General features: G+C 37.6%; 1 protein-coding gene across 1 annotated transcript; it reads right to left on the bottom strand.

The window, feature by feature from the left end:
- Positions 1-9,760: 9,760 nt before the first annotated feature.
- LOC136833025 (forkhead box protein D1-like) lies at positions 9,761-61,681 on the bottom strand. Its single transcript, XM_067094673.1, has 2 exons — positions 61,485-61,681; positions 9,761-9,929 (listed from the first exon to the last, which is right to left on the bottom strand). Exons 1-2 carry the CDS (start codon positions 61,679-61,681, stop codon positions 9,761-9,763), a joined length of 366 nt encoding a protein of 121 aa, XP_066950774.1.
- Positions 61,682-70,447: the final 8,766 nt, after the last annotated feature.

Below are 70,447 nucleotides of genomic sequence, written 5' to 3'. Positions count from 1 at the left end.
CTGTCCACACTCCTACTGGCCACCCTCAGACCTTAAAAACTACTGAGGCTAGAGGGTTCCAATTAGTATGCTGATCATCCACCCTCCAATCATCAAACATACCAAATTGCAGCCTTCTGACCTCAGTATTTTTTATTTTGTTAAAGGTTAAGTTAGCCATAATCGTGCTTCTGGTAACAGTATAGGACAGGCCACCACCTGGCCGTCGTTAAAGCTTCATGGGCCGCGGCTCATACAGCATTATCCGACCACCGAAAGATAGATCTATTTTGGGTGGCCTTGATTATACGCTGTACAGAAAACTCGATCCTTCGGCGCATTTTTTATTTGTTTTATTTTCATCAAGTACAGATTTGGTGCTTCGTTTTCTTCATAGAAAATTAGTAGTTAATATCTCTTTCCGTCTCTCTTTGACATTCATCGCCTCCCACTCCCTGATTCTCTGCATTTATAATCTCGCTCTCAGTGTAACTCACACATTAATGAAGAGATTAAAGAACGTGTTGCAATATTTTCATTTACTGAGTGAGAGTAATTATTGCTTCATTCATAATTAAATGTTTTTTTTTTTCTTTTTTTCAGGTAAGTCGTCTAAAGGGCAGCGTACACCTACGTATTACTAAAAAGGACATTGTAAGTGACATTATTATGTAGTTTTGTAAACTCGCAACACAAATACGCCTTTTTGGTTTTCTGTAAAAGAAAACTGTTGTGCCGGTTTTGTCTGTCCGTCCGCACTTTTTTCCTGTCCGCCCTCAGATCTTAAAAACCACCGAGGCTAGAGGGCTGCAAATTGGTGTGTTGATCATCCACCCTCCAGTCATCAACATACCAAATTGTAGCCCACTGGCCTCAGTAGTTTTGATTTTATTTAAGGTTAAGTTGAGCCATGGTCGTGCTTCTGGCAACGATATAGGATAGGCCACCACCGGGCCGTTGTTAAAGTTTTATGGGCCGCGGCACATACAGCATCATACTGAGACCACCGAAAGATAGAGAAATTACATTTTGGCACTCTATGCGTCTGTGCCATATTAATAATAATAATAATAATAATAATAATAATAATAATAATAATAATAATAATAATAATAATAATAATAATAATATTATTGTATTGTGTGTATTATTAATATTATTATTATTATTATTATCATAACATTAAGAATAACATCAATAAAACTATATTCAAAAAAACAAGTATGTAGACATGAAAGATTTGATCGGTTGTTAGTTTCAAAGCAATATAATCGTAGAAAAAGTGTCGATAAGGAGTGAAGAACAGGATTAAATGCCTAGGAGAAAGTCGTTTTACCAACTAGGCAGCCTAATCTCCGTACAAAGCTGCGTCTTCTTCTTGCATGCTTGCCTTTGATTGGGACTGCGGGCAGGAATTCAGTCTCACAAACATAAAGCAAGACCGCTATCACAGCGAGGTAAGGGAATGACTAAATCCGTATATTATTTCTGGGAGGTCCTGATGAACAGGTGATTTGTTGTCAGACTGTTTCTTTTTGGATTTTCTGCCCAGGTGTGTTCGCTCAGCAGTGCTAGTGATCCCATCTACTTTAATTGCATGTTCATGTACTTTACCTTGAGTCTGTTTGTGTGATAAATTTCGCGATGGCTGGTATGTCACCCCAAGTGAATATATATATTATATATATATGTAAATATATATATATATATATATATATATATATATATATATATATATATATATATATATATATATATAATAGATTCACTATTTGCCTGAGGAGAGAGACAGTTTGGTCTCTGAAATATAGCCTTTATTTTCCACATTTTGGCGTTTTTATGGGCTCCTTATATTTGATGGAATTCTGTTTTTAGAAAATATTTCACAGATATATATATATATATATATATATATATATATATATATATATATATATATATATATATATATATATATATATTGATATTAATTAATAACGTAAATGTTAATATGGATAAGACACTGGAATTGGGTGAAGAATTTTTATTTTAATGTCTTCTTTTGGTATTCAGATCTAAAGGAATCACTTTCGTGTATTTTTGCCGAAGAAAATTATTTTCTTTTGTGCATGAGAAAGTCGTTTTAGACATAAAACGTTTTTTTTTCTTTTTATTTTGCTCTCAGAGTTCCTTGTCTGATGCTGTTTACCCTCGCATCCTGTGTACTGTTCACACTGCTGAATCCTCATACCCACTTTTACGCATGAGTGGTGTATATTTAGCTCGTGAGTGACTTGTGATTCGTGGGTCCTTGTCAAAACCGGCGATTATCCCTTTGGCGACGGTTCGTTTGCTTTTCTCGGGACGATCAAATCATTTTTTCAGGGGGTCCTGGACACGTGCTCAGGTGTGTGTGTGTGTGTGTTTGTGTGTCTGCAAGCAAGCAGTTACTGCATGACACCTACATACTTACCTTATCACACATTCACCAACAACACTATACAAACAACCAGCCGGATAGTCGTCCATTTCCTCACGTCCTCTCGAATGGGCCGCACGCCCCCCCCCCAAAAAAAAGAAAAAACGTTCACACGCACACACACACAAATAAATATACATAATTCGCCATCCACCTTGCTTGCAGTCGCTAGCCCCACAACGAAGTTCGAAGGGTTCTACCTAACCTGCGGACAAATTTCAAACCTAATCTTTGTTGGCTGCGAAGGAAAAGAACAGCAATGGAAGTTACTGCTTGATTTTTCATATTCTGATAAACTGTGATCACCATAAGACTCTCTCTCTCTCTCTCTCTCTCTCTCTCTCTCTCTCTCTCTCTCTCTCTCTCTCTCTCACTATTCCCTATAAAGCCTGGCCTCTCGTCTTTTGTTGTGGAGTATAAGCGTAGCCACGCAAGGCCCCATTACTGTGTCAATCTTGGTGAAATAAACGGAAAACCTGGACAAACAGAGTGCGTCTTCCTCAAGCAACTGCCCTTCCTGTGGAATGCGAAAAGTGCCTGCGTCTTCTCGTACTGCTTGCCTTCGTCGTTCGTGACCCCGGACATCTTCCTCTTCTGCAAATTAAATTTCTTAGAGTATTTTGTCACACAGACAAAGTAATTGGCTCATGTGCTCAACAAAGCGTTGCACTGCATTTCATTTCTCTGCGTTTAACTGTTAAGTTATAGGTTTTTCTGTTCGTCGTAAAAAACAATAGTTTTCGATAACAAAGTTACTTATATGTGTGTGTATATATATATATATATATATATATATATATATATATATATATATATATATATATATATATATATATAATATATATATATATATATATATATATATATATATTGGAGGGTAATATCGAATATTTTTTGTTACAAAATTACGTTTTTATTGATATTACAAATATTACCCCTCAAAATACATACATATATATATATATATATATATATGTATATATATATATATATATACATATATATATATATATATATATATATATATATATATATATATATATATATATATATATATACACATATATACGAGAGTATATTCGACCTCTCTGAATTCTCAGTGCCTCACTCATGCAGATGTTTTTCATAAACATTCGGAAAAAAAATACATTCTCTTTCCTCTCCTTTTCCTCACTTTTGCAAGTGACTGGTATTTTTGGGAGTCCTTCTTCTTCTTCTTCTTCTTCTTCTTCTTCTTCTTCTTCTTCTTCTTCTTCTATTCAGATCCTCGAAAGTGTAGGTCGTGACAAGATGTCTATGATTCTGGCGTCCTGGGTTTCGGACCTTTCTTTGTGCTTGTCATAGGCGGAGAGAAGGTCCTGGGTTTCTCTTCACGGCGCGTTGATGTCGAGTTCTCTTTTATGGGCAGAGAGAGAGAGAGAGAGAGAGAGAGAGAGAGAGAGAGAGAGAGAGAGAGAGCTTGAAAGCATTGTCACAGTTCAGCTGATTGCGTCTGACATTTTTGGATAGAGGTGAAAACCAGCAGTTGTTGAAGGCATGGAAAGGTGGTTGTTTTTGCATATTAATTCAAATTACATGATTTCCTTCTTTTTTCCTTTTTTTCATAATGCCGACTGTATGGGAAATATCAGCGCTTAGTCTTTTATTTTTATTTCCTTTTTTTTTTCATAATGCCGACTATGGGAAATAGGAGTGCTTAGTCTTTTATTTTTTTATTTTCTTTTTTTTCATAATGCCGACTATGGGAAATAGCAGCAATTAGTCTGTTATTTTTTTATTTCCTATTTTTTTCACAATGCCGACTGTGGGAAATAAGAGTGCTTAATCTTTTATTTTTTTTTATTTCCTTTTTTTTTATAATGCCGACTGCATGGGAAATATCAGCGCTTAGTCTTTTACTTTTATTTCCTTTTTTTTCATAATGCCGACTATGGGAAATAGCAGCGATTAGTCTTTTATTTTTTATTTCCTATTTTTTCATAATGCCGACTATGGGAAATAGCAGCGATTAGTCTTTTATTTTTTTATTTCCTTTTTTTCATAATGCCGACTATGGGAAATAGCAGCGATTAGTCTTTTATTTTTTTATTTCCTATTTTTTCATAATGCAGACTATGGGAAATAGCAGCGATTAGTCTTTTATTTTTTTATTTCCTATTTTTTCATAATGCCGACTATGGGAAATAGCAGCGATTAGTCTTTTATTTTTTTATTTCCTATTTTTTCATAATGCCGACTATGGGAAATAGCAGCGCTTAGTCTTTTATTTTTTTGTCTCTTTTTTTATAATGCCGATATGGGAAATAGCAGAGCTTAGTCTTTTATTTTTTTATTTCCTTTTTTTTTTCATAATGCCGACTATGGGAAATTGCAGCGCTTAGTCTTTTATTTCTATTATTGTTTTTGTTTTCATAATGCCGACTGTATGGGAAATAGCAGCGCTTAGTCTTTTATTTTTTTGTTTCCTTTTTTTTCATAATGCCGACTATAGGAAATTGCAGCGCTTTGTCTTTTATTTCTTTTATTGCTTTTCTTTTCATAATGCCGACTGTATGAGAAATAGCAGCGCTTTGTCTTTTATTTCTTTTATTGCTTTTCTTTTCATAATGCCGACTGTATGGGAAATAGCAGCGCTTAGTCTTTTCTTTTTTTTTATTTCCTTTTATTTTTTTCCTTTTTCATGCTTTGTCCTACTACTGGGAAATAGCAGCGCTTAGTCTTTTTTTTTTCCTTTTGTTTTCATACTGCTGACTTTGGAAATAGCAGCGCTTAGTCTTTTATTTTTTTATTTCCTTTTATTTTCATAATCCCGACTATGGGAAATAGCAGCGCTTAGTCTTTTATTTTTATTTTTTTTTCATAATCCCGACTATGGGAAATAGCAGCGCTTAGTCTTTTATTTTTTTTTATTTCCTTTTTTTTTCATAATCCCGACTATGGGGAATAGCAGCGCTTAGTCTTTTATTTCTTTTATTTCCTTTTATTTTCATAATCCCGACTATGGGAAATAGCAACGTTTAATCTTTTCTCTTTTTTTTATATTATTCTCGTCTAAAATTGGTGTGAGAGCATATAGACGAGGCGATAAAGTTAGGCGAAGCAGAAACGCTCGGAATGGAATGACCCACGATTCACATCAGTGTAAGGTTGGAAAGGTTACCCCACCCCCTTCGACCCCCAGCTGGACCAAAATGGCAGTTCACCCCTTCCTTCATCATGCATTGTGCAAAAGCACTGCCCCGAAAATAGCATGTGCTTTTTTTCAGGGTCCAACCCTTGACATGTCACATTTTTGTTTGTGTATGCATATACATTTGTATGTAGAGATATAAATTCATACATATATATATATATATATATATATATATATATACATATATATGTATACATATATATATACATATATATATATATATGTATTTCGGACTCACATCAGGATCGAACCAGGTCTTCCAGTTCAAGACCTGGTTCGATCACTGTGAGTCAGAAATTTATTTCTCTTCCACACGTGATTGCGTGTTGATATATATATATATATATATATATATATATATATATATATATATATATATATATATATATATATATATATATATATATAGAGAGAGAGAGAAGAGAGAGAGAGAGAGAGAGAGCTTTTTTTTTTCTTTGTTGTAACTTAAAAGTGTTCTTTGAATTTCTATGAAATTAAAAGATGCTGAAACAAAGTTTTTTGCAGGAGCCATTTAATACGGTTGTCACTACCTAAACCATGATTACCATTGATTAGGGTTTCAGTAATATCAACCAAAATATTGTGTTTTGTATTTTGATATTCATTCTGTATTGTGTTTATGCATTGCTCTAATTTCATATATATATTTAATATATATATATATATATATATATATATATATATATATATATATATATATATATATATATATATATATAATATGTATATAATATATATGTGTGTATATATCTATATGTTTACACACACACATATATATCTGTATATATATATAGATAGATAGATAGATAGATACCTTGTGTGTAATTGTAATAACTGCTAAACTATTTGTTCATAGTTTGGATACGCTTATTACTATGCAAACCCTAAGATCAATATGAACAACCAGATAAAGAAATTCTGACGCCAGAGATAGGCTCGAACCCGCATTCAGAATATCAGAACGGGGTAGCGTTATCCGCCTGGTCACCTCAGAATTTCCTCATTTGTTCTTCGATTGGATCTTAGGCTTTGTAGTGACAAGCGGAACAAAAGTTTCAAGAAAGCGAGAAGTGAAGAGGGTATGGTTGTCATTACAATTACATAAGTACTATCTGATAATATATATATATATATATATATATATATATATATATATATATATATATATATATATATATATATATATATATATATATAAAGTCTGCAGGGTAGGCAGTGATCAACAAGATATGTTTCATAAAATATTATAGGTAAATCCCCGATGGAGATTCCTGTGCATGAGACACATTCTAACCAATATGATTTTATCCTTGCGCAATATTAACAGGTTTCATCCCACCTTTTCTCCTTTCTGGCGTTTGTGCGAGAGAGAGAGAGAGAGAGAGCCTGATCACCAGGGTTTAAGGGCTTGAATCAGTTGAAAAGAAAGTTTTTTTCTTTATCACCCCCTTTTTTTATCATTTCCATTTCTGCTCTCCAGTATCTACCGAGATGAAACGAGCGATAGCTGATCTGTCCCCTGACGGTCATGGGGGGTGGGGGGTGGGGGCGGTGATGGAGGTGTGGGCGACCAGGCTCCTTTCGTGATTCCAAAAGCAATATTGGCATCAGACCCTCTCAGGCTTTTTTTTCTTTCCCCCCCATCTTTTTATCGCTCTCCATCGAAGTTGTAGCAGCGGCACACACATTGGCATTTGATTACGCCGACACTCCGAAGTGTTCCAATTTGAATCAAGCCGGAATGATTAATAAAAAATATCGAACGTAATTCAATTTGGCTGTGTGCTTTCCCGTTTGCCGTTTGGTCGCAGGCAGCAGGTGGTCGGTTATTTAAATCGACAACGTGGAACCTCCGTCTCCGGAATTAATGTCAGCCCGGTCGTAATGTTTTAAGCCAACATTCACATTCGCTAACGAGAATGTTGTCACTGCGAATTTTCGACATTTTTTTTTTTTTCGTTCTCTTGCTTTCCTCTTCTTTGGGAGGAAAGGAGAATGAGAAACTGCTGGGTTTAACTATTTTTTTTTTAATCATATCTTCTTGAAAGGAGTAGGAGCTTTCCATCGTAATCCCCAGGCAGTCAATTAAACATATTGACATTGCATAGGACACATTTGACTTTATCATTGTCGCGTCTGGACTTGGCGAGAGTATACTTCTTGCCATAATGTTTCTAGCCTTGTAAAGCTACGGCTTTATAATTTTTAGTTTCCTGTAAAAGAAAACTACCGAGATGGCTATTTGTCTGTTCGTACGTACTTTTTTCTGTCCGCACTTTTTTCTGTCTGCCCTGAGATCTTAAAAACTACTGAGGCTAGAGGGCTGCGAATTGGTATGTTGATCATCCACCCTCCAGTCATCAAACATAATAAATTGCAGCCCTCTAGCCTCAGTAGTTTTTATTTTATTTAAAGTTAAAGTTAGCCATGGTCGTGCGTCTGTCACCACTATAGGTGCCAACAACAGGCCACCGCCTATCCGTGACTGAAAGTTTCATGGGTCGCGCCTGAGAGTTTCATGGGCCGTGGCTGAAAGTTTATTGGGGCGCGCCTGAGAGTTTCATGAGCTCTGGCTGAGAGTTTCATACAGCATTATACGCCGTACAGAAAACTCGATTGCATTTTTTACTTGGTAAATTTCTGTATCACCAGGTTTGCAATAAGTGACGGTCAAAGGCTGCAGGCGGCTTCTCCCCTTTCACTCTCCCCCGTAGAAAAAAAGAACATGTAAAGAACAGGAAATCTTCTTGGTAAGTTTAAGCTGTATTCAAGTATGAAAATGGAAATACTGTTGCTTTTGTGGGGCCATCCTGACGCAAGATTTGAGCCTATCACGTATTTTCAACGTTTCTTTCAAAGATTTCATGCCCGAGGTACCCTGGCTTTCTCCCAACCCTCTCTCTCTCTCTCTCTCTCTCTCTCTCTCTCTCTCTCTCTCTCTCTCTCTCTCTCTCTCTCTCTTCGCTTTGGCCACTATTCACTAGGTTATTGAACTTTGGGTATTCCATCGGGTGGAAAAATTTCCCCTCCATCTCTTCCTCTCTCCTTCCCTCACTCGCCCTTGAACCTCTCCACTTCCTCCTCCTCCTCCTCCTCCTCCTCCTCCTCCCTCTTTATCTTCCCTCCTTCCCACCATCACACATCTCGTCCTCCTCTTCCTCCCCTTTATCTTCCTTCCTTCCCAACATCACACCTCTCCTCCTCCTCCTCCCTCCTCCTCCTCCTCCTCCTCCTCCTCCTCCTCCTCCTCCTCCTTCTCTCCCTCCTTCTTCTCCCCTCCTCCTTCTCCCCCTCCTCCTCCTCCCCCCTCCTCCTCCTCCTTCTCTCCCCTTCTTCTCTCCCCTCCTTCTCTCCTCCTCCTTCTCCCCCCCTCCTCCTCCTCCTTCTCTCCCTCCTTCTTCTCTCCCTCCTTCTCTCCCTCCTCCTTCTCCCCTCCTCCTTCTCCCCCCTCCTCTCCCTCTCCTCCCTCCTCTTCATCTTCCTTCCCTCACTCGCCCTTGAACCTCTCCACTTCCTTCTCATCCTCCTCCTCTTTATCTTCCTTCCTTCCCACCATCACACCTCTCCTCCTCCCCCTCCTCCTCCTCGTCCTCGTCCTCCTCCTCGTCCTCCTCCTCCTCCTCCTCCTCCTCCTCCTCCTCCTCCTCCTCCATCTCCTCCTCCTCTCCCTCCTTCTTCTCCCCTCCTCCTTCTCCCCCTCCTCCTCCTCCTTCTCTCCCTCCTTCTTCTCTCCTCTTCTTCTCTCCCTCCTCCTTCTCCCCTCCTCCTTCTCCCCCTCCTCTCCCTCTCCTCCTCCTCTTCATCTTCCTTCCCTCCTGCCCTTGAACCTCTCACTTCCCTCTTCTCTTCCTCCTCCTCTTTATCTTCCTTCCTTCCCACCATCACACCTCTCCTCCTCCCCTCCTCCTCCTCGTCCTCCTCCTCCTCCTCCTCCTCCTCCTCCTCCTCCTCCTCCTCCCTCCTCTCCTCTCTTCTTCTCCCTCCTCCTTCTCCCCTCCTCCTCCTCCTTCTTTCCCTCCTTCTTCTCTCCCTCCTTCTCTCCCTCCTCCTTCTCCCCTCCTCCTTCTCCCCCTCCTCTCCCTCTCCTCCTCCTCTTCATCTTCCTTCCCTCACTCGCCCTTGAACCTCTCCACTTCCTTCTCTTCCCCCTCCTCTTTATCTTCCTTCCTTCCCACCATCCTCTCTCCTCCTCCTCCTCCTCCTCCTCCTCCTCCTCCTCCTCCTCCTCCTCCTCCTCCTCCTCCTCTCCGTCTCAGCCTGAGCCTCCTTTCCCCTTTCCTATAAAATACCCAAAACTATTAGGAACGAGGGCTCCTTTTAACGTACGTTCAATTACTTTCCCGAAACTTTAAATTTGCTCTTCATTGCATCTCGCCACAAATTTCGTCTCGGTAAGTTGGCAGAAACATTCGTCTCTCTTACGAAGTTTCCTCATATCGGTACATTCTGCCAGGTAATATTCACCGCCATAGTTTCAGGCGGACTCCGAACCGCCGAGATCGCTGGCTTTTTGCCCCCGGCCAGGATTTTTTTTTTTTTTGTGGCGGGGGGGGGGAGAGAGAGAGAGAGAGAGAGAGAGAGAGAGAGAGATTGAGTGAGAGAAAGTGGGAGAGAGAGAAAGAGAGAGAGATTGAGGGAGATAAAGAGGGAGAAAGAGAGATAGAGATTGAGGGAGATAAAGAGGGAGAGAAAGGGGAAGAGAGAGAGGGAGATTGAGGGAGAGAAAGGGGAAGAGAGAGAGAGAGAGATTAAGGAGAGAAAGGGGAAGAGCGAGAGGGAGAGAGAGAGATTGGGGGAGAGAGAGAAAGAGATTGAGGGAGAAGAGAGAAATGAGAGAGAAAGAGGGAGAGAGAGAGATTGAGGGAGAGATAAAGAAAGAGAGAGAGAGAGAGACGTTTCCCTTCTGAAGATACCAATGTTCAAAATAAAATGCAGACGAGAAAAGAAAAAGGGAAATAAAATATGTTTCACTTTTCTGTCACAGTTATTTTCATTCCATTTTTCTGCAAGGATATTTCTTATCACCAGACCATTATTCATCTTAACGGAAATTGGTATTTTATGTTTTTATTATTTTCTTTTCTTTACAATTTGTATTTCTGAAGCCAGTAGCCGAGCAGCTGCATAAGGCTTCCTTTTTTGAACGTAAAAAATCAGCCTTTCGTGAGATGAAGTAAATTGTTCAGCAACCACTTAAATTCTCTCATGAAGATATGGACATGGAAGCTATGCTATGGTACCTTTGGGGAGTTCAAACTTACCTGTGAGGATCTGTAACACTATAAACAAGTGGTATTTTTCCAATAATTTACAATAGTAATGAGACAAAAATCTGAAAAACACGGTTTTCATGTGTTCTTTGGTGAAGGGTTCCAAGATGACCTTGAGCACCGTTCAATTTTAGTTCTTAGTTTTCTGTAAAAGCAAACTATTAAGATTGCTATTTGTCTGTCCGTCATCCCACAGATCTTAAAAACTACTAAGGCTAGAGGGCTGCAAATTGGTATGTTGATCACCCACCCTCCAGTCATCAAACATACCAAATTGCAGCCCTCTAGCCTCAGTAGTTTTTATTTTATTTAAGGTTAAAGTTAGCCAGGATTGTGCTTCTGGCACCGCTATAGGTGCCAGCCGCCGACGCATCTTCACTCGACCGTATCTGGGGAGCAACTGAGCGCTGGCCTGTTCTTGACTAAGATTTTCATACTGCATACATCAGAGTTTCCTACAGAATTATGTACTGTACAGAAAACTCGATTGCGCCGAAGAAACTTCGGCGCATTTTTCAGTTGTTTCAATGCAAGGCAATAAGCACATTGGTGCTTAAGCACTGATTATCACTAACACAATGCTCGGTCAACTTATTCACGGAGAACTTCTTAGATATTTACATTTGTCAGATGAACAGTGCCAAGTCTTCTATTTATTTTTTACGCAACGATGTACTTTCTCTTGTGTGTGTGTGTGTGTGTGTGTGTGTGTGTGTGTGTGTGTCGTAATGCCGCAGCAATGAAATGCAATAATGTCATAAAACATTAGGTTCAACACATCAATGCTATTCGTCATCGCCCCCTAAGACAGGGATGATTGTAAAGTAAGAACTTTTTGCTGAAGTTAAGGTCATCGATATTGCGCTTATGTACGAGTGGAGGTATTAAGCATTTGCCGTGCATTAGTTTAAGGAGAAAAATGAGGCGCTTAAAGTAGTTTTAAAGTTGAGTTATTGCGTTTAGCGGCTTCTTTAAATGAAAAAGTTTTTTTTTTTTTTTTTTGTTCCGCAGTGAAACTTTGATATGGTAATTTTGGAATTACACTCTTAGGGACTCATTATATATTATTCGAATATCATTGAATACTCTCTCTCTCTCTCTCTCTCTCTCTCTCTCTCTCTCTCTCTCTCTCTCTCTCTCTCTCTCTCTCTCTCTCTCTCAGTAGGGACTCATTATATATTATTCGAATATCATCGAATACTCTCTCTCTCTCTCTCTCTCTCTCTCTCTCTCTCTCTCTCTCTCTCTCTCTCTCTCTCTCTCTCTCTCCATACACCACAAAATAGTGCTTTATGAAATGCACTCTGTCCCTCATTTTTAGGAGTTGAGTTTGAAGAAGCCTTGCTCTCTCGCTCTCTCTCTCTCTCTCTCTCTCTCTCTCTCTCTCTCTCTCTCTCTCTCTCTCTCATACACCCACAAAGTGGTGTTTTATGAAATGCGCTCTGTCCCTCGTTTTTAGGGAGTTGAGTTTGAAGAATCTCTCTCTCTCTCTCTCTCTCTCTCTCTCTCTCTCTCTCTCTCTCTCTCTCTCTCTCTCTCTCTCTCTCTCTCATACACCCACAAAATAGTGCTTTATGAAATGCACTCTGTCCCTCATTTTTAGGGAGTTGAGTTTGAAGAAGCGCGCTCTCGCTCTCTCTCTCTCTCTCTCTCTCTCTCTCTCTCTCTCTCTCTCTCTCTCTCTCACACCCACAAAAGTGGTGTTTTATGAAATATTTCGGCTCTGTCCCTCGTTTTTAGGAGTTGAGTTTGAAGAATCTCTCTCTCTCTCTCTCTCTCTCTCTCTCTCTCTCTCTCTCTCTCTCTCTCTCTTCTTCTTGTTTTATGAAATGTTCTCTATCTGTCCCTCTCGTTCAGGGAGATGAATCTGAAGACGATCTCTCTCTCTCTCTCTCTCTCTCTCTCTCTCTCTCTCTCTCTCTCTCTCTCTCTCTCTCTGGGAGTCTTATTCAGAGAAGTCGTCCTATCAAGTCATTAAGAGACGATTGCAGTGCCAACACATTTACGATGGCTGTCACAAAAAGGACTCGCAGCCCGAGTTCCATAGATATAGCCCATTAAGTGGGACTTTCCCTCCGACTGTCGCCCTTTCTGTCACTTCTGACAAGACCTTTAAATTTTTTGCCCCCAAAATTATGTGGATGCACGTACGTGTGTGTTTATTTGTGTGTTTTTACGGTTATTTCTTCATACGCGTTGACGTATATTACGTGTAGATAAATGCAAGTACTTGTTTGTGTGTGTACGTATAAATTTTTCTTCTCTTTTGAATGTAAATCTAGTAATGTGTACTGATGCTATTAAATATCATTTTATTTGTGTCTGGACGTACGAATTCGTCTTCTCTTCTGAATATAAATCTAGTAATGTGCACTGATGCTATAAATTGCTATCAAATATTATTTTGTTTGTGTCTGTACTTACGAATTTGTCTTCTCCTTTGAATATAAATCTAGTAATGTGCACTGATGCTATAAATTGCTATTAAATATTATTTTGTTTGTGTCTGGACTTACGAATTTGTCTTCTCTTTTGAATATAAATCTAGTAATGTGCGCTGATGCTATAAATTGCAATTATATATTATTTTGTTTGTGTCTGTAAGTACGAATTTGTCTTCTCTTTTGAATATAAATCTAGTAATGTGCGCTGATGCTATAAATTGCAATTATATATTATTTTGTTTGTGTCTATAAGTACGAATTTGTCTTCTCTTTTGAATATAAATCTAGTAATGTGCGCTGATGCTATAAATTGCTATTAAATATTATTTTGTTTGCGTCTGTAAGTAAGAATTTGTCTTCTCTCTTGAATATAAATCTAGTAATGTGCACTGATGCTTTAAATTTCTGTTATTTCTTTAGTACTGCTTTTACACATTTAAGGGAAACTTTTGAATTCCCTGTCCATTGCTCTTTTACGCGTTTAGCATAATTTGCCGAGATCATTCATTACATTTTATTTACGCAGACAGGGAGACGTACCACCAATATCTTATATTTGAGATCCCAAACGAAGGCAAACGATTTATCTTTCGGTACGAACGGACCTAAACATTTTTGCCTTGAGTTCTACCAATATCATTAAATATTCATTTCGGTAGCGTTGCTTTTTTTTGCTCCTCGCGAAGCCTGTGTTTGTTCCTCATTAAGATTTCATCGTTATTAGTGGTTTGGTTTTGGTACACGTGTAATGTACACTTGGTGGACTCCGCTGTCGGTCTCTCGCGGGCTGTACAGTATAGAGATTTAAATGTATCCGCGGTCTTACGTCAAAAGGCGTCACGCGACAATTTCTTGTCCGGTGCAAAAAAAATATCTTTGGCTGCGAGTGCGAAGATGCACGTACCAGCGTTCTTGCTATCTAAAGGTTCCCTTTGATTTGGCAGAAACACAAAACGATGTTCGGGTATAAGTAAAAGCGAAACAAAACAAAAAATCGTGGAAAAAACTTCCTACGGCCCAAAAAGCTGAGTGAAATTGATACTGGGGAACAGATTGTATATATATGTATGTATAAATGTACATATGCATATACATATATAATAAATATAAATAAATAAATATATATATATATATATATATATATGTATATATATATATATATTTATATATATATATATATATATATATATATATATATATACAATATACAGATGATTGAGAGAGAGAATAAAGGATAATATATTAGAGCCTGGATTGATAGAAACGGCATGAAATATTAAGAGCTCAACTTTTTTCAGTGCCTCGTTGGATCATATAGGTATGTAGTGCTTGTCTCGTGCTAAATATGGGAACACATTGGTATATCTTTCTAATCATTAGATTTTCTATTTTTGTTTGTTTCTGGTCTCAGAAAATTATTTTCGGTAACAAAGAAGTAACCTACTTATTATTTTGAGTGGTACCTTCGTTGATCCTCTTCGACCATTGAAAATATTAAGATTATATTTGCAAATTGCAGAGGTGCTTTCAAAGTTGCCCACTTCGGTTATAACTCTTGTAGAAAAATATCTTACAGTCTTTTTTTATCAGCGTGATTCTATCTTATGTATCATGAGCGTCATGTTCAGAAACCACCGTATCGTAACTCGTAAATAATTATATGGGGAGGAAAAGTCGTTAGCGAGAAAGAGGGTCGTATAAAAGACACGGACATCGTTATTCTAGAAGCCAGGAGGCATATGTTGGCTGTCATTGCGAGGGGTGTCTCGCGCTAACTATACCATGTAAAACCTTGACAAAGAATAGTGAGACAGTCAATCCTTCCATTAGCCCGTGAGAAATATAGTGCACCGCCACTTATTGCCGGTGATGTATCTCCCGGCACCACAGAATACCATCCTTAATGGAGAGAGAGAGAGAGAGAGAGAGAGAGAGAGAGAGAGAGAGAGAGAAGAGATAAACGCCCCTTTTCCTTGGCATTGCTAAGTTAAATTCTGTCAACAAGTGATTTCTGTAATAAGGTATAGGGAAGCTATTGAGGGTCTGTCATTACCTTTTCACTCGCAGTACGTGATTGGTTCATTGGTTTGTGTGTTTGTGTGTTTTTGTGTTTGGTTTGCGTTTGTTTACTATCTTCAGCTTGCAGCTGCGTCTACGAGGGATCGTTCCTGAAATTATGAATAATGATGTTTGCCGACTGAATAGTTATAAGCGTTAAGAGAGTTTGCAGAGGCCTGGATTATAAATCAGCATTAGGTTTTGATATACAAGTGAATTTGATAGGTTAATATATCGACGGTCCAGTTATCATCAAGTCTTTAACTCAGTGAGAGTCTCGTCCATGCTCTGACAAACATCATAACGAGCAAATCTAGTAGTGGTTAGATACAGGGAAGACGTGTCTTGCCTGAAGCAAGCAAAATAAAGTATGTAAAAAGCAGAGTTTGTGCTTAAGTTACCATACATTTTATCTTCTCGTTTGCATCGCGTCGTTGTATTGGAAGTTTATATTTTGAAGTACCCTTTTAGTGTTCTGTAAAAGAAAACTATTGTGCCGGCTTTGTCTGTCCGTCCGCACGTCCGCCATCTGATCTTAAAAACTGCTGAGGCTAGAGGGCTGAAAATTGGTATGTTGATCATCCACCCTCCAATCATCAAACATACCAAATTGCAGCCCTCTAGCCTTAGTTTTTATTTTATTTAAGGTTAAAGTTAGTTATAATCATGCATCTGGCAACGATATAGGACAGGCCACCCTTGGTTAAAGTTTCCTGGGCCGCGGCTCATATAGCATTCTACCGAGACCACCGAAAGATAGATCTGTCTTCGGTGGCCTTAATTATACGCTTGCAGACAACTCAATTGCGCCGAAGAAACTTCGGCGCATTTTTTACTTGTTTAACTTTTTGAGGCTAAACGTTTTGCTTAGTAGCTTCACATGTATTTTATTTCTTGTCAACTTGATAAAATCAACATTTTTTTCTCATTCTTTTCGGTGATACCATGAAGGGATGCCAGGCGCCCGCTGTTCTTGCTGCCACTTTCAAAACTTTAGCAGAGTGCACTTGAACTTTCTTCCTCGTATTAGTCAATCACCAGTGGAGTGTTTTTATCGGAGTTAAATCAAGGCAACCTTCTGAAAATGTATAAAGAATTTGCATTATTTATTTTGCATCGTGCATGTATAAAGCATAAAGACATTAACTTGAATTCACGATCTTTATTGAAAGTTTTTAGAATTATTAGGTCAGGCCATGAGAGCATTAGTTGCAAACACTGCGCCGTAATCTTTATGAGAATAAACACACGTACGCAGAAACTGTTCATCTGTCATTCTGTCCATCTATGTAGGTTATCTCACCATATAACCCTAATAGGGAATGAATCTAGAGAAAAACGGCGATCAATGTCACGTTCAAACTTGACCTGCTAATTCCACAACATTACCCTCTTGATGCGCTTACACAGAGGGCTCATTAGTAGTACGGCCAACATCTCGCTATAACGAACTGGTCCATTCGCCTGTTTATTGCAAACACTCATGCTTCGAGGATATCAAGACTTGTAGTCAGATATCTCTTTCACGACATATAGCAGCACTTTCAAAGTCTCCTCGCCTTCTCCTGTCGTTGGTTTTTCCATTTGAACCCTGAAAGAATTGTCTAGGTTTTCTCTTATCGCCTCGTTCTTTTTCCATATATATATATACAACTAAACCACCTGAAATATACTGCGTGTTTCATCTAGGTTTATTTATATATTTATCAGCCCTTTCAGTTATTCTTACTAATAATATATACATATATGTATGTATATTATGTATATATATATATATATATATATGTATGTATATATATATATATATATACATATATATGTATATATTATATATATATATATATACGCACAACAAACACACACGCGCACACACACCCGTACATACACGAATTTCACTTCTACCCAATGCTTTATGTTCTTTCGCCAGAGAACTTTCTTAATTACATGAATAAAATACTTCAAAGTACATCTTTCCACGTGCCACTGCAAACACTTTGCACGTTTCTTTTTCAGAAGTTAATCGCCCGCATGACTTCGAGAAGAAACAGCCAGAACTCTCTGCAAAAGGCGTGTTGTCCTAGAGACAAGAGCTAACAAACGTCGTAAGGCCTTTAATTAAAAACCGGTACTTTTTTTATTATCACGTATAAAATCTTTAATTGACGTATCATAACATTAAACGAAATGTATTTTCTACACAAGCTTACCTGTGAAAATTCTACACTGAGGTCACGACGGAAGTCAATCATACGTGTAATAGTTACCAATTGAACGCTGAGGCAATTTGACAGGACGCACACGAGCTCACACGCACACACGCACGCACGCACACACACACACACACACACACACACACACACACACACACATATATATATATATATATATATATATATATATATATATATATATATATATATATTTACTAACAGGACCTCATTCAAACTGGATGGTATCTAGTGGAAATATTTATTCAAAAAGTTACAAGCTTTCTAGGACAAACAGTCCTCATTCTCAAGTATCCGTATATGTGTGTGTGTATATATATATATATATATATATATATATATATATATATATATATATATATATGCATGGGGGTTGTGTGAATGTGCCATATTATATTAACAATGCGTATTATCTCTTGCCTGTTTGACAAAAACGTAATTTGTAGTTTGAAGTATTTTATTCATGAAATTGACAGTTTTTTTTTTTTTAAAGAACATAAAGGATCGGGTGGAAATGAAATGCATATGAATATTTTTCTCCATTTGTTATTTAAACTCAAGAAACCCATTGCTGGCTGTCTGAATTTTACTTGCAGGCTGCAGTGAAAATCGACTTCATTTCTTGTACTCAGAAACTTATCTATGACCGACTGCTGGTAGTGGATTGATGGGTGTAACTTCGTAGAGTCAGATGTATTTGTGAGACGTTTGAACTTTTAAAGTGATCAGTGGGGAACAAAAATAGGAAGGACATTGATATTCCAAAGCGGAATTATTCACTACGTTGCTATTCTCTGGTTGATTGCTGTCTTTTACGCGTTGCTGAAGTGGTAGCAATGATTGACTGATATGTTTGAAAGTACAATACAGTATCGCAGGCGTGTGTACAGGTAAAACTAAAAAAATGAAACGAGAAAAGGTCGGAGAACGAATGGGGATGAGGAAAAACGTAAATAAAATAGAAAGCAATTGAAGGAATGTACTGTATATTTATTTTTAAATCGAGGAAGTTAGAATTACTTACATTTGATGGATGACTCTCCGCTTTTTATCACGCTTTCTTGTTTATATTTATTTGATCTACGTATGAATGTTTCGTATAAATTGCAGAAATATTGGATCCCCGAAGAATATGCGATTCATGTCGAGGAAAATTCCTGATAACCGTAAGACTAAGCTTAGGAAATATATGAAAACGAGAATAACAGTGGTTTGGAAAAATATTTAGAACATTGATATATTTCATAATGGTATAATCGACAATGAAGAACTATTAAAACATTGATATATTTCAATAACAGTACAGTCGAGAAATATTTCACAATGGTATAATGTAGAATGAAGAACGATTAGAACATGATATATTACACATTGGTATAATGTAGAATGAAGAACGATTAGAACATTGATATATTTCACAATGGCATAGTGGAGAATGAAGAACAATTAGAACATTGATATATTTCACAGTGGTACAATCGAGAATGAAGAACGATTAGAACATTGATATATTTCACAATGGCATCATCGAGAATGAAGAACGATTAGAACACTGATATATTCCACAATGGTACAATCGAGAATGAAGAACGGTTAGAACACTGATATATTTCACAATGGTATAATCGAGAATGAAGAACGATTAGAACACCGATATGTTTCACAATGGTATAATCGAGAATGAAGAAAGATAAGAACATTGACATATTTCACAGTGGTAGAATCGAGAATGAAGAAAGATAAGAACATTGACATATTTCACAGTGGTATAATCGAGAATGGAGAACGATTAGAACATTGACATATTTCATAATGATATAATGTAGAACGAAGAACTGAAGGATTCCGGGAAATTCTGCCAAGAAAGAATGTTAATGACGCTCTTATTAAAGAGTTAAAGATAAGGGCAATGAAGGGCATTAAAACTCCTCGCCGGCGATGTCAGATGCTTTGAGCATATTAGCGGGGCAATTTACACGTGGTATTTGTTTTGCGTCTGTGAGCTATTAAAGCGTTCCCCTTCCGCAGTCAGATAGGAGTCTCACGCTTCTTTGGTAATTATCCGCTTGGCTTTGAAGTGACAGATAAAGGGCGTCGAAATGACGTCAACTTCTGTTTATTTTATTTGCCATCACTGGGATGCTGCCACCGCTCGCTTCTTCGGCCGAACCCTTCACGAAGTTTTGTTGGCTGCCGATGACAAAATAAAAAAAAATAAAAAAAAAATCGAGTAAAAAATGCGCCGAAGTTTCTTCAGCGCGATCGAGTTCTCCGTACACCGTATAATCAAGGCCACCGAAAATAGATCTACCTTTCGGTGGTCTCGGTATAATGCTGTATGAGCCGCTGTCCATGAAACTTTTAACCACGGCCCGGTGGTGGTCTGGCCTATATCGTTGCCAAAAGCACGATCTTGGTTAATTTTAACCTTCAATAAGATAAAAAAAAAAAAAACTTCTGAGACCAGAGGGCTGCAATTTGGTATGTTTGATGATTGGAGGATCGATGATCAACATGCCAATTTGCAGCCCTTCAGCCTCAGTAGTTTTTAGGATCTGAGGGCGGACAGAAAAAAGTGCGGACGGACAGACAAAGCCGGTTCAATGGTTTTCTTTTCAGAAAACTAAAACTAGAAAGAAAAACTTTCCTGCATCCCCAGACCCTGTCATTATTACACGTTGGCGAAGTAAATATTATTTTGCGATTTTTTTTATTCTGTTTTCATTCGGTTATTTAACACGTGGACGTTCAGATGTTTGATACCTGTAATGTTTTGGTCTTAACCAAGTTCTGAATGCAGGGGCGTTGTTTCCTAACCTTTTTCCCGTCACGTCAAAAACTACAGCAAGTCGCTGAAGAGAAAAGTAACGAGCGGCATAGAATATTAAAATCCATTATCGCCATCATCATTTATGTCTGCACATTATCACAGAGAGTAAGAGAGAGAGTAAGAGAGAGAGAAAGGAAGAGAGACAGATATCGGCTGTGAGATTTGTATATGAGGAGGAGATCGACAAGAGCAGAATAATGGGTTGAGTGACATCGCAAGGGGGAGGGGAAGAAATGAGCACGCGCTCAGATTAATGACAGGAAAGGCTCCCTTCCATCTCGAACCTGGCCCCCTCCCCCTTCTCTCTCCCCCCCCTCTCCCGTACCCCTCCCCTCGCAGCTATTTCATCCCCCTTGTATTTTCAAGCGAATTTATGATGCTGAAAACACTCGTGACGCACACAGGAGCCGAAAGATGGCCACATTGTTTTTCTTCACCTGGGAGATACGTATTTTCTAGCTGCCATTCATGAATACGTTATCGGAGGCGTCGCCCCCTGAACAGGTTAAGCAGGGAACCTCAAAGGTCATCGGGGGATCTTTTCTTTCGCTGGAAGAACTTTTTCGTTAATTGGAAAAGTAATTGATTTTTTTTTTTTTTTTTTTAGAGCTCGGGATGAAGATAATGAAATTTCTCATCGCTTTCGTCATACTATTTTTTCTCTGTATTTTTGAGAACATAATTATGGAAGTAAAGATTTATAGATTTTGTAGAGGTCACATTATTGTTATTCTATTTTGTTTCGTGAGAGTACTTGTCATATTTTGATAGAAAACAAATCAAAAAAGCTTTGAGGCCAGACATTGCCTAATAATTCAATTTCCTTATGGAATTATGATAAAATGCTATACATAACACCATCAAGACGCTGACAGAGTCACGGGTTCCAAAGTCTGGGACAATCACCTACTCAGGCCCTAGTGGGTCCTGCACCTACTATAGCCCCTTCAAAAAGGCCCTTCGGTGACCGGGGTATTTGTTAGCTGTTTAGCGCAAAGTCATTCATCTTATGTCGCCATTTTTCATGCCAGTCCTGCTCTTCATATTAATCACCATCTTGCAGGCCTCCGTTGCCATAGCAACGCGTTCTGTAAAGCTCCCAAAATGCAATATGAAAGAGTCCTTTCCCCCTGTAGGGGGGTAGTGCCATCTGTTCACCTCATGCGGTACAATGTAGGCATTACTTGAGGTTCTTTGCAGCGTGCTTTCGGCTCCTAGCTGCAACCTCTTTCGTTCCTTTTACTGTACCTCCTTTCATATTCTCTCTTGCGTCTTAGTTTCCACCCTCTCATATCAATTGATTCATAGTGCAACTGCTTTGAGGTTTTCTTCCTGTTACACCTTTCAAACTTTTTACCGTCAATTTCTATTTTCACCGCTGAATAACCTCACAGGTCTCAGTGCTTGGCCTTTGGCCTAAATTCTATATTCAGTCAATTCGGTATGCTTCCTGAATCGGTTACGATTCTCTCTCTCTCTCTCTCTCTCTCTCTCTCTCTCTCTCTCTCTCTCTCTCTCTCTCTCTAAAGTTTGTTGGTCTTACGCATCAGCTTGATAGAATTAACTGTTTTCGCTCATAGTTGAGCTTTGGGCCACGTCGCAGTCTTTCTTTTCCTCTTTCTTTCTCATTGTTTCGTTCTCTCTCTCTCTCTCTCTCTCTCTCTCTCTCTCTCTCTCTCTCTCTCTCTCTCTCTCTCTCTCCTCTCCAGTAAGGAAGGCATTCTGATTCTATCAGAGTTTCACGATTGGCTTATAAATAACGCGAGTGGCCGCGGTTATAGATTTGTCATTAAGGCTCCGGGGTTTCTCCGGAGTGGAGGCCAGTGGCATATATGAATCTTGTATGAATTGGATATTTGGCTTCCAAATGAATATGAGCAGGAATTCCGGACGCTCCCTGCTGAACCGCTCAGAGAGAGCCCCATTTAAATGCTTGTTACTTTAAGTGCATGAATTTCCAGATTGTGGGTCGTTTTTTATGCTAATCAGTCTCATATTTTCACTGCTATGGCGGGGTGCTGCGCTCATGGTAGTCGTGAGATTTCGTATGCAGTGGTTGTTGCGAGGCATATTCCCTTGGGGATGTTTGAAGAAAATGAATGAGACTGGTCGAGGGCAGTTTTGTCATGATTTTTATGATTTTGATGGGTTATCGTGGTTTTATACGTGTATAATATTATATATAGATTGTACGCGTACATGTTTGTCCAAGAAAGGTTGTAACTTTTTCTTAATAAATACCTCCACTAGATACCATCCAGTTTGAATGAGATCCTGTTAGTAATTCTACTAATGCACAGAACAATTGTGTATGTGATAAAGTTTATATATATATATATATATATATATATATATATATATATATATATATATATATATATATGTATGTATGTGTATATATATATATATATATATATATATATATATATATATATATATATATATAGAGAGAGAGAGAGAGAGAGAGAGAGAGAGAGAGAGAGAAGAGGGAGAGTAATTTGCTTATTTTTACTTACCAGCAGCAATGAATGAGGCTCCTGCAGTAAACACAATATCAGGGAATATGTGGGCTAGCGTTTTTCTGAAAAATTGAAGGCAGTTCACGATTCTCTCTGGAATAATACTACTGTCACCGGGCTGTGGGGACATGCAGGTAGATTACAGAGATTCAGACGGAGATTACAATTATGTCATCGCTAATGTGTCTTTTCCATGATGGAGTGCGGGCGGTGGCCATGTGGAACCTTTCCCATAGTTTAGAGGAGATGGTCGGTCGGAGGAACCTCTTTTAGCGAGATCTCAGTTCTCACGATTCGTACGGGTTTGTTTGTTGACATGAGACCTTGCGTGAGGAAGTGAATTAGAGTCGTTGTAGTCGTTGCGCAGAGCATTGAGTCTCTCTCTCTCTCTCTCTCTCTCTCTCTCTCTCTCTCTCTCTCTCTCTCTCTCTCATTTCATTGCATTCGTCATTTAGATTAGTTTTAGTTTAGTTTAGCCTGTGTTGAATTCCTTTCTCAAATCGTAAGAAAAACATTTGTACTCTCTCTCTCTCTCTCTCTCTCTCTCTCTCTCTCTCTCTCTCTCTCTCTCTCTCTCATTTCATTGCGTTCGCCATAAGTTTAGTTTTGCATGTGCTGAATTCCATTCTCAAATCGTAAGAAAGATAGATGTACTCTCTCTCTCTCTCTCTCTCTCTCTCTCTCATTTCATTTCATTGCATTTGTCCTTTAGTTTAGTTTAGCCTGCGCTGAATTCCTTTCTTTAATAGTAAGAGAAACAGATTTACTCTCTCTCTCTCTCTCTCTCTCTCTCTCTCTCTCTCTCTCTCTCTCTCTCTCTCTCTCTTTTCATTGCATTCGCTCTAAGTTTAGTTTAGCCTGTGCTGAAATCTTTTCTCAGATCGTAAGAAAGGTAGATGTACTCTCTCTCTCTCTCTCTCTCTCTCTCTCTCTCTCTCTCTCTCTCTCTCTCTCTCTCTCTCTCTCTCTCTCATTTCATTGCATTTGTCCTAAGTTTAGTTTAGCCTGGGCTGAATTCCTTTCTCATATCGTAAGAGAAACAGATGTACTCTCTCTCTCTCTCTCTCTCTCTCTCTCTCTCTCTCGTGTTCTTACAAAGTAAAGATTGGGTTATTATTATTATATTACACCGTAAAAGAATAATGAGCACCTAACACGTAGGTATGACCAAGTTTATTTTAATCACTGGTGTCATCGCCGTGATGAATGGCGGAGCAGTAGGCTTTGTTTGTTGACTGTTTTCGTGGGAGATTAATAAGTTCTTGTCGTTGTTGGTTCAAGGATTCCCTTTGACTGCTGTCGTGGGCATCACACTCACTGTTTTATTTTAGTCAGAGAGAAGAGTTTGGCCCGATTTTTTGAGGCATTTTTTATTGTTTTTCGCTTTATTATTGAGTATTTGTTCTCTCCATGATTTTACTAACCCTGTCTTATTTCATTGTATCTTATTGTTTTCGTGTAATTTTTCGATATTTTATCAGTCAATTTCAATGATTTTCTCTATTTCCGTGTTTCATATTATACTCTGTCTCGTATTACTAACTTTTTTTTTTTAATCTTTGGCACTTTGCATGATTCGTTTAATATTTTCTCCGTCGTTATCGACCATTTTAGTTTTCTGTAAAAGAAAACTCATTGTGCCGGCTTTGTCTGTCCGTCGGCACATTTTTCTGTCCGCACTTTCGGTCCGAACTTTTTCTGTCGGCCCTCAGATCTTAAAAGCTACTGAGGTTAGAGGGCTGCAAATTAGTGTGTTTATCATCCACCCTCCAATCAGCAAACATGCCAAATTGCAGCCCTCTAGCCTCAGTAGTTTCTAATTTATTTAAGGTTAAAGCTAGGTATAATTGTGCTTCTGGCAACGCTACAGGATAGGCCACCACCGGCCGGTGGTTAAAGTTTCATGGGCCGCGGCTCATACATCATTATACCGAGACCACCGAAAGATAAATCTATTTTCGGTGGCCTTGATTACACGCTGTAGCGGCTGTACAGAAAACCCGATTGCGCCGAAGAATCTTCGGTTTTATTTTTATTTTCCCATGCATAGAAACAGAAAGCAATATTCGTGCCTCAAGTTCTTGCTGACTTTTGAGGCGATTCGGTGCTTTCTCGTCCTGAAGCGGTTAATCTTTGTCTTCCTCTCATCATCATTGAGGGCTTGACAAGCAAAATGACTCTGCGTTAGTGTAGTTGTTCTTCTTCTTCCTCTTGTTCTTCTTGTTGTTGAGCCAAGGATGCAGCAGGTCCTTGGGGAAACGCATACGAGGTTATAATCATGAGCTTTATGGCTTAATAAAGCGTCTTCTCCAGCAAGCCACTCGCCTGGTTTGTTTGTTTTGTGTTGCCCTATTAAGAAGGCGCTCGCGATTTTCTCCTTTGAGTTTTATTAGCGGGTTGTATGTTTAATCTCTCTTTTTATAGATTTCTGTAAAAGAAAACTGTTGTGCCGGCTTTGTCTGTCCGTCCGCACTTTTTCTGTCCGCGCTTTATTCTGTCCGCACTTTTTCTGTCCGCCCTCAGATCTTAAAAACTACTTAGGCTAGAAGGCTGCAAATTGGTATGTTTATCATCCACCCTCCAATCATCAAACATATCAAATTGCAGCCCTCTAACATAAATGGTTTTGATTTTATCTGCGGTTAAAGTTAGCCATGATCGTGCTACTGGAAACGATTTAGGATAAGCCACCACCGGGCCGTGCTTAAAGTTTCATGGGCCGCAGCTCGTACAGTATTATACGGAGACCACCAAAAGGTAGATCTATTTTCGGTGGCCTTAATTATACGCTGTACAGAAAACTCGATTGCGCCGAAGAAACTTCGGCGCATTTCTTACTTGTTTGTTTTAAATTTTTTTTTTTAGTATTGATGGCTTTTAGGTGGGTGAAAAATGGTTTACAGCGTTCAAGAGAATTATATTAATTTTTATGATAGATATTTTATGCAAAATATCGAGAAGAAAATTTCTCTCTCTCTCTCTCTCTCTCTCTCTCTCTCTCTCTCTCTCTCTCTCTCTCTCTCTCTCTCTCTCTCGTTCTCGTTGACTTATTATGAAACGTCTACACAGTGGACCACATTTTTCTGAGGCAGTATTTTTTAATAGTTCTGTAAATAAGTGGTTTGCATACAAAAACGCAGTAAAATGAGACATTACAAGTCATAATTTTATGGGAATTTCATGCGTACGAAGTATAAATATACCATGCCATTGCTTTGAAAGCCTTTGAAAGATAAGTGCAGAGTTATGAATTCTGTGTGAGGGGTTAATTGTATCTCAGCTTATAAAATCAACTAGCTGTTGCCTGTTATAATAAGTGATGAGCTAGTATCTTTATCAAAACAAGTAGAAGATGCGCCGAAGTTTCTTCGGCGCAATCGAGTTTTCTGTACAGCCGCTACAGCGTATAATCAAGGCGACCGAAAATATATCTATCTTTCGGTGGTCTCAGTTTAATGCTGTATGAGCCGGGACCCATGAAACTTCAACCACGGCCCGGTGGTGGCCTATCCTACATCGTTGCCAGACGCACGATTATGGCTAATTTTAACCTTAAATAAAATAAATATTACTGAGGCTAGAAGGCTGCAATTTCTCTGTCCGTCCGTACTTTATTCTGTCCACACTTTTTGCTGTCCGCACTTTTTGCTGTCCGCACTTTTTACTGTCCGCACTTTTTCTGTCCGCCCTCAGATCTTAAAAACTACTGAGGCTACAGGGCTGCAAATTGGTATGTTGATCATCCACCCTCCAGTCATCAAACATACCAAATGACAGCCCTCTAGCCTCAGTAGTTTTTATTTAATTTAAGGTTAAATTTAGTCATAATCGTGCTTCTGGCAATTATATTGGATAGGCCACCACCGGGCCGTGGTTAAAGTTTCATAGGCCGCGGCTCATACAGCCTTGATTATACGCTGTACAGAAAACTCGATTGCGCCGAAGAAACTTCAGCGCATTTTTTACATGTTTATTTTGGGTATACTTGAGACCTGTTTAGTGAGCGTCCATACAATCTCTAGTTAATTTTAAGAACTTTGATTATATTAAATTCCTGTCTGTAAATGTAATTTAGAATTGTGAATTACAACAGAGAGAGTGTTCATATGGAGATTTCGTTATGTAAGTTTTTAATGAAAAAAATAGAAATATGGTATCTCGGTAATTAGGTTTTTGTGCGTTTATGTATGCCATTCAAATTCGTTTTATTGGTAACTGTTCCTTCCCTTCTCTTACTCAGTAGGTCAGGTTAAACTGTAGCTTGAGCGGTGTAAATGAACTTAATTTGTTTTGAACACTCGTGAACGGGCTAATGACAGGATTTGTTTCGGCAACTTACAATTTGTTGTGCTTGGAATTTCACAATACCGAAGTGTCTTTGTCTGGTTTAGAGTTTATTGTGCTTGCTTTTTTTTTTAGTCAGTTATAATATCCTACCCATCTTGCCCGTAAAGAGTGGACAGATTGGTAGATGTTGAGTGGGGGTATTCCAGGGACTAAGTATATACTCATCAGAATCTTCAAGATGTTCGACCAGATTATGATAGATCTTGCTGTACTTACCGAACTGGAAGCCATTTTCCCTTTTTCTCAGATTTATAAGCTAATATTTGTACTGATGGTGTTTAACACGACACACTTAGAGCTTTCTCCCTCACGATCCATTTTGTGCTTGTCCATGCTTGTGTGTGTGTGTGTGTGTGTGTGTGTGCGTGCGCGCGCGGGCGCGCATTTGACTTTTAAGAAACAAGTAATCATTGTTAAAAGGCGTCAATTAGCATAGTTCCCGACCTAAGATAACTACAGTCGCAGCTGGTTGATGCGATTAAGCTCTCTCTCTCTCTCTCTCTCTCTCTCTCTCTCTCTCTCTCTCTGGAACTCTGGAACTCTACAAAGGAAAGGTTTATGGGCGAGACGTGTGTGCTCTCTTATCGACATTAACTGGGTTTTGGATATACTGCGTGTAGTTTTTTGCGATATGCCAAGTGATGTGTAGTCTTTGTTTGGTCAGAGATCTCGATAACTTGCAGATTTATTTTATAAGGTTGAGTACAGGATCCACATTTTCAGTATTTGTTTCATTCTTCTGTATTTATCAGTAATCATCAACGTGCTTCTTTATATTTTTCTGGCAGTGTCATATATATATATATATATATATATATATATATATATATATATATATATATATATATATATATATATATATATACATCTATATATATATATATATATATATATATTTATATATATATATATATATATATATATATATATATATATATATATATATATATATATATATATATATATTTGCATTTCCCTTGCACAATCATTTAATGACACCTTAACGTGTAATTGTACATATATACTATATATATATACATATTTGTAAATATATTTATATATACACACACATATATATATATATATATATATATATATATATATATATATATATATGTGTGTGTGTGTGTGTGTGTGTGACATGTATATATATATAATGTGTGTGTGTGCGTGTGTGTATGTATCTCTTATACATGTATGTGAGTGTATATATATATGTATATATATACGTATATATATACTGTATATACATATACATATATATGTGTATGTGTATATACATGTGTGTTTGTGTATGTGTGTGTGTATGTATTTAAAGAACTTCCGGGTTCAAAGTATATTCACTTGACATGGGGAAATGGAACCAATGAACTACATTTTGCGTGAGATTTTCGTTGAATATTTTATGTTCTCAACCTCGCCCGCAGCTCCAATTCATTGCATTCCATTCAGAAACACAGCGAGACCACTGAATGGCGGTTTGCGCTTGTATATTATTATCCGTTACTTCAAATAAACACGTAAAAATATTACTCGGCGAATATGTGGTTACTGGTATCTTTAAACATACATGGTACAGAAATAGAAATTTTAGAGAGAAGGATTGCTACTATTATTTCTACCGTAGGGGGATAGTGCCGTCAGTGCACCTCATGCGGTGCACTGTGGGTATTACTTTAGGTTCTTTGCAGCGTGCCTTCGACCCCTAGCTGCAACCCCTTTCGTTCTTTTTACTGAACTCCTTTCATATCCTCTTACTTCCATCTTACTTTCAACCCTCTCGTAAACACTTGATTCATAGCGCAACTGCTTTGAGGTTTTCCTCCTGTTACACCTTTCAAACCTTTTGCCGTCAATTCCCGTTTCAGCGCTGAGGGACCTCATCGGTCCCAGTGCTTGGCCTTTGGCCTAAATTCTGTATGCAGTTCTGTATTCAATTCAGCTAATTTATTCCTGTATTCTATCATCCCTTAACAGGCTCGTTTGTATGTCTGATACATTCAAATAAACCCAGCATCTATCAACTTCTGTCTGTGGAGATGAAGAGACGCAAGAGGAGCGCTGAAGTATCCCGCGTATCGGTTGCATTGTTTATTTTCTCCCGGGAGTTCGTGCGCGCTTATGACGATGCGCTCCGTCTCCTTGGTGTAATAGAAAGAGGATACGTATTTGCCTTATCCCTTTCAATAACAGCCGAAAAGTTGTGTTTATTTCATCGTGTGTTTTAAACACTGATGATTTTAGTTCCCTGTTCGCCCCCAGATCGTGAAAACTACTGAGGCTAGAGAGCTGCAAATTGGTATGTTGGTCATCCACCCTCCAATGATCAAACATACCAAATTGCAGCCCTCTAGCCTCAGTATTTTTTATCTTATTTAAGGTTAAAGTTAGCCATGATCGTGCGTCTGGCACGCTATATGTACAAACAACACAGACCATCACCGGACCGGGACTGACAGTTTCATGGGCCGCTGTTGAGAGTTTCATTGGACGTGGCTGGGAGTTTCATACAGCTTTATACTCTGTACAGAAAACTCGATTGCCCCGAAGAAATGGCCTTTCTTGCTTAATGACACTCGTATAAACCTTTGTTTCAACGCCTCTGTTTTATCAATATAGTTTGCTTTTCAGGAGAATCGAAAAATTATATATTTTTTTTAGCTGCCAATTTCAGGAAAATCGAAAAGTTTTTTTTTTTTTTTTTAGAGGCGAATACATTTATTTTAATGACACTCTAAGATCTATTTCTTATTTTGATAGGCATTTTAATGAGTTGTTTCTCTTGTAATGAAGATAAAAAAAAAGATTTTCGCAATATATATTATAAAGATTCGGGTTTTTTTTTTTAATATCAGTCGAAATGTATGTTTATTTCACCGTGTATTTTGGAAACTAAAAATTCAAATCTTGTCATGTATATAAAAAAAACTATTTTTGCGATAAAGCTTGAAAAAATTATGTATATCAGACCATTTAATCCAAAAGCTAACGTTTCTCTGGTTCCTTCAGTTTGGATATCACGTCGAGACTTTTCCTCCTCCTCCTCCTCTCCTCTCCTCCTCCTCCACTTTCCTCTCCTCTCCCCTCCCTCCTCTCTCTCCTCTCCTTTCCTTTCCTCTCCTCTCCTCTCCTCTCCTCTCCTCACTCCTCCCCTCCTCTCTCTCCTCTCCTTTCCTTTCCTCTCCCCTTCCTCTCCTCCCCTCCCCTCCTCTCCCCTCCTCTCCTCTCCTCTCCTCTCCTCTCTCTCCTCTCCTCTCCCCTTCCTCTCCTCCCTCCCCTCCCCTTCCTCTCCTCTCCTCTCCTCTCTTCTCCTCCCCTCCTCTCTCTCCTCTCCTCTCCCCTCTCCTCTCCTCCCCTCCCCCTCCCCCTCTCCTCTCTCCTCTCCTCTCTTCTCTCCTCCCCCCTCCCTCTCCTCCCTCCCCTCCTCCCCTCCCTTCCTCTCCTCTCCTCCTCCTCTCCTTTCCTTTCCCCCCTTCTCTCCTCCCCTCCTCCTTCTCTCCCTCCTCCCCCTCCTTTCCTCTCCTGTCCTCTCCTCTCCTCTCCTCCCCCTCCTCTCCTCTCCTCTCCCTGAAATGAGAGGGAGGTGTATTGGCAGAGTGATTTTTGTTTTTGTTTTTTTGTCTTTTGTTTTTTTGTTTTTTGCTATAAATCGTTGGGCCGGGGGCGATTGCAGAATTGTGTTCGGACAATGTAAACTTGTACGTGCGTGCCGGTATCAGTGTTCGGATATTGGTTGAAGTTCCTTGTTTTTTCTTTATATATATATATTTCACGTATACTGTGTGTGTGTGTGTGTATGGCTTTGTTGAATTAGAAAAACGGAGTTCTGTCTTTTTTTGCATTTTTTGCTCTTAAGAGCTTTTGCTTGATAGGCTGCGTCTCTGGTTTAATTTGTTGCATTCTGTGCTTGACTGACCTTCTCGTTTGCTTTCGTTTCATTTTTATTCAGATGGTCTCATTTTTCAACGGGTGTTGAAACAAACAACTCTCTTGGTTTTGGAAAATGTCTTTTTAAAAGAGTTCTTGCCATTTCTGTTTCTTCTTCTGTGAGAAGAGGCATGAATAGCTAAAGGGGAAATGTTATTAGGAAAGTTAGCTGCGCAACATGAGACATTTTCTTCCGTCTAGGGCAGTAACAGAACGCTTTTCTTAATATCTCGAGCACTCAGTGCGTGCGTGTCGAACGATATTCCTTACTGAGCTGTTACAGAGCGGACTTCAACACCGTCCTGATAAACAGTTTCGCTGGATGTCAGTACACTACATTGTTTGGAATGTTCTGCTTTACCTCATTCTCTGAAGACGCTTGATGTAATATAGATCTTGTTTTCAGTGAAAGTTATAAGCAGGTTAATAACCGTCGCATATCTGTCAATGTATTTTTGAAAGTTTGAACTGGATATTTTTACATCGCGGGCCATTTTACTATTATATTTGTATTTGTATTTCAAATTATTTGTGTGTTCTAAATTTGCAGGATTTTTTTTCTCTCTGTGAAAAAATCAGTGATAAACTTAATCTCTGTAAAGAAAAATACTTTTTCTTTTGCTTAACATACTTTATATATTTATCGTTCTCTCTCTCTCTCTCTCTCTCTCTCTCTCTCTCTCTCTCTCTCAAGTAGTTACATTTCTAAATTATAATGACTGGAGCGATAGCATAAGTGGTGTTGTAGAAAGTTACTTTCGTAATGAGTTGTGGAAACCTTTACATTTTATCCATTAGAAGATTAATGAAATTAATGATAAATATGCTGTTTATGGAAATGGTAGTAAAATTACCCCGTATTTAGTCTAGGATGAAAGGCACTTAATTGTTTCTATTTTCGAAGGTGTATTTGAGTTTGGTAACCTAATTCCTATGCCCAAGTGTCAGCGGAATGTGCATCCAGCTGGTTCGCTGGTGTAGTGGTTATTGTCGTGGGATGCCACTCAGATGTCGCGGGTTGGCGTCTCCCCAGGGCGATGAAAAATCACTGGCTGTGTCCTGATCAGTTACTGCTACAGTGTGGAGTCTGCGGTGGGAGGTTGCAACCAACATTTTTTGGAAGCTTGAATTACAAGTCATTGGCCCCTTTGTTGGGCTTGTTCTATGTGAATAGGTTTCATCTACTGAAATAATAATAATAATAATAATAATAATAATAATAATAATGATAATAATAATAATAATAATAATAATAATAAGAATAAGAAGAAGAAGAAGAAGAAGAAGAAGAAGAAGAAGAAGAAGAAGAAGAAGAAGAAGAAGACGAAGTTAAGTATACCTTAGTTTAACCAGACCACTGAGCTGATTAACAGCTCTCCTAGGGCTGGCCCGAAGGATTAGATTTATTTTACGTGGCTAAGAACCAATTGGTTACCTAGCAACGGGACCTACAGTTTATTGTGGAATCCGAACGACATTATAACGAGAAATTAATTTCTATCACCAGAAGTAAATTTCTCTAATTCTTCATTGGCCGGTCGGAGAATCGAACGCGGGACCAGCAGAGTGCTAGCCGAGAACGATACCAACCCGTACAATGAGAAACTGATAATAATAATAATAATAATAATAATAATAATAATAATATAATAATAATAATAATAATAATAATAATAATAATATTGAAAAAAGAAAAAGAGATTTGTTCTTGAAAGGTTTATGATCCCGTTGATACTATTCTGCCCTAAATTGGAAAACCGCAGTATCTGTCAAATTTTCGAAATTGAGATATGCCACCTATCGGGCTCGTGAAACACTAATACACAAGTCACTGCAGTTTCAGAATGATTCTTCAATGCTTTATTTAGGGGGTCCCATTTGCAGTATCTGCAAAATCAGCAGTGAGGCAAGGGAACATCTACCATTTTTCTCAGTTTTGTATTTTGCAGATACTGCAGTCTTCCATTTTAGGGCTGTATCAGCTTTCGTTGCAAAAACCAAGGTCACCAACACGGGAACTGCATGCTATTAGAAAAATTTTTTAATAACTTTCGGACATGATAACTCTTACTCAAGTTAATATAAACAAGTTTTAAAATTAAATATAAAATTATATTTAATTTTATATTTAATTCTCTGTCATAAATTATGACAGTGAATATAAATAAGTCACAGTTAAAAGATGAATAATTAAATCTTGGGAAGATATTAAATATAAAAATTATATTTAATTTCATATTTAATTCACTGTCATAAATTATGACAGTGAACATAAACAAGTCACAATTAAAAGATGAATAATTGTATCTTGCGGAGATATTAAATATAAAAATCATATTTAATTTTATATTTAATTCACTGTCATAAATTATGACAGTGAACATAAACAAATCACAGTCAAAAGATGAATAATTATATCTTGCGAAGAATTCTTTATTTTTCTTTAAAAAAAAAAAAAAAGTCACAGTCAAAAATGAAAAAAAATCCAGAAGAAGCTCCCTTTCTTCAGTTGAAGGGGTGTGTCCTGAAATCACGAGCAAGTGGCTTGTCTCACTCCCCCACCTCCATCGAAGATGAAAGCGGTGCCTTGTAGAATGCTATTCCCATAGTCATTCATCATTCGCTATTTGTTTCTTTTCCGTAAGCCTGAAGGATGCTGCGCTTATTGAAGAGAATTTATTACAGTGCTCTTGAAAGATGTTTCGCCTCTAATTGTTAGGAGATAAATAAACTTGGGTTGGTAATGATATCGGGTGGGACTCTCAGTGTTGGGGTACTGTTTATAGGTAGAAATGATAGCACGGATCCTTTTTTTTAGTTTTCTGTAAAAGAAAACCATTGTGCCGGCTTTGTCCGTCCGCACTTTTTCTGTCCGCCCTCAGATCTTAAAAACTACTGAGGCTAGAGGACTGCAAATTGGTATGTTGTTCATCCACCCTCCAATCATCAAACATACCAGATTGCAGCCCTCTAGCCTCCTCAGTAGTTTTTATTTTATTTAAAGTTAAAGTTAGCCATAATCGTGCATCTGGCAACGATATAGGCTAGGCCACCACCGGGCCGTGGTTAAGGTTTCATGGGCCGCAGTTCATACAGCATTATACCGAGACCTACGTAAGATAGATCTGTTTTCGGTCGCCTTGATTATACGCTGTAGCGGCTGTACAGAAAACTCGATTGCTCCGAAGAAACTTCGGCGCATTTTTTACTTGTTTTGTAAGCAAAAATTGGGGTTTTGGGAGGGACTGCGGAGACAACTCAGAAAAACTTTTTTTTTTAATTAAGTTTGGAAACATGGGGATAATGGAGGACAAAATATTGGTAAAAAAAAAAAGTTAAATTTCAGAAATTTTATGAGAAAAATGAAGGAAACCGAGAAAGTCCTGGCTGGACGGGAAGGGCGTTCATTTTAAAACCATGAAATGCGAAAGTGTGTCCGAGGCAGAGGTGAGTGGCACAGTGTCTGTATGTGCGCTCTGTGCTGATGAACCATTTGTGTAATTATGTGTAATGGCTGATGTTATGGAAATTTTTTTAACGGGGCATCATCCTGTATCCATCAGTGTAAGGGTGAATGAATCAGTGTCTGTTTCTTCTGAAGCCACCCCGTACTATATATATATATATATATATATATATATATATATATATATATATATATATATATATATATGTGTGTGTGTGTGTGTGTGTGTATATGATTATGATCACTTTTGTACGTGATTCATTTAACACACATTACCCCCAGGTGAAAAAATCAGAGACGGGGGGTGTATATAGATCCTGACCGGTTTCGACTTTATTTCCAAGCCACCTGTAGTAATGTGTGATATATATATATATATATATATATATTATATTTATATGTATATATACGTATATATATATAGTATATATATACATATACACATATATACAGTACATGGCTTGACAAAACATTCCCGCATCTCCTAAGGAAACATTCGCCACGAGAAAGGAAAAGAAAAGATTTGCAGGAGGTTCCTGTTTCTTCTAACCTGCAAGTGTTGAAACATGTGTTCGCGTTCCACGCTGCCTCATTTGTAACCACACACCGGGTCTCACACCTAATGTTCTCCTGGTAATGGCATATGCATAATAATTTCCGTCCTCTTTACCCGTGGCCAACCCTGGCAACCCGACACTGCCATTACTCTGCTCCGCGTGGCGTTGCGTATTGAAATTGGTTTCCTTATGAGAGAGAGAGAGAGAGAGAGAGAGAGAGATCTGGTGGTCGTTCGCCATATGCTTTAAGAGTTAACGAAACTGACGCTATTTCGAACAAGCTTTCTTCGCGCGGTAGACTCCCGATTAATTCAGGGTATTGCTTGCGTAATGCCCAGAATTCACCAGACTAGTTTTTATGTATACTTACATGTATACATGTCATAGGCGTTGGGACCTGTCCCCCACTGGCTGTCGGCCTAAGAAACGGGAGATCAGCGCCTGCCTTATGAGCCTACAAAGGCCCGGGAGGACTGTAACTAACTTTTAACTTTATATATATATATATATATATATATATATATATATATATATATATATATATATATATATATATATATATATATATATATATATATATATATATATTATTCATCCATATATGGTTGTAAAGATGGCCTAGAGTTCTAGCTTCAGTTTCAGTATTTTGTATTTTTTTCCCCAATTATAAATTTATCTGTTAAGACAAGTAACATTTGGGTGTAATGCTGGACTTGTAAAATATATATTTCGACTGTCGAAACATGAACCAACGAACTGATGGAGGGGGAACTGTTCCATTTACTTTTATTAGGCTTTTTTTTGCACGTTTCGAGATAAATGGTTACCAGGCATGCAGGTGCTGGGGGGCCACTCTTGTGTGAATTTGGTAGATGAACAACCTGTTAACGGAAGGTAATCTAGTAAACCGTAGGTCTGGCTCCCCTACCTGGCTCTCAGAGCCACGTGGTTTACTTTTTTTTTTATCCTCTTTTTTTTTCAACCGTGATAACGGTAAGGTAAATTCTGAGGGTAGATTTTACGATGCTTCAACATCTGGAATTATTTTTCTCTACCGCTTCCTTTGAATGTTTGTACGTCTGTCTGTCTGTCCTTTCAGCTGAGAGAGAGAGAGAGAGAGAGAGAGAGAGAGAGAGAGAGAGAGAGAATTTAATACTTTATAGTGGATGAAACAACACAGCGTCAACTTCGAAATTGTAACATAGGTAGCATGTTAATCTGTCTATCCTTTCATCTGAGAGAGAGAGAGAGAGAGAGAGAGAGAGAGAGAGAAGAGAATTAAACGTTTCTGACGTGGATGAAACAACACAGCGTCAACTTCGAAATTGCAACATAGGCAGCAGACCACTTGTTATTTTCATAATTCTTTAAATCGAGACATCACATAACGTTATTGAACCCTGTCAAAAGTGTTGATAACTTTGACATATTTGTCAGACTGATCCAGAGATGCGAAAATGAGATAACGACGAAATCGACAGATCCAGTTTCTTTCTCATTCTCTCCTTTCTGGTTAAACGAATTACAACTGGAAGTCAATCGTGCGCGTCCGAAACAGTATGAAAGTCAATCTCGGTGTCTGCTGTTTCCATCAACAGTCTTGGGCTCTGTTTCATGCAAATGATATCGGTGGAAAGATCTCGAGAAAGGAGAATGGCACCAGAGTAGAGTAGAGTATAGAGAGAGAGAGAGAGAGAGAGAAGGGTGGGGATAGGGGAAACGATTCACTGAATATTAGATACCAGTTCTTGTGAATTTCTATATTTCAGTAGAGACAACAGTTATGCTTAATAATATATATATATATATATATATATATATATATATATATATATATATATATATATATATATATATATATATATACATATATAACATTTATATATATACATATATATATTATATATATACATATATATATATAATATAAATATATAATATATATATATATATAAATATAAATATATATATATATATATATATATATATATATATATATATATATATAACCATATGAGCATTTGCGACATTTACAGAAATGAGACAATCAGCCAACCACATAGAATTATTCATAGAAGCCAAAGTGAATACAAAGCGCCTGACATGAACACAAATTTTCAAATTCCATTGAACTTTAATACGGGAATGAAATGTATAAATGTCATTTAACGGTCAAATGTAACACTTGCCATTATTTTAGTCTCTTAACGGAGGTAGATATCAATTTATTGGAAACCTGAAGCAGTGTATTATGTGAACGGACATACCAGTGAATTCGTAAAAAAAAATTCCCTGTAGCACCCTAGATATATTTTTACTAGACTTGAAGTCTTTTAAATAACGAGAAGCATTAGAAGCAGTTGCACTGCTATAAACATCTGAAATTATTGTTGTTCATCCTTTCATTTGATTGAATTCATTCTGGACTATTATTCTTTTGTTGTAAGTCATCCCATCCGAAAGACAACAAACCGCAAACCTCCGCCAAGGTTGGAAAATCCACTCAACAACTAGTCCATTCTCCCCGAAAGCTACACGCCTAACTCGCTTGTCGTGAGGCCGCGTTGAAGAAAGCTGCAAACCCGGACAAGTGGTCAACTTTAGGTCGATGATGCAAATGGTTTCTGCCTAGACTTTTTGGCAAGAGTCCCGAGTTCAATTCCGGTTGGGTTGGAGGTTATTTATGACTAGTTTCTTGTATTCTTCTGTGTGGAAGATTTCCAGGCAAGGTGTGGGCCCTTTGCCCTGTTCCACCTGAGTTTGGACAGCTGTTATATAATGTACCTGCTGCTACAAAGAGACTCAGTCATGAGATTGAGAAACTGTAATATAAACTCAGCAGTATTCAGACGGCCATTCTTTTTTAGGATGATAATAATAATAATAATAATGGTCTCATATATGCAAGCCATGACAGTTTATTTTATCAGTTTCTGTCAGTGAAGCAGAGTTTGGTAGATCACCTTCGAAGTTTGCAAATCGTTTATCAAAGTAATTAGAAATTTAATTTTTCTTTTTTTGAAACCCTGAATAATACAGATTTATATATATATATATATATATATATATATATATATATATATATATATATATATATATATATATATATATATATATATATATATATATGCATATATATATATGTGTGTGTGCGTGTTTGTGCGTTGTTTTAGAACTTGAGGGCAAACATGGTTTAACTTTAACGAGGAGGAAGGTTGCAAGATTTGCATCTTTTATGCTATTATGTAACAAGAGATGACCGGCCACAAAGCTTGCAGCAGATTTGCGTAATTCGTCCAGATAAGATGTGCTCCAACATGGCCACTGCACTAATTTACCTTACGAAAATATGAAACAGAAACTGAAATAAACCATTCAGCAGAAGAATTAACCCTTAGGATGTTTATATAATTTTTTAACTGAAGCTTTCTAAGGAAGCTGTATCAAAAAGGCGACAGTCTTGCCTCTCGCATCCTGACATAATTCCCGTGACAGAGACCACTTTCAGTAAGGGGAAAATTCACCGCACCGACTCTCGCAATGTTTATAAATATAATAATGATGATAAGTCAGCACTCGGCCACGAAGTAGGTTATTGTTATAAGGAATGTGTTTCAATTATTGCCAAGTTTATGATCACAAAGTTGCGACGTTATGTGGCGTTTGGGGGGAAGAGAATGAACCTGGAATGTTTTACTGCTTCGGTTACACAACTCTTGTAGCTTTCTGGCAGGCTTGGCGCCCCAAGATTTCCATCCTTGCTTCTTCTTCTTCTTCTTCTTCTTCTTCTTCTTCTTCTTCTTCTTCTTCTACTTCTTATTCCTCCTCCTCCTCCTCCTCCTTTCTCTTCCTCCTCCTCCTCCTCCTCCTCCTCCTCCTCCTCCTCCTCCTTTCTCTTCCTCCTCCTCCTCCTCCTCATCTTATTGCCTTACCTCCACCTCCTCCTCCTCCCCTCCTCCTCCTCCCCCTCCTCCTTTCTCCTTCCCTCCTCCTCCTCCTTTCTCCTCCACCTCCTCCTCCTCCTCCTCCTCTTTTCTCCTTCCCTCCTCCTCCTCCTTCTTTCTCCTTCCCTCCACCTCCTCCTCCTCCTCCTCCACTTTCTCCTCCTCCTCCTCCTCCTCCTTTCTCCTTTCCTCCTCCTCCTCCTCCTCATCTTATCTCCTTCCCTCTACCTCCTCCTGCTCCTCCTCCTCCTCAACCTCCTGCTCCTCCTCCTCCTCCTCCTCATCTCATCTCCTTCCCTCTACTTCCTCCTCCTCCTCCTCATCGTCATCATCATCATCATCGTTATCATCATCATCATCATCTTCTCTCCTCCTCCTCCTTTTCTCCTCCTCCTCCTTTCTCCTTCCCCCTACCTCCTCCCCTCCTCCTCCTCCTCCTCCTCCTCCTCCTCCTCCTCATCTTCTCTCCTTCCCTCCACCAGCACGCCATCGTAGCATTAAATATCTAGCGTCAACAGCGCCGCCAGCATCCAAGATAAGAGTCGAAGATTGATGCTTTGCCAAGATTAATATTCCTTCGTTATCAGACCCTTCGTGTGGTGTGTGTAGCCCATTAAGGATTCGCTCCTTTATTTCCACCTTAGCTTGATTTTTCCTTGTCTTTCCTTCCTATTTATTCTCTCTCTCTCTCTCTCTCTCTCTCTCTCTCTCTCTCTCTCTCTCTCTCTCTCTCGGTAACTATTAATGATTTCCTTTTTTCTGCTCGTTAGCATTTTCAGGTGTGGTCGGTCTTTGATTTTTTTTCTCTCTCTTACCTGATCGGTATCGATCGTGTCTTAGTACCAGAGCTTTTTGAAGATATTTCTCTCTCTCTCTCTCTCTCTCTCTCTCTCTCTCTCTCTCTCTCTCTCTCTCTCTCTCTCTCTCTCAAGACCGCTGCTGTTCTCCTAGATTACCTTAACTTTTTACGAGGAGACTTAAGGTCCAAAATATTTTATTCCACCTAGAATTTACAGATCGCTGCGGTTACATAAATTATTATATAATTTTATGCGCAGAGTTATTGCCAAATAATGCCAAATGTTTATGCAGGTGCTTTTGTGCTTTTTGTGCGCAAGAAGAATGAACCTGTCACTGATATGGAAGACACATATTACATATTTTTCTGTTTTCATTTTCCCTTGGACTATATATAAAATTGTTGATGACTTACAATGAATCTCTCTCTCTCTCTCTCTCTCTCTCTCTCTCTCTCTCTCTCTCTCTCTCTCTCTCTCTCTCTCTCTCATTGCCCGCTTAAAACCTGTTGCATATGTACTGTATTTTCAGAGGTTCTACCTTCAAATTTCGTAAATGTAACTTTTGAGCAAACTACAATTTTAATCTCAAGTCAGTGGCCCCTGTAAACTTGTTCCGTATGGTTATCGCTTTATTTTCTGAATAATAATAATAATAATAATAATAATAATAATAATAATAACGTAATCTCGTTGTGAACACTAGTGTATTACTAGGGGCTACACAAGAAATTCTCAGCGGTATTACCTGCATGCGATCTCTCGCTCTATATTTTATATCGTATTGTTAAACCACATGGATACCTTGTCCGAATGAAAATTATATAATTATATATTATATATATATATATATATATATATATATATATATAAATCATCAGCACACAATCACGTGTAGAACAGAAATAAATTTCTGACTCACGTCGGGATGAACCCAGGTCTCTCAGGTGGAAAGCTGGGCGCTATCCACTGGGCCATACAAGTCTAAAGTTGGAACCTGAGAGCAACTGCACCCAAGGAATTACCTGGGCAAGCTAACTCTTGCATACCAAGGGAGTGTTCCCCAACTTCCCGATGGTACCTTAACTGCTTGCATACCAACGAGTTTTCCCCAACTTCCCGACTCATTGCTGAGTCGGGAAGTTTGAAATATCTGGTATGCAAGCAGTTAGCTTTGCCCAGGTAATTCCTGGGTACAGTTGCTCTCAGGTTCCAACTTCTTTTAGACTTGTATGGCCCAGTGGATAGCGCCTTGCTTTCCACCTGAGAGACCTGGGTTCGATCCCGACGTGAGTCAGAATTTTATATATATATATATATATATATATATATATATATATATATATATATATATATATATATATATATATACACATACATGTACATTCATACATACATACAATACACGAGTATATTCATTGTGGAACGAGGACGTGCAAGGAAGATAGGAAGAGAAAGAGAAAGAGGTATTTGATCCCTCTCCCTTGTTGACAAGGAGGATCTCCCAGAAGACGTTTCGGTTCCTCGCGAAGGGAAAACGAACAATGCTTCTTTCGGGAGGAGTCTTAATTGAGTTTTGCTGATATGTCAAAGGCAGCGTCGTTGTGACTCCGGCGTGCTTTTAGAAAGTAGTTCCAAAGGGGGATTCTGTTTCCCTCGGGATGTCAGCATAATTAATGATTTAAATGTCGTCTCGTGAAACATACGATTGATGAGAATTGATAGAATTAAAGTAAGAAGCTTAGGGGTGAGACACACACACACACACACACACACAAACAGAGAGATAGGATGCAGGGAAGGAAATTAATTGAAAGTGGAAAGGTGAATCACTTATTTTTTTTTTTTACAATGAAAACATACGATTGACGAGAATTGATAGAATTGAAGTAAGAAGCTTAAGGAGACAGACAGAGAGATAGGATGCAGGGAAGGAAATTAATTGAATGTGGAAAGATGAATCACTGAATGTTTTTTTTTTTTTTTTTTGCAGCGACTGACGAATGCGAACCTAGTCGTCTTGTCAAAGGAGCGTAGAGACGCCGCGAATTATTAGGTTCACGCGACGTATGGTGATTCCGTCCTTCTTTGATAGTCGCTGGTTCTTGTCGCTGGTTCTTGGAAACGTTAGAGCGCCCTGTTCATAGGAGACACCTCATCAGCATATATTAGGGGTTTTGGACGGAAGATTTTCCGGGCCCACTTTCACCAGCGTGAAGTCTGGAGAGGGAGAAAATTAGTAGTCTGAAATGCTGAAGCAAGGATTTTCGTTCTTTGTGTCGAGGTTAACGTCTTGCATCAATTACCGTCGTAGTTGATTCCATAGAATATGGCTTGGAGATGCATATTGAAAATTGCAGTTAAGGCGGTGTCAACGAATTCTATTTTCGTCTTAATTGGTTGATAGTGCTATTGTCTTTAGGTGGTAGTATGTAGATGTATAAGTGTATGGTGGCATTGTTTATTCCGGTTATAGGACACATATTTATATATGTATATATCACACATTACCACAGGTGAAAAATAAGAAACGGGGTGTAGGTCCTACACCCCGTTTCTTATTTTTCACCTGTGTAATGTGATAAATGAATCACGTACAAAAGTGATAATAATCATCATATGTATATATATATATATATATATATATATATATATATATATATGTACTATATTTTGATATATTTATATATACATATGTATATATATACGTATATATACACATATCTACATATGCATATGGGTATGAATAGTTTGAAGGGGAACTGTGATTATGTTAGGTAATCCGAATGCAAAAGTAATCGATTGATGAGGAACGAGATGACACAAATAAATGCTTCTAACATCCTCAAATTCGAAGTCTCTCGGAGAGTTTCGTTCCGAAATTTATGGATCGCTGTGAATGTATTGTAACACTAGAAAGGTCTTCAGAAGGGAACTGGAAATAATGAAGAATAGGAGAAAGAAGCTGGCTGATGAACCAACCAGAAAATGTTATGGCAGATTCATTCAAATGTAACTTGTAAGTGAAGATGCGTATTTGATTTTTTAGTTCGTTAAAAGCTTTGTACAAGTTTGTGGGAAAACATGTAGATGGGAAAGTGACTAGTTTGGCATACAAATAGGCTTCGGTAATGTTCTTATTGCGGCTCTGTGGATGTTCAGTGGTTTCATGCATTTAATGATGAGAGAGATTAGAAAAAGAATATGAAAAATAGATGCATTTTTATTGGATCAGAGAAGCGAGAAGACTAAAAGACCGTAATATCTAAAGAATGGAGAGTGCTCATACGATAGAAAGGAGTGCACATTGAGTCAGCGTATTACCAATGATGATTTTGTTTTTGTAAGCAATTATGTTGGTTATGCTGGGAATCTTTTCTGCACTGGGTTGCATCCTGCATTCAGCAAATAGGTATTGAATACAGAAGTTTTTTTATGATTTTTATATTTAACACCTATATTTATGGCAACGATTTATTGCTGAAAAAAAATATTTTATCGAATTACGTGTCCGTCACTGTTGAATGTAAAATTACGGCGCGTTGTATTTTAAATGAATCATCTTCCTTTGCTAGTATTTATCTACGGTGTGTTATCAAGGGAAACAGTTTATTTACTTTGCTAAAAAAAAAAAAAATGCGAATGTTTAAGCTAACCTTCTTCCTATTCAGAATCTGCTAGAACGAACTGGTGCATCTTTCACGTTGACTGAATGCTGCACAAACTACAAGACCTGAAGGGCCTGCTATGAGAAAATTTTTAATTATGATTTCAATCAGAATGAGTTCTGAAGAATTCGTGCAGCGCCTTTCATAACATCGCCGCTAATGATGATGGAAGATGTAAAGGCGACGGAGGCAAATACAAAGTCTCTGTCTCGGGGAGAGTTTGAAGAAAGACTCTCGGCCTCAGACAAGGATACATGGTTTTTCCACTGTCATCTATTTCAGCCCGTAACTTGGCACCGACTCGTGCGAAAGGGCCACGAAAATTTAGAGCCCGAAACTTAGTGTGGAAAAGGGGAAACGCTCCATATTTAAAGACCGGTGATAGAGGTGACTTCATGGGAAAAGCACAGGGGCGGTATATTGTCCGTTCTGTGATAAGGAAACCTGGTTTAATGATACTAATGTTCGTTTAATGTATTTAGCACGTCGCTTCTGTCACGCAGGCTCGGGTTTTCAGTTTAAGTGTCTTAATAGCTTTTGAGGTCTTGCCAGACCTCGTATGCGAGAGTTTGACGATTAGAAATTATTGGACGTGGGGAATGTTATTTTGTTATATGTTCTGAAAAAGATGAAAATAAGAAACTTGCATTCTTTGTTAAGTTAAACCTAAATCTCATAGTATTGCTATTTATTAGTTTTCCCACTGATAGATCTCGGATTTAACAAAGATCTTGAAAAGTTGAGTTAAGGAACCGAGATTTTAGTTTCCTCTAAAAGAAAACTGTTGTGTCAGCTTTGTCTGTCCGTCTGCACTTTATTCTGTCCGCACTTTTTTCTGTCCGCACTTTTTCTGTCCACCCCTCAGATCTTAAAAACTACTGAGGTTAGAGGGCTGCAAATTGGTATGTTGATCATCCACCCTCCAATCATCAAACATACCAAATTGCAGCCCTCTAGACTCAATATTTTTTTTATTTTATTTAAGGTTAAAGTTAGCCATAATCGTGCTTCTGGCAACGATATAGGATAGGCCGCCACCGGGCCGTGGTTAAAGTTTCATGGGCCGCGGCCCATAGAGCACTATAACGAGGCCACAAAAAGATAGATCTATTTTCGGTGGCCGTGATTACACGCTGTAGCGGCTGAACAGAAAACTCGATTGCGCCGAAGAAATTTTGGCGCATTTTTTACTTGTTTGTCTTCAAATTTCTCTTCCATAACCTGCTTTTATTTAAGATTTATATCTCAGGTAGAATAATACTTGTATCCCTACCACTGAAACTTACAGGGAAACATTTGTTAAGGCACTGATTAACTTATTAAAATGGCATGAGGAAAAATTACCGACATCAAGAGCTTAACAATGACATCATGGAATATGATTTTATTTTTTAATATATTTGTATATGCCATATATTTCACCCTAGTTAATTTTCATTGTAATTTAGGTTTTATATATATATATATATATATATATATATATATATATATATATATATATATATATATATATATATATATATATATATATATATATATATAAATAATTATATACAAGCCCATATTAAGTAGGTCAGCTATGTTGTACTTAATTGACATTCTTTGTCTACCCAATTTATTTTATCTTACTAACCTAATTATTGGTAAATAGATTAAAGATAACGATAAGCAGGCATCGAGATGTTATCTTCCGAATATAGATTGTTGTGCGTTTAAGTCTTGATCGGTATAAATTGCTTGCAGTTAATCACGCACTAACTATTGCCATAGTTCTCTCTCTCTCTCTCTCAATATATATATATATATATATATATATATATATATATATATATATATATATATATATATATATATATATATATATATAAATATAAATATATATATATATGTGTATATATATATTTATATTTATATATAAATATGTATTTATATTTATATATATATATATATATGTGTGTGTCTGTGTGTGTACATTATATATATATATATATATATATATATATATATATATATATATATATATATATATATATATACATATATATATATATATATATATATATATATATACATATATATACATATTTACATATGCGTATTTGTATGTATGCGCGTGAGAGATTCCCAAGCGCTAATGAGAAAAGAATATATAAATACCTATTGATAATGAACGAGTGTTCATTTCAGATGCAGGAGAGCAGTCAGTGTATCTGGACCCTTAATTAAGAAATCTTTTTAGCAAAGGGAGCCTCTGCGGCCGCTTCCCCGAAGTGCGGTCGGCGTCCGCTTTCAGCCTGCTCCGAACTTTAATGAATATTAACTTATATCCAAAGACAAGAAAAACAAAAAATATGTATATATATTCTCATTAAGGCGGACCCTTCCCTTCTCTCTCTCTCTCTCTCTCTCTCTCTCTCTCTCTCTCTCTCTCTCTCTCTGTGCCTTTGAGGGTCATTTGAATATTTTAATTATTGTTATTATGCCTGTGTGCTCCGCACTGCTGACCTGCATCCAGTCCCTGCGTTTAAAAGACTTTTGGATGAGGGAGGCGAATTATTTTCGCCCTTGTTCGTGGGAAGTGAGGATGCGGGCCAAAGAGATTCTGAATGTATATATATATATATATATATATATATATATATATATATATATATATATATATATATATATGTGTGTGTGTGTGTGTGTGTGTGTGTGTGTGTGTGTGTGTGTGTGTGTATAAATATATATGTATATATATATATATATACATATATATACATATATATAAAACTGATGTGTGATGAAGTGTAAGGAGATTTTGCGTCCTTGTATAGTTGATCAAGAGACGGATGATGGAGGCGTGAAAAGTGCGGTTTTAGTTAGCATTCCTTTTCTCTCGTTAACTCCGCCCATATTATGTTTCTTGTTCACATGTCACCTCCGCTGTCGTCATGTTTGCCGATTTTTAATGCAAGGGTTTTCCACAGCAATGATTTTTACTCCTCTCGAGGGCGTGACTTAGGTTTCACCGATTGGGTCGTTTCGTGGGTTTTTGTTTGCGTTGTCTCTCTCTCTCTCTCTCTCTCTGTTTCTCTCTTTCTCTGTCTATCTCTGGTCTCTCCTCTTGGGCTTTTCTTTCTCTTACTCGTCTCTCCCTTCGTCTTTTCTTTCTCTCTCAAGCGTAAGCTCGTAGACATTTGTTCGCGACCGAATGGCCGCCGCCGACGAGCGGCCGAGATGGCGATGGTGATTCGTGTTGAGAGAGGGTGTGAAAATAAAGGACGCTTCAAGAAGCGAAAAGTGTTAGCTAGTCGGCGGTGATGTTCGGGCACCCCTGAGGGGCCACTGGGGTATCGTCTTTCGGGCGACTATTAGATTTCTTGTCCGAGTGAAAACCTGTTTTTTGAATTTCTGAAAAATTTTCGCGTCCCAGGGACGGGGTCTTATCTTTCCCCTGGTGTGGAAATTGTCACCTCGGCTTCATCAGCTGAATGACATCGATCTTTTTTTTTTTTTTTCTCCATTTTTCCTGTCTACCATATGCCCTTTTCAGTTTTCTCTAAAAGGAAGCTGTTGTGCCGGCTTTGTCTGTCCGTCCGCGCTTTATTCTGTCCGCACTTTTTCTGTCCGCCCTCAGATCTTAAAACCTACGGAAGCTAAAGGGCTGCAAAGTGGCATGTTGATCATCCACCCTGCAATCATCAAACATACCAAATTGCAGCCCTCTAGCCTTGTTAGTTTTTATTTTACTTCAGGCTAAAGTTATCCGCAATCGTGCTTCTGGCAACGATATAGGACAGGCCACCACCGGGCCGTGGTTAAAGTTTCATGGGCCACAGCTCATACAGCATTATACCGGGACTACCGAAAGATAGATCTATTTTCGGTGTCCTTGACTATATGCTGTAGCGGCTGTACAGAAAACTCGATTGCGCCGGAGAAACTTTGGGGCATTTTTTACTTGTTTATTTTTATCTTCGAGTTTACGTGTAATTTATAAGAAAAGTTACTTTTGTTTTAATGTACTTGAAAACATTTTTAGAGTAGCATATCGTTACAAAAAAAAAATGAATTAAGAGCGTTAGAAAAATTATTTGTGGATACTTGATCTAATGGAGACTTCACATTACAAAAATGTCACTTCATCATTTTTAATGACTTTTACTGTGAACGCTGTGTATATGTTCTTGCACGTGTCATTTTGTGAGAGGTATTTATATCTTTATTTTAGATTTATTGTTTGGAAGAAAACCAATAATTTTCCACTTAGCCGAAGCCCGCATTAACACTTTTTTTGTGTTTATTCCCCTTCCTTGTCTTACGCAGTGCCCCATTATCCATTCATTTCGTCATATTTCATAATGCTCGCTCATTCTTCACAGCTGTTATGTTCTTCCTTGGTGATATGACTTACAAAAGACAACATGAGTACTTCCATATGTCAAGGAATTACTCGGCAGTCATGGTAAACCTCTGACCACACCATTACGCTCATGTTACTCTTAGCTTTTTTTTCTTCTTCTTCTTCTTCTTTTACGTCGTATCGTTTCTCGTCTTGTTTACATTTTGCAGACGGTTTTATTTTGATCACTCCATTGTCTCCACGAGCGTCTGTAAACAGTAGAGGTTAGGAATGCATTTCCTTATGCTAACCCTCTTGGGAAGGACTAATCCACTGCTAGATTACTCTCGATTTGTATCATATCGGGCTTAAAATACATCAATCTCCACGAGTGTCCGTAAACAGTAGAGGTTAGGAATGCATTTTCTTACGCTAACCCTCTTGGAAAGGACTTATCACTGCTAGATTACTCTCGATTTGTATCATATCGGGCTTAAAATACATCAATCTCCACGAGTGTCTGTAAAACAGTAGAGGTTAGGAATGTATTTCCTTATGCTAACCCTCTTGGAAAGGACTAATCGCTACCTGATTGAAAACACATCAGTTTTCTATGTGAGGGTTAAAAGTATAGTGATAGAATCTTGGGAAGAACAAATCGCTACCTGATTACCCTCGGTTTATATCACAAGCAAAAAACACATCAATTTCTCCGTGATGGTTAAAAGTATGGTGATAGAATCGACATGTACGTCAAGCATATTGCTGTCGTTGCAACGTGGTACGAGATCTGTTGACAAGTTATTAGTTTTGTCCTGGTTTTGCCAAAGTTCAGTTTCATACCGCGCTGACTACACCACCTACTGATCCACTTAGCAAACTCCTGCGTTTTGTTGTTTCACTCTTCTGATACAACTTGAGCTGGTTGGATTATTTTGTATTCCTGTTAATTTTATTTCTTATTAGGATTTCTTGGTACACTTTCATATGTGTGTTATGTTATGTTAAGAAATTTAGAATTTTGATTCAATTTTCCTGGCTATTTCCCAAAGCGACCTTTTTTAAAAAGCTTGACTCCTCTCGGCACTTATGTTGTTTTTTTTTTTTAAAGAAAACTGTCTTTATATGCGAGTATTCTATTTATATATTCTTAAAAAAAGTATCTCCCTCTACGTATAAAAATCAAATGAATGAAGAACAAAACCAAAGCATGAGAAAGCTTACAATTTCATAAATATTGCTACAAAACAGGATGTTTTTATCCAATAAATGTATTTGTTAAAAGCATAAATTATGTATTCATGTCTCGTCAAAACCCACCAAAAGGCCAGTGTAAATAATTGAAAGTCATCAGTGAGCAGAGAGAGAGAGAGAGAGAGAGAGAGACAAAGCTTTTTCTTTTTTTTTTTTAGCTAAGACGAAGACACTTACCTTAAGCACTAAATACCGATTCTAGATGACAACTCCCAACAGCACAGAGGCAGCAGACTTGGCAATTTAGTTTCAGTAAAAGCTAAATACGTTGTAATCAGAGAGAGAGAAGGGTGTTGGTGTCACAAATTAGGCGATTGTCGCTGTCACTTCGCATCTCGTTGCCTGGTACTGAGCGTGTTCCCACGACCCCTTGAGCCACAGAGAGAGAGAGAGAGAGAGAGAGAGAGAGAGAGAGAGAGAGACAGACAGACAGACAGACAGACAGACAGAGAGAGAGAAAGGAAAGTCTTGTTTTCTCTTAATATATGATTGATCTCTTTGTCATTTCACTCAATTTTCTTAATGTGTGTTAACTGGTTTTGGTTCTGTAAAAAACTTAGAGAGAGAGAGAGAGAGAGAGAGAGAGAGAGAGAGAGAGAGAGAGAGAGAGAGAGAGAAAGCAAAGTCTTGTTTTCTCTTTATATATGACTGATCTCTTCGTCATTTCATTCAATTTTTTTAATGTGTTAACTGGTTTTGTATATAACTTACAATTAATTATATTTGCTACCCAAAACAGCTATGCTTTCGCTCCAGGTGTTAATCTAAATCCTCCTCTTATTTTACATTGTATTCCTTCTTTAGAGATTTGATTTTATGAATACGGTTAAAATTTATTCACATTGAACGTATTCCTGTTATTTTCTTATCATGTTACGTGTTTGTTATTAGTGTTTAAGCTTCATTCGTCTGCAAATCAACGATTACATTTGCTTAGAGTTGGTAATTTGCAGATTCATTTAAATCAAGGGAAGTGTTTTCTTCACATCCTAATATAGTCACCTTTAAGAAAAGGTAAATAGGTAAGCATAAGTAAATTGATATATATATATATATATATATATATATATATATATATATATATATATATATATATATATATATATATATATATATTGAATCAATCATTCTAACACTCACAGGAGTAGTCTGTTCATTTTTAGTTTTCTGCAAAAGAAAACTACTGTGCCGGCCTTGTTTGTCCGCCCGCACTTTTTTTCTGTCCGCCCTCAGATCTTCAAACTACTGAGGCTAGAGGGCTGTAAATTGGTAAGTTGATCATCCACCCTCCAATCATCAGACATTCCAGATTACAGCCCTCTAACCTCAGTAGTTTGTTTATTTTATTTAAGGTTAAAGCTAGCCATAATCGTGCTTCTGGCAACGATATAGGATAGGCCACCAACGGGCCGTGGTTAAATTTTCATGGGCGGCGACTCATACAGATTTATACCGAGACCACCGAAAGATAGATCCATTTTCGATGGCCTTGCTTATACGCTGTAGTGGCTGTACAGAAAACTCGATTGCGCTGAAGAAACTTCGCCGCATATTTTACTTGTTTGATATATTCATAACTTATTTATTATCTTTGTTAATATGTATATTCTTTTTTTATTAATATATGAATGATTGCCTCTGTGTTCCCATGCATATTTGTTTTACGGGTGATTCTCATTTATTTTCGTGAATATAATTCAATTTTTCATGTATAACGACGCCTCTTTTTGCGCGGTTAGTGTTTCTTTCATACCTACAACTATCTCTGACGAGGTTTTAGTTTGTAAATCAGAATCTGAGTCACCTCGTAAAGAGAGAGGAGTATTTTCATCTCGGCGTATGACAGCCCCCCTGAATATTTGGAGGCCGGTTTCGGGCCATAATTCATTTCGCCTGTGTGTGTGTTTTTGATGTTGTTGCTCCGTGCGAGCAAATCTGTTTCCACTGATGAGTCTGGGCGTGCGGTGCGATATCAGATGTCGAACTGTGAATTGGGCTATTCACGAGGAAATTCGCAAGAAGGAATGACGCAGGACCACCTGGTGTCCGACTTTGAAAATTTATTATGATTTTTTTTTCCGTTCGTGGTTTCTTCTGACTGTTGGCAAAACAAATTCACTGTATCCCTTATGATGATCTGAAAATCATCACATTAGCCTTTTATCCCCGGTAGCGAGGTGCCAATTACCTTACAGTGACAGAAATACGACCGAGGAATTTCTTTGCTTGTTGACAGTGACTAAGTCCGTGAGTCCCAGGTGACACCTTTGAGTTCCCCTGTGGCACTGAAGAGGGGGAACATCGCTGCCAAGAAAACTCACACCTCTGCTCTCTCTCACCCCTCCTTGCCCCATCATCCTCTCCCACTCTCCTCCTCCTCCTCTTCCTCCTCCTCCTCATCTTTTCTTAGCAAAGCTGAATTATGGCTGAGAAAAGGTAGAGTTTTGTCGGGAAAAATGTCGGGGAAATTTTCGAACTTGTAGCCTCAGTTGAGCTCAGTTTCTGCAAAGTTCATTGTTGCAGTTATTGTCAGAAAGAGAACATTCTTAACTTATCCTGAACTCTTTGAGTTGATGTTAAATGTCATTTTGATAGTTTCCAGTACAAATTATACACTTTTTTCATTAAAAACTGTTTATTGATAAATTCAGTCGAAAAATTGGTGCTATCATCAAAATAGCCCAAACTTCAAAACAGATGTGATCATTCTGTTGACCTTGAAAATGACTCATTTGTTACACTGAAAATAAAAATCTTGGCCATTTTTCCATGTTTGGCTTATCTACTAATAAGCAAATACTAAGAAAATTAAACACAAACCCTTAAATTAATAAAAATTCTGCCATTTTTATTTTTCTGTAAAAGAAAACTGTTGAGCCGGCTTTGCCTGTCCGTCCGCACTTTTTCTGTGCGCCCTCAGATCTTAAAAACTACTGAAGCTAGAGGGCTGCAAATTTTTACTTGCTTATTATGTCTTTCTTAACAACCGCGAAATAACTGAAGTGTATCATATATTGTTCAAGGAGGTATATGTCGTTTTAAAGGCAACATGTTTGAAGTGCCTTAAGTAAGGAGACAAAAATATCTTTATTCTATTCCAGGGATCATACCCTCATTACGCCCTGCTTCTGACATTTTTCAATATATATATATATATATATATATATATATATATATATATATATATATATATATATATATATATATATATATATATATATATATATATATATATATATATATATATATATATATATATATATATATATATATATATATATATATATATATATATATATATATATATATAAAGGCAAATGCCACAAAGGAAAAATGAAACAACGGAGTGGTTGCTAGGCCTTTCGACGCACTCCGTTGTTTTATTTTTCCTTCGTGGCATTTGCCTTTATTCATGCATTCATCACGTTCCATACCTTCGTGAATCAGTTATACACACATACACACACACACACACACAAATTTATATATATATATATATATATATATATATATACAAGGGGTGTTTATGTACGTATGAATGGCAATTAAGTTTGTATGTGAAACGCTCAATATAAAGATAAGATAATATTCGTAGGAAACTGGACGGCTTGCAGAACCGAAAGTGTCATTCATATTCTACTCGTCCAGATTATCTAAATTAGTAATGAATTGAAGCGGCTGCCATATTGATACATTATAAAAGTAGGCGTCCTTTTACGGGATTCTAGGCATTGATTATTTTATGATTGTGAAAAAATGTCATTTTGATAGCTTAACAGCCTAGTAAATTATCCAAATCTTGTTCGTAAAATATGAAGACTTCCTATGAATGATTGGCAATGGTCGCGTTTCTCAATTAGGTCGTGATGAGCTTCTGCCCTCAGTTTTACTGAAGCAAGCATCTTGCCAGATCTCTTAGACGTGGCCTATTAAACAAATGAATGGTACCGATCAGGTAATCACCGAGAATTATGGCATTATGTCATTTCTACCCAGTAGAATGTGATTTTGTTTATTAGCTGAAGACACTGGGAAAGTTCGGAATAATACGTCAGAGTGCCAATTACTTTCGTGTATTTTAATACTTTGTGCTCCGAAGATGTGTTAAAATATAGGAAAGTACATGGCACTGCGTCGTTTCATTTTGAACTTTCCCAGTGGCTCCAGGCAATTATGATTCTAAAGATAAATTATCAATAAATTTCGTGTTTGAAGCCTCTCCTAAGGCCACTTATGTTAACATACACGTAGTTCTCTAGTAAGCTACTTGCTGTCACTTCCGTAAAATGTATATAATAAAAAAATATAGGTTTTCATAATACCCTGCATGAATTTTTGTCGGGTTGAAAAATTAAACTGTTCTGGTTAGATATCTCGAACGTTCACAAAAAGATACTAAGCAATAAGGTTTGAAATCCCCGTAGGGGGTTAGTGCCGTCAGTGCACCTCATGCGGTGCACTGTAAGCATTGCTTAAGGTTCTTTGCAGCGTGCCTTCGGCCCCTAGCTGCAACCCCTTTTCGTTCCTTTTACTGTACCTCCTTTCATATTCTCATTCCTCCATCTTACTTTCCACAATCTCCTAACAATTGATTCATAGTGCAACTGCTTTGAGGTTTTCCTCCTGTTACACCTTTCAAATAATTTTACTGTCAATTTCTGTTTCAGCGCTGAATGGCCGCATAGATCCCAGTGCTTGGGCTTTGGCCGAAATTCCATATTCAGTTCAGTTCAATAAGGTTTGAAATGACGGATAACTTTGGTCAAAATTGCGACCTGTTATGCTGCAGAAATAGTGTTCTATAACGAAGGATCTAATCATCCAATACTGAGTGGTAGCTTTTTTCTTCTCTTTGAGAAAGGAGCATTAATTATTCACTTACCTCTGTATCCCTAAGGCGTAGCACGGTCCCGGAATGAAGTATAGGTTTATTAATACGCTCGTGCATTAATGCCTGACATTTGCTTAACATTTCTTTAAAATGCTTCGCGGTTGTTTTAGGTAACGAAGTAAACGGTAAAAGGGCACGCGGTCATGATCATCTTAGTGCGTGATATTGTCATTTTAGGCGATCATTCAGTTCGTTCCGTTGACAGTGTACTTTTATTCTTCGCATTGTTGTTATTTTTTATTTTTTTAACCAGAGAAGTCGTTTTCTTCTGAAAAAGTGCTTTCCGAAAAATAGTGTCTCAGAAAAATATTAAGCGGAGATTATTACTTTATCCATCTTAATGCTCTCAATAATCATGTACAGGCCAGTAAAAAAAAAAAAAATGAATGATAAGCATTCAGTTAGTTCCGTTGACAATGTACTTTTATTCTTCGCATTGTTATTATTTTTTAATCAGAGAAGTCACTTTCTTCTGATAAAGTGCTTCAGAGGCCATTTTTTTTTTTCTGAAAAAAGTTTCTCAGAAAAATATTATGCGGAAATTATTACTTTATCCATCTTAATACTCTCAAAAAATATGAAGGATAAGCATTCAGTTAGTTCCGTTGACAATGTACATTTATTCTTCCAATTGTTATTATTAATTATTTTTAATCAGAGAAGTCATTTTCTTCTGAAAAAGTGCTTCAGAAGCGTTTTTTTTTTCTGAAAAAAAAAAAGTGTCTCAGAAAAATAAGAAGCGGAAATTGTAATATATCCATCTTAATACTCTCAATAATCATGTACCGCCCAGTAAAAAAAAAAAAAAAAGATGAGATATTTTTTCTTTGATATGTATGTAGAGAATATGTTGGCCCTTTTGAGTTATTTTTCGTTTTTTCATTCAAATGCTTTTTTTAGATTGTTGTTTTCATTGGCCAATGAATGTTGAATGTCATTTTTTTTATTTTGTTTCCGTGATAAATATCTTATATATTGGGTAGAGCAGAGAATACTCTACATTTATTTCGACTCTCAAGATAATTTTTTAGTTTTCTGTAAAAGAAAACTATTGTGCCGGCTTTGTCTGTCCGTCCGCACTTTTTCTGTCCGCCCTCAGATCTCAAAAACTATTGAGGCTAGAGGGCTGCAAATTGGTGTGTTGATCACCCACCCTCCAATCATCAAACATACAAAATTGCAGCCCTCTAGCCTCGTTAGTTTTTATTTTATTTAAGGTTAAAGTTAGCCATAATCGTGCATCTGGCAACTATATAGGACAGGCCACCACCAGCCGTGGTTAAAGATTCATGGGCCGCGGCTCTTACGACATTGCACCGAGACCACCGAAAGATAGAGCTATTTTCGGTGGCCTTGATTATACGTGGCTGTACAGAAAACTCGATTGAGCCGAAAAAACTTCCGCTCATTTTTTACTTGTTTTATGTTATATCATTTAACGTAACTAAGCAAAGTTACAAAAAAGTTTTTACAAAGTCTGAAAGGGCTTATAACTGAAAATCGGTTATCGAGACTTCATTTATTTACAGCAGTGAAATCTTCAGCGCAGCAGTGAAAACAATATTAATCCCGAGCATGGGCTCCCGCTCAGGATGCTTATTTTTCAGTTTTCGATCGGCTTATTCCCTCATAATTAGCAGGCAAAGGAACGTGATCCGGAGACTTAAGTTCTCTCATTAGAAGTACTTAAAGTTCAGGAGAACGCCCCTTTTCAAGATATTGCCTCTCGCGTGTTTACAAACAAATAAGATTTATCATCCCAACAGAGCCTCCCAATTCTGGGCGTTGGAATAACAGCAAATAGGCGTCAGAAGGTTTGTGAATTAGTGAAGAAATAATAATAATAAGAATAATAATAATAATATCCTTTATTTCAGCTCAAGGTCGTATACATGGAATATACAAAGTAGAGACATTAACATACACAATCTAGATACATGATACAACAAGATAAAAAATGATAAATCGGCAATAACCCCCTTCGACCCCTAGCTGCAACCCCTTTTATTCTTTTTACTGTGCCTCCATTCATATTCTCTTTCTTCCTTGTTATCCATCTTTCCTGATGGTTGTTTCATAGTGCAACTGCGAGGTCTTCCTCCTGTTACACCTTTCAAACCTTTCTATCTCAATTTCCCTTTCAGCGCTGAATGACCTTAGAGGTCCCAGCGTTTGGCCTTGGCCTAATTCTACATTCCATTCACTTCGAAGAATATTTAGATAAGGATGGGAGTGAATGGATTTAGATGACAATTTATTAAGTTAGTGTGGCATAATAACACTTGGCGTATTATGTATTAAATCATTATGTAGATATTTGATCTCGGTTACATCTGCAATATCCGTTCATAAAAGTGGCTCCAAAAGGTGTTAAACTTCCGATTTTCGGCAGACCTCAGAGGATGAGGTTGCTAGCCACATGTCCTTCAGTACTCTGGTTGCGACCCACTAAATACCTATGGTAAACGGGAACAGTGGGTTATAACTGAACATGCCCATACTTCTCTGCATGTGTATGTATGTATGTATGTATGTATGTATGTATGTATGTATGTGTGTGTACAATATTCCAAAACACGCTTCTCCCTTTTCATGAAAAAGTTTTAAATGCTTTCAGCAGCAGCTAATCTTCCCATATATCATCAGCATCCTCCACAGTGCCTCTGTCGATTCTGATTATATATATATATATAATGTATATATATATATATATATATATATATATATATATATATATATATATATATATATATATATATATGTGTGTGTGTGTGTATAGTATGTATGTATATATATATATATATATATATATATATATATATATATATATATATATATATATATATATATATATATACTGTATATAGTGTGTGTACAGTGTATGATATAAAACATGCTGTATTGATTCTCCAAATGTCCCCAGTATCACGTTACAGATTACTGTATTGTGTATGAAATTTAAAAACTGGAAAGTAAGAGTTCTTTTATCACCTTCTAATGCTTTCGGCGGGCAAAAGTGTTTACCAAAGAACCTTTTCCAATGGAAAACGCTGTACCCTGCTCCCTGGAAGTATGTAAAGGAGGAGGAAGAAGAAGAAAGGTCTCAGCAGCGGAATTTATAGGCAAAGCTATTACTGTAAGTAAAGTCAGCACAGATAAATGACAGGGGAAAAGAGGTCAGAAGTAATGGAGAGAAGCTTTCATGAAGATTCATGAGATTCCTCACTGAGGAAAAAGAAAGACAGGAGTAAAACAGAATAAGGTTTTTTTTTCTACTTCGCCTCCTCGTCTTACCAAATACCACAGGATTTTTCCGCGGAAAGCGAGGTAATGTGGCGGAGGGGTTTGCATGGCCGTTGTTTATTTTGTTTATGCCCAAATGCCAAGATGGCCCCTTGTCATTTTGTGCTACTCGACACGTCTCCAAGGACTTTAACCTTTGGTCTTTTTTTTTTTTTATACTGTGTGTATGTTAATCCACGTTTCAAATCCTAGAATTTTATATTATTAATATTTTCTCATAATTTTACCTTTATTTCTCATTACATTTATAAAAAACACAAATGCTTAATATACATTGTACTCCATGGCAAATTTTGTATGCCATCCATTGCAGCTTTGCATTATTTATATATCCCCATGTTTTGTCTATTTTATTTGTCATTACATTTATAATAAACACAAATGCTAAATGTACACTGTACTCTATGGCAACATTTGTACGGCATCCATTACAGTTTTGCATTATTTATATATTCCCTTATTTTGTCTATTTATTTGTCATTACATTTATAATAAACACAAATGCTAAATGTACACTGTACTCTATGGCAACATTTGTACGGCATCCATTACAGTTTTGCATTATTTATATTTCCCCATATTTTGTCTATTTTATTTTTCATTACATTTTTATAATAAACACAAATGCAGAATGGGCAATGTTCTCCATAGCAACATTTTTGTACGCCATCCATTACAGTGAGTGACGCTTGTTTTAGAAATAATATTTGATCACTGTTAGCCTCCTAAGTCGTCACAGCTGAAACCCATCCTCATTTAATTGGGCTTTCTTGTCTGGACTTCAGATATATATCAGTAGCTAAGACATTTGAAACACTGGAGCAGTCGGTGATTGAACGCTCAATCGGACTGTGAGCATAGGTATGGATGGCCATGATTTTGTCTGTCATTGTTACCTGCAGTCAATTTCGCCTTGGTACGCCTTGCATTTTAGTGCAAGTGTATTTGTTCATTGACAACCATGGTTAGTCTGTAGGCGTATTCTGCCCTAAGATGGAAAACTGCAGTATATGCCAAATTTTCGAAATTGAGATATGCCACCTATTGGGCTCGTGAAGCACTGATACACAAGTTCTTGTAGTTTCAGAATGATTCTTCAAGGGTTTATTTAGGGGGTCCCATTTGCAGTATCTGCGAAATCAGTAGTAAGGCAAGGGAAAACTGCAGTATCTACCATTTTTCTCAGTTTTGTGTTTTTGTAGATATTGCAGTCTTCCATTTTAGCGCAGTATTGTTTTTCTTTCTTTGAAGAGACTATATTAGGAAGGAGGTCGAGACTACTCAGGAAGTTTCAAAGATCTTCTTCTTTTCTTTAAAACGATGAAGAAATGTGTAGACTATATTAAGGTACGAAATAGGTTTGTAATTCGCTTTTGGACCTGTAGGGAGAAGGGTGGGTGTCAAATTTATTGCCGCTACTGCCTTCACGTCATTTTCCAGACTTGTCTAGCAGGAAAACGATCTTTATATTGTTGAGTGTTAGAAAATATGAGAAAATGTTGGAACGCCTATGACACCAGTGCAGCATATAATATTTTTTGGTTAATTATTCGTACTATGTGCTGCAGTATAATAATAATAATAATAATAATAATAATAATAATAATAATAATAATAATAATAATAATAATAGCAACAAATACAACAACAGCATATAGAATCAAATCGACAACAGTCTTCATACTCAAACACAAAAAGTAAAAATTTTTATTCGCGAGCAGAAGCGCTGCAGTAATATGGCGTTCGCTTTGAATTTTAATACTTTTGCAAATGTTTGTGCAAACTGCAGCGATATTCTGCCAAGTCAGCGTTTATCTTGACATCCTGACTTTCTCGAGTCACAAGGGAGTTGTTGAGACTTGAAAGAACCTCGCGGAATATTTTGTCCGTTACATCTTGTCTTTGTCTCAGGGGCCAAATCTCTAAGTTCTTGTTTCATTCCTTTGTGCCAGAAACAAAAGCCCGTCTCATTTCGATTTGGCGATTTCACAGGAGGCCCAGACAGCGTATAATTGTGCGCACGGCTTCGTATGTGCGGGTGTGTTTGTTTTTACTGTAATTTATTTTAATGGGTTTACAAGTTTACGAAATGCCGTACTTTCTTGTTCTAGAAGGGAATCGAGTCCAAGATTTTGCGCTTATTGGTAAGTTCGTTTATATGTATGACGTTACGGTAGTGAGTCTAGTTTTAGTTTTCTGTATAACTATTGTGCCGGCTTTGTCTGTCCGCCCGCACTTTGTTCTGCCCACACTTTTTTCTGTCCGAACTTTTTCCTGTCCGCCCTCAGATCTCAAAAACTACTGAGGCTAGAGGGCTGCAAATTGGTATGTTGATCATCCACCCTCCAATCATCAAACATACCAAATTGCAGCCCTCTAGCCCCAATAGTTTTTATTTTATTTAAGGTTCAAGTTAGCCATAATCGTGCTTCTGGCAACGATATAGGATAGACCACCACCGGGCCGTGGTTAAAGTTTCATGGGTCGCGGCTCATACAGCATTATACCGAGACCACCGAAAGATAGATCTATTTTCGGTGGCCTTGATTATACACTGTACAGAAAACTCGATTGCGCCGAAGTTTCTTCGGCGCATTTTTTACTTGTTTATGATGTTTACGCTTCTGTACATAAGCATAGCTAGTTTAGACTTGTAAATTACCCACACTGCGTCAGTTGACACTCAGCAGTATTAGCAAAAATTATTCTAATAACTTGCAACTCATTATCATACAAAGTATCTCCTTCAATGAGGGGAACACTCGCGGAGTAATCTTCCAAATGCTCGACAAATGTTCCTCTCTAAATATTTATTAATAATTATGGACGCACGAAAATCTCCCGACCCAGGAACTCTAGAACTGAACTCGAGCTGTTTGGCAGTTCATGTGAAAGCAATCCACTCAGTTGGTTCTCCTGTACCGAAGCAGTTTTTTTAGTGTTCTGGGAAGAAAACTATTGTGCCGGCTTTGTCTGTCCGTCCGCACTTTTTTCTGTCCGCCTCCAGATCTTATAAACTACTGAGGCTAGAGGGCTGCAAATTGGTATGTTGATCATCCACCCTCCAGTCATCAAACTTTACCAAATTGCAGCCTTCTAGCAGAAGTAGTTTTTATTTTATTTAAGGTTAAAATTAGCCTTAATCGTGCGTCTGGGAACGATATAGGCCTGGCCGCCACCGGGCATTTGAATCAAGTTTCATGGGGCGCGGCTCATACAGCATTACACCGAGACCACCGAAAGATAGATCTATTGTCAGTGGCCTTGATTACACACAGAAAACTCGATTGCGCTAAAGAAACTTCGGCGCATTTTTTACTTTTTTATTTATAAATACATTGTAGTGACAGGCGATACCATTGATAATCTATTGTCAAAGTGTCAAAGTTATTCTTAGTCAAAATCCGAATAAGAAAAATGTTTAATTTCATGGTGTGTGGCACTACAAAACCAGTAATAATTGTCGCATTAGTTGCTTTATTAGTTGTGAAAAACTTCATCTAAAGGCCTAGGAATTTTTTTTTTGTCAAAGAAAAGCTCCGTACGAATGTTCACGTGTACGAAAGATATCTTGTTTCTTAGTAAATATTTAGGCTATCTGTATATAAATGCATGAACAATAAAGAACCCAGTAGATTATAACACACATATATATATATATATATATATATATATATATATATATATATATATATATATATATATATATATATATATGTAGTAAATCCTATTGTCATTAAAATTGCTTTCTCATTCAGTGATTCAATCTAACACCACCACGGCATATTTACATTTATAAAAAAAAAATACTTTTGACCGTCTTTTATGACCTGTCTTTTCCAAGAGGGATCCCGTTACCCTCCATAGGCCATCCGTCGTCGATGCCACGTGGCCTGCGCTTTTCGTTTTTTCTTTCTTTTTTCATTCTTTCTTTCTTTTTTCTTTCGGTAGCGGCGCTGTCTTAAGATATACTACGTGTGGCAACAGTTTAGCGGCCCTCGAGTACCCTGTTGTGACAACCAACTTCAAAATACCGGCCTTCACCCACACTTCTCTTCCCCACCCCGGCCCAGTGGCCTTCCACCACCCCCCCACCACCACCACCACCACAAGGCCCCCTCCTCCTATACCTCCTCCTATCCCTCCTCCGATACCTCCTCCTCCTCTACCACCTCCTCTTCCTCGGCCCTTGACAGGCGACATGCTTCCTACCTTCGGGCGTGCTCTCGCCCTCTCTTCGTACGTTACCCTCAAGTCTTTGAGCCTCTCTCCTCTCTCTCTCTCTCTCTCTCTCTCTCTCTCTCTCTCTCTCTCTCTCTATATATATATATATATATATATATATATATATATATATATATATATATATATATATATATATTGTATATTTTAAACGAAGAAGATATATATATAATATATATTATGTATCATATCATATATATATATATATATATATATATATATATATATGTATGTATATGTATGTATGTATATATATATATATATATATATATATATATATATATATATATATATATATATATATATATATATATATATATATATATTTATTAATAGTTAATGGCTTCTGTCAAATTAAACAAGGAATTAGACACTTGTTATTCAGTCAACTGCAGTGGATCGCAGGCTGGGGTGGCAAGGAAACAAAAGAACTGACGCAGGCGATCAGCGCTCCGTCAAAACACTTGCCATGATATCATAATTAAAATTGGGTGGGCCTCACGAAGTGATTCGCATCCCCCACGGGATGGAACCATTCACCAAATATACTTCCTCTCACTTTCTCAGTGCCAACATACTGCTTTATGTCTTCCGTATGCTTCAGAATTTATATAACCTCTTCAGGAATTTATTTGAGAATAAAATTCCTTGATATTTTGTCTAAAAATTCCCTCCTGTTTTATTTCTTGACGATTAATTATTCCATTTATCGGCGATCTTGGCTCATTTTTTGATAGGCATTCAATTACAGCAATTAATATCACGAATGCCGAAGAATCTTGTTAACCAGAGATAATCAAGATCTTGGAAGCTGGTTTTTTTTTCATTCGCAAGCTTTGATATCATTTTGAAGGTATTATTATTATTATTATTATTATTATTATTATTATTATTATTATTATTATTATTTCTGGATAAATAATTGACCCATTATTCACAAGCTTTGATATCATTCTGATATTATTATTATTATTATTATTATTATTATTATTATTATTATTAGTTAAGGATAAATAATTTACCCATTACTCGCAAGCTTTGATATCATTCTGAAGGTATTATTATTATTATTATTATTATTATTATTATTATTATTATTATTATTATTATTATTTAGGAGTATCAGTTAATGGTGAATGAATATTCTTTTGAATCTGTATTCTCGAACATGCATACAATGTGCATTCGGTAGCCAAAAGGAAAGAAAAATGATTGCAGATTTCCCGCTTATCTATCTGAACGCGGAAGCGAATACTTATATATATAAAAAGAAACGTCAGAATATTCACGGTCAGTGTCACAGTTATAAAGAGAATCATATTTTCTTGGTTTTACAGCATATTAGACTGTTCTACTGACACAGGAATCTAACTGGCTTCGTGATTATGATTTTGACTCTCGTGATATGTTTCATTACAACATTGACCTATGTTATAGCTGTTGTTATTAACATTCATGTCACGCGATTAAAAACCAACTCTCGGTGCATACGACCGTGAAGCCGACGAGCCATGATTAATCTAAATGCCATTACCATTTAGGATGAAATGGGTCATGAAATTATTCATTATGGCTTCCTAAATAGAAAGGAGACGCAATTAGCTAGATCCCTAATCACGCGGGCGATTTTGAAGCACTGAACCCATTCCTTTGATCACTTTTTCCCCTTTTCATCATGAAAGCTGGCATGCACACACACACACGTACACATACACATACACACACACATACACACACACACACGGTCCACAGCACGCCCACTCAGCCATAGGCACAAGTCCACCGCAATAATGTTTCCAAATATAGAGTCGAAACATATCGTAGGTATCAGTGACCTAAGTTTTTAGTTTTCTGTAAAAGAAAACTATTGTGCCGGCTTTGTCTGTCCGTCCGGACTTTATTCTGTCCGCACTTTTCTCTGTCCGACCCCAGATCTTAAAAAACTACTGAGGCTAGAGGGCTGCAAATAGGTACTTTTGATCATCCACCTTCCAACCATCAAACATACCAAATTGCAGCCCTCTAGCCTCGGTAGTTTTTATTTCATTTAGTATAGGCCACCATCGGCTTGTGGTTAAAGTTTCATGGGTCGCGGCTGATACAGCATTATACAGAGACTACCTAAAATAGATCTATTTTCGGTGGACTTGATTATACGCTGTAGCGGCTGTACAGGAAACTGGATTGCGCCGAAGAAACTTCGGCGCATTTTGTACTTGTTTTTATATTCTCTCTAAGAATACATCTTCTAATTTTACTATTCTTGCTATTAATGAATAAATGTTGTCTTTTTTTATTATAACTCAAATGAAGAATTCGTTATTCATATTCTCTGTTTCTATTTTACTCCGAAAGAATTTTATTTTGGTTTTACTATGAAATTATCTCTATGGCAACTCCGGCGTGTTTTTGCAGTGATCTGTAGTGTAGGTCTAAGCAAGACTTTTCCTTGAAACGAAAAATTATATCCGGCTCCGTGGTCAAATTTTATTAAGAATATAATATAATATTATGCAAAGTTCAATTATAAATTCTTTCCTCCGTCGTGTAGAGTCTACGGCGCCCTCGAGATAAGTGCAATTTACCGACCGTTTTATAACCCGCTATAGGACGCCATTCCCATTTACATTAAAGAATGGAGATCACCTATTTTTCCTTTAATCCCCCCCCTCCCCCAAACACCACCCAACCCCCTACCCCCAACCGCACTAGAGAAGTGTCCCCCCTCGCAGGGAGACGCAAGGCCACCGTTTTAGGTAATGATATATGATAACCTCAGTGTTTATTGTTGTTTATGCTGTTACTTCAAGGAAAAGGAGAGAGTGATGGTGACATTTAAAGTCTTACGTCTCTGCAAGCTTATCTCGGACATAAACCTTTCACCCCGTGTTTCTGTTCCTCGAAGAGCCCGTGAGGTTTTCCAAGGACAAGCGTTTTTAAAGGGTGTTTATGATTTGTTTATCTCTTCTCTCTCTCTCTCTCTCTCTCTCTCTCTCTCTCTCAATTTTTTAAAAGTTGGATTCGGCAGGCGCTGTCGTTCCTTCGCTATAGGTATTGTCGCAGCGCTGAAGTGATTTGTCTCCGCGTTTGTTTTTATTCTTGTGTGTTTGTCATTCAAGTTTTTATCTGGCGTGTTCATCAATGGTATCAATTTCTGTTGACACGAGGCCTCTGTAGCTTGAAGAGGGGTGGAATTTTTTTTTTTTTTTTTTTTTTTTGCCCTTTTCCTTTCGCCCGTGTCTGCAAATGGTAGGGTTTGGTTGTTTGACAATATCCGCTTCAGACTTCCCTGACAGTTTCGACGCTTCTAAACTTGGCGTTGGGGCAGGGCTGCTGAAATTGTGATGACTCACTTGAAGAGCAGTTTACATCATAAGTGACATTTGACTCGGGGAAATGCTGATTGTAGCACTTCGCCATATGGACACGACGTTAGATTTAGCTTGCCGAAGGAAGGTAATTATCATTCTGAGTCACGACGTATTAACTGGTTGACTTAATATTTATTTTACTCGCCGTGGCCCAGGACGAGATTATTCATCTGATCTGTTTTATAACCGAATAATTCCATTCATAAATAATTGCCTTCCCTTTTTTAGTTTTCTGTCAAAGAAAACTATTGCGCCGGCTTTGACTGTCCGTCCTCCCTTCATTCTGTCCGCACTTTTCTGCTCCCCCCTCAGATCTTAAAAACTACTAAGGCTAGAGGGCTGCAGATTGGTACGTTGATCATCCACCGTCCAATCATCAAACATACCAAACCGCAGCCCTCTAGCCTCTGTAGTTTTTATTTTAATTAAGGTTAAAGTTAGCCATTTACCTACCCGTGGTCTATAGTTGAAAAGTATCTAGGTTCTCATTATTATTATTATTATTATTATTATGTTATATTATTATTCTGCCAAAACACATATATATATATATATATATATATATATATATATATATATATATATATATATATATATATATATATTATATATATATATATATATATATATATATGTATGTATGTATGTATGTTGTGAGTGTGTATTTGTGTGTGCCTGACATACTATAGTACCAAACGCAGCAACAGACTGTCTAAACTTTAGCCAACTGGTAAGGCTGCCTGACGACATGGCAACTCGGGCTAATTCACGAGATATAGTCTGTAGCCCCTAAACATTCGACAGGTTCGGCAACCTCAAATTATTCAGTCTAGTTACTAAATCTTGAAAAAGATTGTTCCTTATTTCTGTGGCCAGGTTGATAAATATTGCCATGTAACAGGTTAAACTGCATGACATTTCCTAGCCCCTTGGACAGGAAAAGTGACCTTAAGCATTTAGAAGCTTAGACAATCTGCCTATGTAACAACTAAGGTTACTGTACACTGGTGCGAGGTTACCTATCCTTGTCGTAGGTTCAGCTACCTTCATCTGCTATGGATTAGTTTACCTCGCCCTACAACAGCTTAAACTACATAAGCCTATTACAGAATAGGCTACCCACCCTGACGACCAGTTAAGCTACTTAACCCTCTGTCAGGTAATGGTGCTTACCCCACGGACAGGTTATATTCTGTTATGAACATCGACTAAAACTCAAGTGAACAAGGCTAGAAAACCACCTGTGTAACAGGAAAGGTAAACTGTATCGGTAGGTTTACTTTTTATTGCACTGTTGTTCTCACTAATATAATCTCATGATTCCCTTTTAGTTTTCTGTAAAAGAAAACTATTGAGATGGCTCTGTTTGTCCGTGCGCCCTCAAATCTTAAAAACTACTGAGGCTAGAGGGCTGCAAATTGGTATGTTGATCATCCACACTCCAATCATCAAACATACCAAATTGCAGCCCTCTAGCCTCATTAGTTTTTATTTTATTTAACGTTAAAGTTACCCCTGATCGTGCTTCTGGCAACGCAACAACACAGGCCACCGTAATTATAAGCTGTAGAGAAAACTCGACTGTGCCGAAGAAACTTCGGCGCATTTTCTGTTTATTATAAGTATTACTCATCAACTAACCAAATCCATTGCCGCCATTGTTGATATAATCATATATATATATATATATATATATATATATATATATATATATATATATATATATATATATGTATATATATATACATACATACACATATGTATACATATATATATATATATATATATATTAATATATATACATACATTACTCCGGCGTCGAGTGCAACGAATGGCCTCTGTGAAAATTCTAATTCTGCCACTCGTCTTTCTTGTGCTTTATCTTCCACAGATCTCCACACATCTCCAGCCTCCGTCCTCAAAGTTCTTTCATCTTATTTGATCTTATCTTATCTTATCTACATATGGAAGTTCCGTGATTTCCCTTATGGTATCACTTCTAACTTTATTGTGCCTTCTAACTCATGGTATCCTTCTTAAAGCTTGACAAAATCGACAAAATCATTTACAGATAGATTCATTGCCATACCACTGTTCATGACCTTGTACAGCAATAAAGATCTCACCAGAATGATCGTACTTTCGTATGCAGTTTCAGTCTATTTCAATCTGATTAGTCTTGCTCTTTATTCCATCTCGAGACAGCTTGTATTGGATGTCTCTGTTCTTAAATATTTGAAAAATTCAACTCTAGGCATTTTATCTATTTCACTCTCCAGTCTGTTGAGAAGTGTACAAAATATTTTCATTGCTCAAGTGCAAGGCTTCAGTAGTTACCACATTCTCATATCACTTGCTTATGACATCACAAAGACGTTCCACCTTGCTTTGTTTTTCTTCTGCTTTTATTGACCAGTCCTTCACTAACAGCTAAGGTGTCCATTCCATGTTTCCTTGGCTCACTTTCTACCTATTCCATGGTTCCAGTCTGATTAAGGGTTCTTACAATCCAATTTCATATATTTATTTTATCCAAAGTGTTTATAAACTGGGAGATTTGCTAAGAATCCTAAAATAGCAATCCCGATATGCCAAGGACTGGGGCCATTTCTGAATTGTGCATGTCTATTTAACTGGCAGAATCCGTGGAGGGTGTCCAGTTCCTGTAGCACACAGCTCCTAGCCAAAGAAGGCCATTGAACCCTGCCATTGCTTACTGGCTTTAACCAAGGTCATCTGCCTGGTATCCAGTGACTTCTGGTGCTTATCCTGAATGACGTCATGATTCCCCATTGTGGATCCAACCTTTGCCTAAAGAAGTGTCAACCTACGAGGCAGCAGGTGCCCATACACTTCGATCGGACCCCTATTCCAGGTACTACCAAGGCCTTGGGTACTACTAGCTTACCCAGTTGTACCTGGCGCTCACCAAGAGGCAGGGACAGAACTCCCCGAAGGTATATACATCCCCAGTTTTATGTTTTCTTATAATATGTATGTGTGTATATATATATATTTATATATATATATATATATATATATATATATATATATATATATATATATATATATATATATATATATATATATACTGGTGGTCAGTCATTCTCTCTATCGTTGTTTCTAAACCAGGCAACGGTTCCGAATCCTGACGGAGGTGATCAGTCCTAATTCCCCTTGGTTGTAAGTTTCAAAGATGTAGCAAATGTGATATTAATTGATATTTGTCGCCTAGTTTTTATGAACATAAAAGTATCAAGCGTGAATAAGTGACAAAAATTCATATATATATATATATATATATATATATATATATATATATATATATATGAACATACAATATATGCACAGAGATATAATTTTCATTAAGATTACCTATTATAAAAATTGAAACTATTTGAGGATAAATTATTTTGTGATCAGAGCCTCCTACTTTGCATATTTTGCTTTCAGGTATAAACAATACCATTAACCATTCACCATCCAAGACACTTCAATCCAATTAACGATTCACGCTCCAAGACGCTTGAATCCAATTAACCCTTTACAAACTTAGCTTTTGCCAGTACACTCTTAACATCGTCAGTACTTACTCCTTTCTCTTTGAAAGATAAAGAAATGGAGAAGCTTTCTCATAGTCATGTGCTTTACTCGTGTGACGCATAAGCCAGTCGTCCCGTTGGGGGGAGACAGTGCCGTCAGTGCACCTCACGGGGTGCACTGTACGCATTACTAAAGATTCTGTGCATCGTCCCTTCGGCTCCTATAGCTGCAGCCTCTTTCGTTCCTTTTCCTATACCTCCATTCATAATATCTTCCTTCCATCTTGCTATCCACCCTCTCCGTACAATGTTTCATATGCAAGTGTGAGGTTTTCCTCCTGTTACACCTTTCAGACCTACCTACTAAATTTTCCCTTCAGTGCTGAATGACCTCATAGGTCCCAGTGCTTGGCCTTTGGCCTAAACTCTGTATCCCATTCCATTCCATAAGCCAATCAGTAATCGTGATTCAGAGTAAATATCTTACCTTTTCATAACATGTTTTGATTGATATCACGCCATCAAAAATCTTGTGTTAGCTATTAGCAAAACAGGTACATGAATTTGTTAAAGATTATATGGATTCAAGTGTCTTGGATTTTAAGACATTCTTAGCATCCCTGACAACTAGAGCAAAAAAAAAAAGCAATGCAATTAAAGTAGAAATATTTTTTGACATATATGCCAGGATCGGTTCATGAATGAGTCGGAATGCTTTAGGTACGTCCCAGTAAATCGAGTTATGCCTCGGTTGGTCTAATTAGTGGGTTATATACTCGGTAATTAGTTGAATGTGGTGGGTTGAAACCGGAGTAGAGAAGTGCACTTAGAGAGAGAGAAAGAGAGAGAGAATATGAGTTGAGTTTTGATAGGCATCTAGTTATAATTTCTTCAATTCATCCTCCCAGGGTATATAATCGTTCATCAGTATCTTTTATTTAGAAACTTTGTATCGCTGCCTCCCTGTCAGTAATTGGAATTCATCTCTGTACTAAAACATTTTGAAAATATGCACATTTCCAACTTTCAAGCATTAAAACGGAAGTACTTTTCTCGTCATTATTTTATAAAAATAAAAATATTAATATGTTGTACCGGTACTCTTTGGTCTTAACAGCCTGTTTTGTCTTTGAATTACTGAGGTTGAGACAAACCGATAAACAGAGAGAGAGAGAGAGAGAGAGAGAGAGATCTTTTGGCACCTGTATCACCTGTGACTTTGGTGCCAATATCAGCAGGTGGTGTAGGTGGTGGTGCCAGAGCTAAAAAAAAACAGGAAGTGATGGATGATGAGATTAAGAATAGAATGTCGACGTGTTAAGAACTCGTGAGTAATGAAAGGCATAATAGAATGGAGGGAAATTGGAAGACCCATTGACGTGGGTGTGATGAAGGAACTTTGAATTAATTGGAGGCGGACAAAGATCATAGCCCCTTTGAAATGCTGTTTTGTATTCTGAGATTCAGTTATCTGTTGTGTTTTCATACTTGTTTATTTTTTTTTTTTTCACAAGACCCTACTCTCTAACGAGAAATACCTCAACCCCCGCTCGTTAAAAACGAAGAAGGTTAATTGTAATTGGCGGTGTCCATATAACTTTAGAACTTGAGTAAAAAAAGGGGGGGTTAACACTACTTGTTTTTTTTTTTTATTAGGAAATGAGAAGCCTCTTGAAAAGTGATTAGTTCGATGTCACGTCGCGATAACGAAAGCTAAAATAAATTGTCGAAGACGTCGGGATAAAAGCGAACCTTTGATGGAGAGCGTCAAGTGAAAACATACCTCTTTTTAAGTCTCGAAATGATTCTTATCG

The sequence above is a fragment of the Macrobrachium rosenbergii genome, chromosome 51, assembly GCF_040412425.1.
Source record: "Macrobrachium rosenbergii isolate ZJJX-2024 chromosome 51, ASM4041242v1, whole genome shotgun sequence".
In the NCBI taxonomy this organism is placed as follows: domain Eukaryota; kingdom Metazoa; phylum Arthropoda; class Malacostraca; order Decapoda; family Palaemonidae; genus Macrobrachium; species Macrobrachium rosenbergii.
Note: the sequence above shows the minus strand (reverse complement) of the source record. Positions and strands in the feature narration are given on the sequence as shown.

Excerpts from the sequence above, each read along its gene's own strand:
- LOC136833025 (XM_067094673.1), bottom strand. The coding sequence starts at position 61,681 with ATGTCGCCTGTCAAGGGCCGAGGAAGAGGAGGTGGTAGAGGAGGAGGA. Across the intron at positions 9,930-61,484 it reads AAGTTGGTTGTCACAACAGG|GAAAGGGGAAAGGAGGCTCA; the intron begins GTACTCGAGGGC and ends GGTATTTTATAG.